At 40.4% G+C, this 72,089-nt stretch overlaps 1 protein-coding gene across 2 annotated transcripts; it reads right to left on the bottom strand.

The window, feature by feature from the left end:
- Positions 1-16,868: 16,868 nt before the first annotated feature.
- On the bottom strand, positions 16,869-61,987 carry RNF130 (ring finger protein 130). Of its 2 annotated transcripts, XM_070739089.1 has the most exons (9): positions 60,537-61,987; positions 38,201-38,395; positions 37,083-37,333; positions 33,243-33,314; positions 31,688-31,770; positions 29,502-29,598; positions 28,349-28,553; positions 18,508-18,601; positions 16,869-17,042 (listed from the first exon to the last, which is right to left on the bottom strand). In XM_070739089.1, exons 1-9 carry the CDS (start codon positions 60,793-60,795, stop codon positions 17,027-17,029), a joined length of 1,272 nt encoding a protein of 423 aa, XP_070595190.1. In that variant the 5' UTR covers positions 60,796-61,987; the 3' UTR covers positions 16,869-17,026. The 2 variants fall into 2 exon arrangements, with proteins under 2 accessions (XP_070595190.1, XP_070595191.1); XM_070739090.1 differs by lacking the exon at positions 18,508-18,601 and having other exon boundaries at positions 60,537-61,979.
- Between the last annotated feature and the right edge of the window lie 10,102 nt (positions 61,988-72,089).

Below are 72,089 nucleotides of genomic sequence, written 5' to 3'. Positions count from 1 at the left end.
TGGAATAAAGTATTTTTTGTTTAGATCTAACCCAGGAGTGTAAGTCACACCTTAGTAAAGATGGGTTCCTGCCCGTCCAGTCTGGTGCATCACTGGTAGTGGCCCGCCGATGATGCAATTTTGGCGTGATGGTTCCGGTGCTGAACTATGCGCCGCAAATCCCCCCCCCCTAATTTTTGGGCAATTTTTGGCGCTCTGCGCATGCGTGGAAGGAAACCATCCCTCCGCATGCGCGGAAGCCAAACTGCGCGAGGGGACGCACACATGGGAAAGAGGTAAGTGGTAAGAGGAGCCCACCCCTGCACCTTAGGGTTTATTTCTTTATATTCTGGACAGTGGGAAAAGTGAACCAGAACTGCTCTTCCAGCAAATCCATTAATATGTCTAGGATTTTGCTAATTTTCAGTCCCTATTTGGATTTACACATTGCTGCTTATTGCCAATAAGCTTTGAGTTCCTCTGCTATTGAAGATGAAATATAAACAAACCTACCTAGTACTATCTTTTTAAGTGGCTAAAGACAGCTTTCTCCAATAATTGCATCTGGATAAACTTACTACTATGAACTTATTAATACAGTGAACTAAAATAACCAAGCAGCATAATTAAAATTGCAGTCTGGAGGCTTGTAGTCTTCTAAAATTGAGGATAATGCAAACACAATGTAGGGATAGACCTCAGATCAGCAAGTCCTCCTGAACTTATAAGGATATGTAAACTTACGGATCAATGCATATCTGCTCCCTTGTCTTTCCCACTGATCTCTTGGTTTCCTGCTTAGTCCCAGATATAATAGCCCTCATAAGTGAACATAGTTCTCTCTGAGACACTTTTTGCTCACTTTAACTTCATGTGCGAGTCTGCAGCAGCAATTTCTGCAGCTAGGTTGCTTCGGCATAACTAGAATGCACACTTAAGACCATACGCATCAAGTATAAAAGGAATTGAAAGAATGCACAAAATCCTTTCCACTCATCCCTGGAAATAGCAGGACAGTAGACGTACATTGCTAATGTTTCATTGCAACTGTTCAACTTCTGAATAGACACCAAAACCACACTGTTTCCTTGTCAATGTAAGGTTTTGTACCAATATTTGCAGCAATTTCACTTAGCATAATAGTCCCTAATAAAAATATCTTCAAGGCCATGGATAACACAGATGGATGCAGTGAAAGAACCAGGGGAAAAATTAATATGCAAAAAGGCAAAACAAAGCCTATAGTTCTATTGACAAAGAGTAGCATTGCTCTGTCAAGATACACTCTTTCTCATTGCAACACAGTTAATATGGAAGCCGGATCACAGCATACACTAACTACTCCAATTTATTGCTCTCTAACAAGTACAGTTGCAGCCCTTTTTGTCCTCTTAAGCTTCCTTCCAAAACATGTTCTCCCACTGTTCTTCTAACTTAACAGAAATCCTGCTTTATGCTTCTCATGCTTACAATAAGATGGAAGTTGTATTGACTCTTTCAACATGCCAGTCCTGGGAACACCACTTCCTAAAGTTTCTCTCACACTCACAAATTCTATATCCTTTGGATAGAAACTGAATGATAAATAACAGCTGTGAGGAACAGTATTAATACAGGCGTACAGGGGAGAATAGCATAAATTGGAACATGTATTGAGGGACAGGGAAAAACTAAGTAGCAGGATTAATTAGAAAAATCTGTAAACAGAACACATTGTAACCAACACTCCGCAGTCTGCATTGGTTGCCAATCAGTTTCCGGTCACAGTTCAAAGTCTTGGTTATGACCTATAAAGCCCTTCATGGCATTGGACCAGAATATCTCCAGGACCGCTTCTGCCGCACAAATCCCAGCGACCGGTTAGGTCCCACAGAGCTGGCCTTCTCCAGGTCCCGCCGACTAAACAATGTCGTTTGGCGGGACCCAGGGGAAGAGCCTTATCTGTGGCGGCCCCGACCCTCTGAAACTAGCTCCCCCCGGAGATTAGAACTGCCCCCACCCTCCTTGCATTTCGTAAACTCCTTAAAACCCACCTCTGCCGTCAGGCATGGGGGAATTGAGACATCCCCCCCCCCCCGGGCCTATACAGTTTATGCATGGTATGTTTGTGTGTATGTTTGCTTTTAATAATGGGGTTTTTAGTGTTTTTAAATTATTAGATTTGTCGTACATTGTTTTATTGTTGCTGTGAGCCGCCCTGAGTCTACGGAGAGGGGCGGCATAAAAATCTAAATAAATAAATAAATAAATAAATAAATAAATAAATAAATAAATAAATAAATAAATAAATAAATAAAGAAAGAAAGAAAGAAAGAAAGAAAGAAAGAAAGAAAGAAAGAAAGTCATTAATAAAAAATGGTTAATCACTTAATCACAAAGATGAGACATGGTTTGCTATGCCATTTGGCTTGAAACTTTTAAACTTTCATTTTACTATATAAAAACATGTAGCTAGAACAACTGATTTATCTGTTATATGTCAATTTTTTCCTTTACTTTCTACCATATTGTTCAGTGTATAAGACGCACCCGAATATAAGACGCACCTTACTTTTGGAGGAGGAAAATGGGGGTGGGGGAATCTACCTACCAGGTAATCCTCTGGCTGGCGTCCTTAGTCTAGTCAGCTCCAGCACATTATTTTACCCCCTGGTTAGGGCTGAAAAAGCCTTTTTCAGAGGGGGTAGGAATTAAAACAAGCCTGCAAAGACGTAGGGCTGGAGAGAAAAATCCTACTTCGGAGGGAGTAGAAAGCCTAGTTGTTAGCACCTAGTTAGGGCTGGGGGGGAAAAGCTACATTCGGAGTATAAGATGCACCCACATTTTCAGCCTCTTTTAGAGAGGAAAAAGGTGCATCATACTCCGAAAAATACGGTGTTTCTGAAAAGAGAACAATTTATTCCTTTACATTTTTGAAAATTATAATTAGGAGCAATTTATGGAGGCTATGCTATAATTGCATTTATTCAATATGAATTAATCATGTACTAATCTTACTTTATTTCAATTTTCTATCATATACTTAGCAGGGACACATGGAGAATTCCAGCAAAGTAAGCTAGACAGCCTGTTGCCTCTCCAGATGGTTCAGCTTTAGCATTCATCAGCACCAGTTAACAGGGCAAATAAGATATCATGGGAATTGCGGTTTCAAATATCTAGTACGCAGAATGTATTTTTATCCTATATAAATATTTGAGGTTTGCAGTTAATATTCTTTTTTACATTCCTCAGAAGCTGTCATCATTTTATATTTATAATATCGATAATAATAACAACAAGAGTTTGGAGGGACCTTGGAAGTCTTCTAGTCCAGTGTTTCCCAACCTTGGCAACCTGAAGATATTTGGACTTCAACTCCCAGAATTCCCCAGTCAGCATCTGCTGGCTGGGGAATTCTGGGAGTTGAAGTCCAAATATCTTCAAGTTGCCAAGGTTGGGAAACACTGTTCTAGTCCAACCCCCTGACTAATGGCTATCCAACATCTTCTTAAAAACTCCCAATATTGGAGCATTCACAACTTCTGGAGGCAAGCCATTCCACTGATCAATTGTTCTAACTGTCAGGGATTTTCTCCTTAGTTCTAAGTTGCTTCTCTCCTTGATTAGTTTCCACCCATTGCTTCTTGTCCTACCCTCAGGTGATTTGGAGAATAGCCTGACTCCCTCTTCTTTGTGGCAACCCCTGAGATATTGGAACAATATTCTCTTCAGATTATTAAATTGCAATGATTTAAATTGCCCTTTTGGAATTAATATATGAAATGAGCTTTCTTAATAAAAGTCCTTTTCTGATACTGTGAAAAGCTATGTGGAAGCCTTGAAAAACCCACAGGAAAAGGCATATTACCTTTCCTCTTGGCCATCCATATAAAATGGAAAAAGAGCTTCAGAGAGACGTACCAGAAAATCATGAGACCCAGGTTGGGTGAACTTACTCTGCACAAAATAGTGTTTGCACATGTTGAGTAAGTAAGACATTTGCGTGGTCAACACGCAATTTGCTTGGTCAACTTGTGAAGGGAGCCACAATTTGTTGCAACAGCAAACAAATAGTGCAAAAAAGAGGAAATGCAAAGTTCTTATGAATTGAAATACTATTTGTACGGTAATACCACATCATTTAGATCAGGCAGGCCTCAGACTTTGGGATGCTGACCCAGAACCTTTATTTATTTATTTATTTATTAAATTTGTATGCCGCCCCTCTCCGTAGACTCGGGGCGGCAAAAAACTTTGCAAAAGTTCATGCCAAACTGTAGGCTTAATGTGTCCGAAGGGGAAACATATGAACTGCAAGAGATACCTGCAATTAATTAATTTAAATTATATTAATTCAAATTTAAATTATCCAACTGCCATCTCGTTCCTGCAAGGTAGGTTCCAGCATGCCGTTCAAAAGTCAGGTTCAGTCCATGGCCAGAAAAAGGTTACATGCTTCTGCTGTGTTCCAGCATTTCTAGGCTTCTGTCTTCCCCACCCCTGCGCTTTAGTTAGGGAAGCAGCGGATTGGGAGAAGAGGTAGTTCAGTCTTCCATCTGCTGCCACTTACCCGGCCTCAAAGCAGCAGTATCATTGGGCCGAAGGGCATGGTCCTTCAGAATAAGCATTCCACTTTGGGAATGCCCTCTGAGCAACATCTACTGAGTGTGCATCTGGAGGAGGAGGGTGGTTAACACTGCTGGGAAAGCACATGGATAATTAGGTCCCACAGAGTTGGCCTTTTCCGGGTCCCGTCGACTAAACAATGTCGTTTGGCGGGACCCAGGAGAAGAGCCTTCTCTGTGGTGGCCCCGACCCTCTGGAACCAGCTCCCCCCAGATATCAGAGATGCCCCCACCCTCCTTGCCTTTCGCAAGCTCCTTAAAACCCACCTCTGTCATCAGGCATGGGGGAATTGAAATGTTTTCCCTTCCCCCTAGGCTTATAGAATTTATACATGGTATGCTTGTTTGTATGATTGGTCTTTTAAATTGGGGTTTTTTTAGATCATTTTTTAATATTAGATTTGTTGCATTGTTTACTTTGTTGTTAGCCGCCCCGAGTCTTCGGAGAGGGGTGGCATACAAATCTAATAAATAAATAAATAAATAAATAATGGAGAGCAGAGAAGTATGTGTCAGGCAATGAGTCTTCTTGGGGCTGCCCTTGACAATTGTGTAGTTTGGGAACATGGCGAAATTCAGACTATTATATTAGTATAATTAAATGCTACATTTACTGCAATATTTTCTGAAAGAGTTCACGCAGTTATCACAACAACATAATGTCTAACAGTTCACCAATCTTTTTGAATCCCTTTCCTCGATTTCTAATAGCATAACCTAGGGGTAAAAAGTAGTTATGCCAAATATCCATAAAATGCTTTCCCAAAATTTGAAGCTGGGCTTTTTTCACTTGATTAGACAAGTGTATTGCACAGTCTGTAAAACAAAATACATAACAGCTTTTTTGTTACAGTGATAAAACTCCTTCAAAAAACAATACTTTATGTCATATATAATAGACCCCCCTCCCCACTCTTATCCTACTCCCTTCCCCACCATCTTTTAGCAAGGGCTATGTATTGTATTTTGCATTTCTGTGTTATTGTAGCGTTTTATTTATATAGTTTTATCAATTTAATATTATAAGCCGACCAGAGTTACCCTGTGATAAGATGGCCAATAAATTTAATAAATAAGTAAATACATCAAATCTCAGGATATGAAAACTACTATATCATAAATCTTGACCAAAATGAGCTGACAGGCAACCAGAATTATTAAAGATTTCATGTCTCAGTTCTAGATAATGCTGCTTTTAATGACTTGGGCAACAAACAAAGTATTAGTGATTGGAAAACTAGCTACAACTCGTAGTGATTTCTATAGTCCACCTATTTGCAAAATAAACCAGGCAAAATTAAAGTTTAGTGGTAAAACAAAGGTCTTTACATGCAAACTCTGTCTCTAGTGTTTTCAGTTTCAAAACAGCTAAGATCTAAGCTTGGGAAGGACTCTTATGCTCCAAGATCCCAGCATGCTATTGCCAATTAAAATAGAGATGAGATTGTGTTTTGGTATTATCCGGTATATGTCAGGTAAAAGTTCAATTTATGGAGTACATTGCACACATATACAATTTGGGATCATGAAATTAGATAGCAACCCATACCATAATTGTCCTAATTATCCATATAGAATGATTCCAGCATAAAAGTTAAATCCTATATTCTACATGGGGATATAGAAAATTTCCGTACCTGTTAAAAACACATTTTTTGAACTTACAATTCATACAGTGAGATGACCTCCCCTTCTTTAAAAAATGCTGCCTTGTCCCAATCAAAAATATATTAGTTATACCTAAATCTCTTCAATGGTTGAGTTTAATGGAATTGAAATGGGAAAAATTCTGGATTTCTCTCCTCTTAAAGTCCCTTATATGTGTTTGTTTCCAAAGATGTGTTTGTTTGTGTGTGTGTGTGTGTATTTTCAGGGATGAGTCAACTGTGTGGAGCTATTCCAATAAGAGACATTTTAATTATCCCACCTACCTTATTAAAATCTCAATTATTAAGATTTTAATGTTTCCATTAACATAATAATTCAGGTCAGGTCCCCACATGGTCAACACTGGGTTAAAAATAGGTTTAGCTAGATTATGTTTAAAACATATGGTATGCCAATGATGTTGGTAATCAATAATTGTAGATTTATAATTAATAGGAAAGGTGCTGAATGTTTTTAGAATTATCACAGCTGCAGCAATGCACTACAAACTACTTTTCCAAAAGAGAGCACTTCACATAAGATAACACTGTCTCTTATTGATAGATAAATATAACTACAGGATACTGGCAGTCTGAAAAGAAAAAAAAAGTGCAGAGTTTTTCTGTCTGTCTATTCAAGTAATACCACAATGGTCTTGCACCTGTCCTCAATACTATTAATCTCCACCCTAACCATTTAAATTTAAATTCATAATATGTCAAAACTGTGCTTCTAAAATAATTTTGTTCCGAGGTGGGGTTTTTTTTATGGCTAATGGAGTATAACTTACCTGGCACATACATGTACATATACGTCCACACTGCCAGTGCAAAATCCTTAAAACTCTATGTATCAACCAGTCAAGAATGAAAAGCTCTGTAGAATGGCCCTCAGGAACAACACTGGCTAATCATTCCACCTAGCAAAGAGTCCAGAGCTAATTTCACATTTTTTGCATTGAAGTTTCAGCATGACTACATTCCAGGGCAGAAGTGATTATTTTGAAAGCCCAACCTTTGTAGGGAACCCCCCCCCCCAATAATGTCTCTTCATTTACAGCTTAAGCTGTCTAAAGGAAAAGTCACCCACATAACATATCTTATCATTCTATTAGTTTCAGATTTTTTTCATCAATCAAGCTTCAAGCTTGTTTTCACATAGCGTATCATTTTTATATCTGTAGAGCTCAAATTTGCAACAGGGGAAAAAAAAGACATTTGTTACTTATTTTACAGAGCTTCCTCAGCAGGAAAAACTAAGGAGCCCCATAACATAGTTCACATTTAGTAGTTGTTTTTTTCTTTTTTTTGCGGAAGCAGCATTTTGGCTGCTTTAAAAACATGATTGCTTTTGTCCTTTTACCTGTCCGTTTTTGCATCAGAATACTTCTTTTTTTACCGTGTCTCACCATTCTAATCAAAACTGATTTCCTCCAGCGTTTAATGGCCCAGCTTCCTGTCTTCCTCACATGCTTCACAATGGTGATCTCCTCAGGAACAGAATTAGCTTCAGAAAAGTGTTGCTTTGCGAATACAGTTACCTCAAGTAAAAACATGTAGGAAGGAAGCTTCCAGATTTGTTTTTTGTTTTTTTGTATATAACACCAACATCGGTTGGCTTCTTAAAAATCTGAGTGAAAAAAGAACACATATTTTAAAAATCAAGCAATAATATATATTTTTGATTCCTGGATTCTTCTTAAGAAGTCTTAGTCATGTCCCGCTCAAAGATTGGGTTTATAAATCTCAGCGGAATCTTTGAAAGTCAGTAAAAGGCTGTAAAAATGTCACTTTCTCTGTCTGTTGTTCCTTTCTCACCAAGCAACTTCTGGCCACATTTAGCCACAACAGTAGGATGTGAAAAAAAGTGTTCAATGTGAGATTGAGGACAAAATTAAAAGTAACTGGAATACTTTGGGCAGTTAGCCTATCAGCTCCTGCATCAGGCAAGTTAGCTGGCAAACACGGTAATTTATTGGTTTGGAAAATAAGAGAACTATCACGTGCCTACTCAAGAGACAGGACTGTTGTACAAAATTAAAACGGAGTAGGGCAAAACCTCTAGCATACTGACACCATCACGTTGGCACTGCTAATGGTAATTTTGTCAACTCGGCAACCTCCAACAGCCGACCTTGTGCACATACTTCATCTGTTCAGAGACGTCATCCTCAGATATTGCCTCAGCTGAGCTTCACCTTTGCAGCCTGGCAGCCAGGCACAAGTTCTGGAAAAAGGCAGCTCTTCTTCAGACAAAGGACATCCATGGAAGGAGTACACAACAATAGGAATGAGAAACGGAAAAGGGAAAGGGAAAGAGAGCAAAGCAAGAAGAATGCAGATTCCCTTTCAGGTCTTGTTCTCATCGTAGATGTCCAAGACAGGCTCGATTGAAGAGAAATCATTCTCGTAGACCAGGCTTCGAGGGGAGAGAGAATTACGGTGGAAAAAATGGCCGCCTACAAAAGAAGTAATAATAAAAATGGTCAGAAACGAGGAGAGAAATAAAAAGGAATATAATTAACAATATGTTGCCAATTTTTGGTGGTGGGGTTGTCATTCCATGTAAAATCATCCTGGAATTATGCTATATTTAATATTTTTCGATACAACTGGTGGAAATTCAGAAAAACGTTCCAACTACATTTGGATATACTGTACTCATCGGGAAACACTGGAAAATACAGCCTATAAGACAGTAGTAAAGATCAAGAAGTCTTATATAATTCTCACTTAAATATAACTTTTCAAAACAAATATGTTTATCACATCAAAAGAAACTGTTCTGGATTGATCAAAGTGAATAAGAAATTTCTTAGATCACAACATACTTTAACAAACATTAGGGTTAGATAGAAATATTTGATTCATGTCTATTTTCCAAGAGATAATTAAAATAGTGTTTTCCAACAATGGTATATAGAGGAATCATACAATCCAAAATACCATTTTAGTTACAAAATTTATTCACCAGCTACTTCCTTTTTTTCTTCTTCTCTCCAAGCAATTTAATTCCTTGGGATAAACACTTCTATAGCTCATTCAAAGTACAGTGGTACCTCTACTTAAGAACTTAATTCGTTCCGTGACCAGGTTCTTAAGTAGAAACGTTCTTAAGTAGAAACAATTTTTCCCTTAGGAATCAGTGTGAAGGCAAATCAGTAGTTCCTTGCTCTGATTCTTTACATTTTATTAACCCACAGCGGAAATTTTGAGTGGTTTGGAGAACCGGCAGTAAATACTACCTCTGACTGCCCTGCCCCATCTATTTTCTGCCTCCGGAGTCCCAGATGGTTGGAACGAAATGGAGTGGGGTGGGAATGGAGATTTTACAGTATCCTCCCCACTGCCATGCCCACCAAGCCATACCTACAAAACCAGTAGTATTTTTTTACCACCCCTGATCCAATTGAGACTTATCCAGAGACTTATTAAGCAGGTCAAAACCTTTTAGAAATTATATGTTTTTTCTTAAAACTTCTGCCTATTACAATAATCAAAATAGTGATTTTAACCTAAAAATTCAAAAAGCAATATTATTATTATTAAATATACACGTGGTATTAACTCAGCCACAGCAATTTAACTATTTAAAGCTAAATGTTTTTAATATGATGTGAAATGGTACAGTGCTCAAGGACACTTCAGCCTTAGAAATCATCCAATCAAAATTCCTAAAAGTTAACACCTCTTTTTTTCAACTCTTAGTGCTCTCATATGGCAAAATCTGGGCTTCATTTGTTTTGGACTCATTTGAAATTTTATTATCTCAGATTCTGGTTGAAGCTAGTTCTTTGGGCAAGTTTGAGTGTTCTTCAATTTTTATTTACTGCTGTTAATGATTTCTTGGGTGTTATATCCTTCTAGATCGAAAGATGAGCCCCAGGATAGTTTTCTTGCGTATTCAATTCTGAATTTTTTTTGAGATTCCCCTACCAAATGAAAAACAGCAATTATATACAGTATTTAAGTATTTATATTTATTTGTTCAAATACTGAGATGGGAGTACGGTACTTACCAACTAGGTTTAGCCGTAACCCACTATATAAACTCTTTTCTTAATCTGGCCAATATTTCTCCCCAAATTTAGCCTCTCACTATTATCATCTTCAATTTATTTAAAACACTCATTATGAAGATGGCTTCCTGACATACCACTTGCTGCCAAATGACAAAAGGTTTGTAATTGGAAGGATCAAATGTATTTTCTTCCTTACGAATGAGGGGGAAAAATAGCTTTAGATACCAATTGTCTAGCATTGATCTGGTTTTATTAATCTAAGTAAGGACGGCAGCCAGGAAAGATGCTAGCAGTCAGCATTAGCTTTAATTAATTTGGGCAGACTTGAAGACTTTCCAGGATTCAGTCTCTTAGTTTCCGGAATTGAACTGGGGACCTATTCTGAGAAAGGAAGGATGATGTCCTCTTCTGGTTTTGATAAAAATATATATTTTATATTATCAAACATGTTTTAAAAAGTACAAAGGTATTAGATTACAGTGATAGAAACCAATTACCATAAATATTTTCTCATGCTTAAACTAAAAAATTCAGTCTTTGATTTTCCTTCAGTATTATGTTTCCTACAAGTACAGTATCGTGCTTTCTACCAGCATAATAATTATGCTTAAAGGCTTATATTATTAACTGAAGAAATGAATCTACAAAAACTGGATGGCTGGATGGATTTATATTATCTGTATAGAACTAGAAATCAGACTCCACAATATTGGGGGGAAATGAATAAAAAAAAATGAATGAATTTATTTACTCACTTATCCTGTCTATATAGAACTAAAACAATTTGCTCCAAAATCCCTTATGCAATCCTCATTACAGATCAAACTAAATCCTTAACATTTTTGATATTAAAAATAAAGATTTACAATGCCATACGTCAGTTCTAATTTGAAGTGAATTGTTAAATTTAACATGAGTTTGGATGTATTGTACAACTGATGTTGGTTCTGTTCACTTGGTTCAAATGACACATCAACTACTTTTTTTGAAAAATTCCCTCATTCTCTCACATTGGCAGAATATAGTTTGCTAATGTTACAGATAAACCAAACAACCATTTACCTTGTTCATTTCTGTAAGGAAAGCTGATAATTTTTCATTCCTGATTCCCCCCTCTCTCAATAAACTTTGAGAAATAATTTAATTTAATTTAATTTAATTAATGCTTAACTCCTTGCAAACTCTGGATGGCATACAATCATATAGTATAATACAAAAGAAACAAAAATGAACAATACAATAAGCCGGGGTGGTGCAGCAGGTAGAGTGCTGTACTGCAAGCCACTAAAGCTGACTATAGATCTGTAAGTCAGGGTTCAAATCTCATCACCGGCTCAAGGTTGACTCAGCCTTCCATCCTTGCGAGGTGGGTAAAATGAGGACCCGGATTGTGGGGGCAATAGGCTGGCTCTGTTAAGAAGTGCTATTGCTAACATGTTGTAAGCCACCCTGAGTCTAAGGAGAAGGGCGGCATAAAAATCAAATAAATAAATAAATAAAAAACAATAATAATATGAAACAGTTAAAAAATAACCCCAAAGTATAACATTCATTTAACAAGCATTCTTAGCTCTTGGGCCTGGCCCCCAGGCCTGCCAGCAGAGCCAAGTTTTCAGAGCCTTCTGGAAGGCCAGGAGGGTGGAGCTAGGTGGTTCCATAAGAGCTGGAGACACCACAGAAAAGGCCTTCCCACGGGGCCCTGCCAATCTGCACTGTTGGCAGATGGGATCAGGAGAAGGCCGACCCTGTGGATTCTAGTTGGTCACTGGGAGTTACATAGCAGAAGACAGTCCTGTAAATAGTCTGGTCCAATGCTGTGTAGGGCTTTATAGATAATAACCAACACCTTAAATTGCATCCGGAGACCTATCGGTAGCCAATGTAGCACTCAGAGTGTTGGAGTTATGTGGGTATACCTAGGTGCACACAAACCAGCTCGCGTGGCTGCATTCTGAACTAGTTGAAGTCTCTGAATGCTTTTTAAGGGTAGTCCCATATGGAGTGCATTGCAATAATCGAGCCACAAGGTAATAAGGGCATGATTGACTGTGAGAAGAGCATCCTGATCCAAATAGAGCCGCAACTAGTGCACAAGGCGAACCTGTGCAAAGGCTCTCCTAGCCACAGCCGACAGATGTTGTTCTAATGTCAACTGTGGATCTAGGAGGACCCCCAATTTACAGACCTGCTCCAAGGGGGTTAATGCCCCCCCCCCCAGTCAAGGATGGAGGGATGGAACAGTCCTTGGGAGACAATACCCACAGCCACTCATTGGAGTTGAATTTGAACCTCTTAGCTCCCATCCAGATCCTTACAGCCTCCAGGCATCGGCTCATTATGTCCACTGGAGGATAAATGAACTTTGAAGGCTTATTCTTCCAAAATCTAAGGAAGTAGTTAACATTTTTAAAATACTCTCACAAAGAAGTTATTCAATGCCTACTTTCTGTCATTCAATAGGGCATGACATAAAATAATAGGTGGCAGATTCCATTTGAACAATTCAACAATCCAACTAGAGATTGTTATTGTCACTGGATGCATTGACCGAGGAGCCATCTATTAGCAATGTTTTAATTCCTGCATTCAATTTGTTTCTAAGCCACACACTTCTCAATTTCATTTATTCTTGCCCTCTGCATACTATTTAAATAAACCATGACCTCTGACCCCTTAGTCTTTAGGTCATTGCACTTGCACCTCAGTGTAGCACTAGTTCTTTAAAATATTTCCCCCTATTCCCAGTATTTTACTGCGGCCCTAAAAAAGCTTTTTATTCTATTATAGCTAGAGAAAACAAATTTCTGCTGCAATCAACTCTCAGATCGCCTGAACTGATTTCAGAGGATCATTTTTCACTGCCAAGAAAGCACCATTATGGGCAAAATTGCATCCTAGCCAAAACTGTATCCTCATACTTATGATGGATTATAACCTTATTTATGTAGGGCAGTATGAAAAATGTTTTTATTAAATCTTATAGGAACGCTTTTATAACTTTGATGCTATAAATATGCTTATTATGTCTTAAACCATCCCCCTAATCTGGAACTTGCTCTCCTCATAAAAACTTCAGTTAACAAAATATACTAAAGACAAAATATACACCAAGATAACTAGATACAAGAACAATTTTTCCCCCGAACGCCATCACTCTACTAAACAAATAATTCCCTCAACACTGTCAGACTTTCTACTAAATCTGCACTTCTATTCTACTAGTTTTTCTCATCATTCCTATCACCCTTTTCCTCCCATGTTGACTGTATGACTGTAACTTGTTGCTTATATCCTAAGATTTTTTATTAATATTGCTTCTTCATTGCTTATTTGACCCCTATGACAATCATTAAGTGTCGTACCACATGATTCTTGACAAATGTATATTTTATTTTATGTACGCTGAGAGCATATGCACCAAGACAAATTCCTTGTGTGTCCAATCACACTTGGCCAATAAAATTCTATTCTATTCTATTCTAAATAACTTAGTAAGGGAAAAAATATTCACATATTCTTTAACACAATGATATAAAGTAAGACCATCACATGAGACACTCTTGAGGCTTAAATCATTTTGCATGTTTCTTTAAAATGTTCTTAGCTTATTTATTGGACATCACAGCTTCACTTAATAGTTTAAAATGCATAAAGAATGAAATGGCTACTATTTCCAAACAGCTGTTCTGAGACATTTATATATAAGCAGTATGCAATTTGAACCTTAGTCAAATTCTTTCTATGATCCAAGTGCCAAAATACATCACATTACAATGCAAAACACTATTTACTTTTTTCTACAAATCTATCAACCATCAACTTCCAAAAATTTTTTTTTTTGAATCTTAGACATTCTGTACCAGATAATTTGAATACCAATAGCTGACTTCGTGAAATTAGATACCCCTCTGTCACAGGGCAGTAAGTGACCAACTGATTCACACCATCTGCATTTAATACAACAGTTTGCTATTTTTGGAGAAGAGGAATCTTATCAATCACACTAAATCAAGCGTTTAAAATAGTGTGTTGTGATTAATTTTGGAAGGTTCCTGCTGGATTTGCAAGTAAAGCTGTAGCTGGATACCATGTTCTTCCTCTACCTGAACAAGGTAGTCATATGTTTTATTCTCATATTGATATTTTTGATCATTGTAAAGCCCTGTATTTTCAATAACTATTTCTACTTTCTATTTCACTCACTTCAACCACCTTTTCTTCCCGTTCCCCTTCTTTATCCTCCCCCAATTATAGGCTGTGACAATGTTACCTGGTCGGGTTGCTTTTACCTTTTCCTTCCCTAACCTGCCTTCTCTTGTTTTTCCTCCATTGGCTTAAACTATAGGACTGGAGTTCTGAAAGTGATTATAATGGCAGAAAGAGAGAAGAGAAGTTTAGGACTTTGGGATGTTATTCTATTGTGTCAGTGCCACAAGACTGATCAAAGACATCTAGAACTACAGTCATCTAGAACTCTTGGTTGCTTTTTGATTGATGTGGGAGAGAAGAAATGAGATAGAAGGTGGCAGTGGGCAGAATGGGTAAGAATGGCAGTGTGTGACAGATTACAGAAATCTGGGATGTGCACTCTAGACAGATGCTGCTATAGACAGGCCTTCCTTACTGACTGCCTGTTCAATGATCGTTCAAACTTAGTGGTGTTGAACAAAAAAATACTTTATGACCAGTGCCTAAATTTACGACTGTTAGTATCCTACAGTGACATGATTATGGTTACATGTTGTCCTGTGCTTATCTGTTGTATTATCACAAGCCTCTTTGGAAGCATAACAGTAGATTCAGCTAAGCATTTGAATTCTGAATGAGCTAATGCATTGAAAATAATAATAATAATAATAATAATAATAATAATAATAATAATAATAATAATGATAGTATGAAATGTGGGACTTTCTACCCTTCGAATTCTGTGTTTGCTATCACAGTTTCTATAGAACTCTTGCAGTGTAAGATCAAACTTAGTACTTTCGTAATCACATCCATCAGAACAGAAGAATGAAATAATATGTTCTGTATCATTTAAATCTTAAAAGCCTTAATGAAAATAATGCAATTGCTATCATTAAGGCAGTTCCACAAATGCATGGCATGGAACAATTAACATTGGTTGCCGTCACATATATTACTAACAGCCATAACATATCTTGTGCCTTAAACACTCTTCAAACTAGGAGTGTATTTAAATGTCTACTATAACATGCTCAGAAGGGTTAAGTAGATACCTTGGAGGTTTTCAACATAATGCTTTTTCTATAACTCCTTGAGTGATCTTAAATTACATTTAACATGACTAATATTACATATAATATATTGAGCTAAGACTAACTTTTCTAGCATGGTTGTTCCAAGAAATCTAGGAAATATGAAAATTATGACTATATTAAGAATAGCTATGTAAACATTTTTCTTTTATAATTTTTTTATAAAATTCTAAATTTCCTCCACATAAATTTCTCAACTTTTCAAAACAAAAATTCCTCTCCCCCTTTTTTGATATTTTTCTCAATAATTTGCAAAGACTATTTGAAATATTTGTATTAGTTAAACTTCAAGGCACTTTGTTAATTATAAAGGTTTCCTTTACCTTTAACAACTGACAAATTTTTTAAAATATGCTTTGGCTACTTTTCCAAGTTGAAGAAGTGTCTTAGTGTCTCACTTTCTAATCTTGGAAAACAATTATATCCCATTATTTAGTTTTTTAAAAAGAAAAATGCACAGTAATATTTCAGTAAATAAAATAAAGTGCTATATTTGAAGAATTGCACAAATGATTGTAAATCTTCCAATTCATGCCTTGGTGTCTGCCTAGTTCACTGATCACTGATCTTAGATTTTGGCTAGAGACTAGTGCTGTACAACTGTACATTAATGAGGATGATACACTGGTAAATGAAGCGAAGGTCTGAAGAAGCAACTACTACTACTTGTTCCTGTGCTGAATGACGCAGAACTGTCTATATTTCAGAAATTAAATATCTTGGATACAGGCTTCCTATATTAGTTAAAAGACAATAATTGGATAAGTTCTTTTATGAAATTAGATTTCATATTATATTTGGAGAGTCCAAATGGCAAGACGATTCAGTATAAGCTATTTAGAGAAGAATACAATATATAGAAATTTCAGAGAAGGAACAATTATATGGTATGCATCAAAGCATAAAGATCAAATAGCACTAAATGAGAGTACTGTAAGAAAGCACATGAGGCAACTAAACATAAATAGCTTGTTGAAATGGGTGGCTACAAAAATTTTAAAAATTGGTGAAATGGGTGGCTAAATTTTTTTACAGTTTAGTATTATAGTAAATATGGGCACATTTATACCAGCCCCCCAGCCCCCCATGTTTTCTATAGTAGAGGATTTATATATATTCTGTTTTTTGTTTGCAGTAGTTTTTAAATGGATTTACATTTAAATGGACTTACATAGAGCCAGTGCTGTTTTATTTAACTTCTAGTACCATGTTCTTAGAAAAATGTGTGCATAGTTCACTTTAGTAGAATCAGCCAGAAAGATTTCCAAGGTAAGAAAACAGACATCTTTCACTGCACTGTGGTTAAATAATAAACAAAAGTCAATATTGGGCTAATTTTTTCAAAACTTTTATTGATCTTTTTCTTAATACAAAGCTTTAGCATTAGTAAATTATGCAAATAAAATATATCAACAGATTCTTGTTACATTATCAAAACTGATCATAGAAATAAGTGCTTTCTTCCTGAAGCAGCTGATTAGATTGCATCTTCAATACCATTCAGTTCTGTAAGAAAATAAAAACAAAAATATGATATTAGTAATAATATTGTACTGTTGGTAGAACTGAAAATTTAAAAAAGAGTTATAAGCAGAGTATTCTTAGGCAACAAACAGTATTTCAGTCAATGGGAAGGAAGACAAACCTATTCTTTTCTGTAAAAATAAACCCACAGACACTAGGAGTTAGAAATAAAAAGCAGCTTCAGAAGTAATGAATTTTATTTATCACTTTTTTTATTCGACATATTGGTAATTTCCACCAAAGTATGAATTTTGTTAACCAAACCATCCTAGGAAGAGTGAACATAAGGTAGATAGTTCCTCCATTTCTATGTTGTGTCATCATATCAAAATACAGTCTCCTATGTCTATGAAATTGAAGATGAGAATATCAAAATAACCTATACCCTATTTTGAGGGTTGTAAGATTATAAAATCTTGGTCAAATTAAATATTATTTTGTAACATTTTATTAGTTACAAGGAAGTATTATGGGAAACTGATACATTTCTAACTGGATAAGATCAATGTGGATAAGATCAAACTTCTAACTGGATAACAACAAATCACATTAGTGGAAATGTTTTAATCAAGGGAAATGATACGAGAGATAGAATTCTGTTTCTTTAGCAAAACTGAAAGATATGTGGGAAGTTGCAATAATCTTTTCTAATTTAATATAAGTTAATACTTATTGCCATACAATTAATACTGAAGTCTATTATAAAAACAAAAATACAATGATAAAATAACTATAAATAGCATGCATTACAAAATAGACACCTTGTACAGTAATTATATTGCATGATCACCAAATTTAGTATTTAATGGCTGAAACCTAAAGTGAAAATGTCTGGCATAGATAAATAAATTCTGAGTTCTTACCAGAAATTTTACTGAACTATTTCTAAGACTACCTAATGTAAAAGTTCTCACTATTTAAAAAGTGATGGTTTGTAAAGGAAAACTTGAAAAAAAATCTCATTCTCTGTTCATGTATTTTATAAATACAGAGATGCTATGTGAACAAGCCTTTTATTAATTGGAAACTAGACTTTGTAAGTAGGTTGGGAACAGGATCAGGGGAAATATATACCTGTTGGTATATGTTCTATTGGAATAAAAGTGCTGAATAAAATGTTGTCCTTGCTGCTTTTTCATACATTCTATAGGTTTTCTGATAGATTATTTTGATAATATAATGATAAATAAAATTCTGTTATCTTCCCATGGAGCAAAATAGGCTCTCATATGTTTTCTCTCTTACAGACTGTTGCTTTTACAACATATCCTTGATGCTAAGCATGATAATACTGAACTGTTTGTTCTGAGCTAAAACTGAAGCATACCAAGCTTAAATGGTAGGAAAATACTATTTGACTTAATATGCCAATTTATCTACATCTTCCACTTGATGTTTTTTTGCAAATGTCATGCACACAAATGCAATAATGTGTATAATTACTTACTCATTAGCATTTAAGCTTGCAGTGGCTTTGATGATCATGTAGCAGAGTGTCAGGGCACTTAGGAGGCCAAAGGTGGCAATAATAAACCATTCTTCTGTTGACAAAGGAAAGGGAGGAAATCACTCGTGGAAGGCATATGTTGATGAAAACACAGCCCTCAAAGATCAGAAGCAGAAGATAAACATTCTAGTCATGAAGCACCAGGAAGTGAAGCTCCAGAAGAAAGCAGAAGTTTAGCAATGGAAGATACTGGGTAGAGAAGGGCAGCCAAAAAGTTATGGGGAAAAGTGAAAAAAGTAGGCAGTATATTTGTAGACTGGTTAGCAGACCCAAACAATTAGTTATAAATGATTTGCTTAAATCAAATGCAAAGTAAGGAAAGCAGAAGCAAAGGTTTTATCTGCAATTAAAGATTGATAAAATTGATAATTTCCAAGTAAGCATTTACCATACACACGACATGACACCTATAACAGTTGTTTGTTTGCTTTTTAAAGGCAGAATTTCATGTAGAATCAATAATAATACACAAAATAAACCATAATTTTAGTCTAATGAATGCAACTTTGCAAAATACTATCTATGTAACATTTTTAACTGGTTGATACATGGTTGGTTGACCATATTAAAAAAGCAAAACCTGAAAACTTTAGATAGAAATAAAATGCTTCATGTTTTTAATTACTGTCATCTCTACGTCTGCTTGGTCAGGGTAGCAAGCAATATTGAAATAGGTTACTATGGTTGCTTTTAAACACGTGTTTTGATGAACTGCTTTTGACCACTGAGATTTGACTTATATTTTCAAATACAAATTTATTCCATTTCTACATTTTTTTAAAAAAAATCAGAAAATGGTGCATTATTTTCTAAGCATAATATAAACATGCAAAACATTTTCAAAAATGGGCATAACTTGACTCTTCAATCTGAATTTAGCCCTAATGATTTACTATAATTTACTAAGACTCTTTTTTACTAGTATCTATCTCTTCCCACTTTTTACTATAGCATGTTGCTTGTATCCTTCAATTTATATTGTTTCTTGACTATCACCAAGTGTTGGATCTTTTTATTCTTGATGAATGTTTTTTATTTTCCTTATATACACTGAGAACATATACACCAAGGACAAATTCCTTGTGTGTCCAATCACACTTGGCCAATAAAGAATTCTGTTCTATCCTATCTTATAAAATAACTGAAACTGTAGGAAGAATAAGTCTGATCTTTCAAGCTAAAACATGAAATGAAAAAAAATATAATGCTAAGCTTTCCAGCACTACATACTGTATCGTATTTTTACAGAAATATTCTATGACAAAGATTTTTGTAATCAGTTTGCAGGAAATATGGAAGCATAAGTAAAAGCAATACTTCCCTTCTTAAATGATTTAGTTTTAACAAATGAAATACTGTATATTCAATTGGTAAAATACCGTACTACAGTTGTGTTAAAAGTTAAATCTGTATATAATTTGAGCAGGTCTCCAAGTTGATGTGACTTTTTGAATCAGAGTGAAATGGAGACTTTAATCAAAGCTGATCTCTACCCTTGAGTAAAATGTGTCAAAATTCACAGAGTTGCCTTGCAAGAACAAGGATCTTTAATATATATACTACATTTTCTTTGAAAACTGCACTATTAATTGATAAACTGAAATAGAAACCATGTGTTACTGCTAAACTCATAAGGCTCATAAAATATTTTGAACTTTCAGAAAGCAGAATGGATGATCTTACTATATAGTTGTCATAAAGGAAAAGGCTTAAGGGAAAAAAGCATCAATTTTTCGGAAGGCAAAATATTACCACTTCTATTATCTTAATTTATTAACCTGCTGAGCAGCATTAAAAAGTTACTTAGAAAAGAAAGTATGTACAAGGGATAAATGGGTCCTGGGCATCAAATCACCGTACCATGCAAAACACATTGGGGTTTTGTTTTTGTTTTTTGCAAAAAGCAAACTAGCAATGCTTTGAAAATATCAGCTCACATCAAGATAGTACAAATTCAAAGAAAGAACACTCAGACCTATAGATAATATTTTGTCAATTCTGTTGTTAGTTTTTCCTTATAGATCTCAAGCATGTCAACAGATCACATGGAATCAATCCTTATCCCTTTCATATATAGTCCAAAATGTGACTGACTTCAAGTTAAGGTATACAATAAATGCCTCTTTGTAGGAGTGATATGTTCCCCCATCATATTCTTTAGTCAATTCCCCAAGTCATACTTTCCACTGGATGTGATTATTTCAGGGCTTGCCAATTGGCCAGTTTGTCCCAAAAGTGTGCAACTATTTTCCCCCAAACAAAATCCAAAGTAGATTTTGACAGCATGCGTCTTGCCACAGTCACTGATCAATGATTTAGTAGAGGACTCCCCCGCTCTTTTAATCTATTAATTTGAGTATGTAGACAATTAGGACTTTCAAATGACTCATTCCTTTGCTGCCATTTTCTCCATTCCAATATCTGCTGGGCTTATTCCAGCAATATAAAATGCATTAGATTTAAAGGGCTTCAAACAATTTGGGATAATTTAGCAACTGTTAGATTAGATTAGATTTATTGGATTTATATGCCGCCCCTCTCCGAAAACTCGGGGCGGCTCACAGCAAGATAAAAACAATACATAATAACAAATCCAATACCCACCAATCCAATTACAATTTTAAGCTAAAAATTCATAAAAACAACCCCAGAATATTAAAACACGCATACAATCAATCTAACACCAAAACAACATGGGCAAGGGGGAGATGCTTCAGTTCCCCCATGCCTGACGGCAGAGGTGGGTTTTAAGGAGTTTGCGAAAGGTAAGAAGGGTGGGGGCAATCCTAATCTCAGGGGGGAGCTGGTTCCAGAGGGTCGGAGCCACCACAGAGAAGGCTCTTCCCCTGGGTCCCGCCAGACAACATTGTTTAGTCGACGGGACCCGGAGAAGGGCAACTCTGTGGGACCGAACCGGTCGCTGGGATTCGTGCGGCAGAAGGCGGTCCCGGAGATATTCTGGTCCGGTGCCATGAAGGGCTTTATAGGTCATAACCAACACTTTGAATTGTGACCGGAAACTGATTGGCAACCAATGCAGACTGCGGAGTGTTCGAGTGATATGGGCATACTTAGAGAAGCCCATAATTGCTGTCGCAGCTGCATTCTGCACGATCTGAAGTTTCCGAACACTTTTCAAAGGTAGCTCCATGTAGAGAGCATTACAGTAGTCGAGCCTCGAGGTGATGAGGGCATGAGTGACTGTGAGCAATGACTCCCGGTCCAAGTAGGGCCGCAACTGGCGCACCAGGCAAACGCCCCCCTCGCCACAGTTGAAAGGTGTTTCTCTAATGTGAGCTGTGGATCGAGAAGGACACCCAAGTTGTGGACCCTCTCTGAGGGGGTCAATAATTCCAACCCAAGGGTAATGGATGGACAGATCGAATTGTCCTTGGGAGGCAAGACCCACAGCCACTCCATCTTGTCTGGATTGAGTTGGAGTTTGTTGACACCCATCCAGGCCCCAACAGCCTCCAGGCACTGGCACATTACTTCCACTGCTTCGTTGACTGGGCATGGGGTGGAGATGTATAACTGGGTATCATCGGCGTATTGATGATACCTCACCCCATGTCCTTGGATGATCTCGCCCAGCGGTTTCATGTAGATATTAAATAGCAGGGGGGAGAGGACCGACCCCTGAGGCACACCACAAGGGAGAGACCTCGAGGTCGACCTCTGACCCCCCACTAACACCGACTGCGACCGACCGGAGAGGTAGGAGGAGAACCACTGAAGAACAGTGCCTCCCACTCCCCATCCCCCCAGCCGGCGCAGAAGGATACCATGGTCGATGGTATTGAAAGCCGCTGAGAGGTCAAGGAGTACCAGGACAGAGGACAAGCCCCTGTCCCGGGCCCGCCAGAGATCATCCATCAACGCGACCAAAGCAGTTTCCGTGCTGTAGCCGGGCCTGAATCCAGACTGTTGAGGACTTAGATAATCGGCTTCTTCCAAGGACCGCTGGAGTTGAAGTGCCACCACCTTCTCAACAACCTTCCCCATAAAGGGAAGGTTGGAGACTGGACAATAGTTATTAAGCAGGGCTGGGTCCAGGGAAGGCTTCTTGAGGAGGTGGCGCACAAGTGCCTCCTTATAAAGGGCAGGAAAGGACCCCCTCCCCAAGGAGGCGTTGACAATCTCCTGGACCCAGCTCCGGGTCACCTCCTGATTGGCCGAAACCAGCCAAGAGGGACACGGATCCAGTAAACAGGTGGCGGAACTCACAGCTCCAATGGCCTTGTCCACTTCATCAGGTGACACCAAGTCAAACTCCGCCCAGACAGGTGGACAAAGATGTTTAGCCCCAGTCACCTCGACTGACTCATTGTCAGTCAACTCTGTTTTACAATTGGAGTCGAGGTCCACCCGTATCCGAGCGATTTTATCAGCGAAAAACGTGTTAAAATCCTCAGCACTGCTCTGCAAGGGCTCCCCAACTCCCCCCTGATTAAGAAGGGAGCGGGTTACCCTGAACAGAGCGGCCGGGCGGGATTCCGCTGATGCAATCAAAGCGGCATGATACGCGCATCTTGCCGCCTTGAGTGCCACTTTGTAAATCTTAATATGAGCTCTTACAAGTGTTCGGTCGAATTCAGACTTACTCTTCCTCCATCCAGACGTCTCTTCTGGCGCTTCAACTCCCGGAGCTTCTCGTTGTACCATGGGGCTCTACGGGATCTAGTGCTGCGGAGAGGTCGCAACGGCGCAATCCGGTCAAGAGCCCCTACTGCAGCCTTGTTCCAGACCTCAACAAGAAACTCTGGCGAACTGTGAACGAGTGTATCTGGAATAACCCCAAGCGCCCTCTGAAAACCTTCTGGATCCATCAGGCGTCTGGGGCGGAACAACTTAATCGGTTCCGCCTCCCTGCGGGGAAGGATTGGAGCCAGGAAGTTAAGCCGCAGTAGGAAATGGTCTGACCATGACAAAGGCAACACTTCTAAGCCCCTTAGTCTCAGACCATTACTCAATTGCTCAGAGAGGAATATCATATCGGGTGCGTGCCCACCCTCGTGAGTCGGACCCTGAACTACTTGAGTCAGGTCCATGGCTGTCATGGTGGTCATGAACTCCTGTGCCAGTCCAGAGGAACCGCCGAGTGACGGCAGGTTGAAGTCCCCCAGGACAATAAGTCCGGGGAACTCCACCGCCAACCCGGCCACCTCGAGCAGCACAGGCAGGGCTGTTGACACGCAGCTGGGAGGCAGGTACGTGAGTAACAAGCCCACCTGAACCCCTAAGTCCAACTTCACCAGAAGGGACTCGCAACCCGCAACCTCTGGAGCAATGAGCCTACACAGGCAAAGACTCTCCCTGGCTATAATAGCCACTCCTCCCCCCCTTCCCTGGGGTCGAGGTTGGTGCCACACCCGAAACCCAGCTGGACAGATCTCCGAGAGAGGAACTCCTCCCTCCGGGCCCAGCCAGGTTTTGGTCACACAAGCCAGGTCGGCCTCCTCATCTAGGATCAAATCCCGGATGAGGAGAGCTTTATTTACCACCGACCTGGCATTGAGCAGCAGCAGCTTGAGCCCAGGGCCAGAATTACACTCGTCACCAGTATCTTGGGTTGAGCTCAAGGAGCCGGAAGAAGGGATCGCTACTAAGCAGCGATCTCTCCTTCCCCTGGAACGGTTAGCTCCAAGGCTCCCACCATATCTGCCTCTCCCCAGCAAGACCGGAATATTTTGACCCTCCGCCACCCCAGAGATAGATGCCCCCTCCCCTCCTGCCTCTCCAGCGTCAGGTATGCCAAGGGTATTATTTAAATCATAATCATTCAATTCATACATACTGTAATCCCACCCACCAAACCCGTTCCATTCACTATCCCCCTCCCACCCACTCTCATTAATTTCATTCCCATAAAAATCCATTGCTAAAAACCCTAATAATTAATTATTAATTAATTTAAATAACTAGTCACATTTTGTTGAATTAGTATCTTTTCAGTGTATAATCAACACAGAACTAACAAAGCCAAGACAAAGAGTCTAATGATTGTGTAGCTTTAATAGTGTAACAAGGTTTAAAGAGAATGATATACATATTAGACTACCTGGCAGTTAAATTAAACTATGTTGACAATTAAGGTACAGCTTAGGTCACCCTCTTCCATTTGCAGAATCAAAATAGAGATCAGAAATTAAATCTTAAGTAGAATGATTGAATCATAATCTAAACCTAGTACAGAATGATCTCAGTTCAAAAAGAAATGGATAAAGGAGGTCAGTGCCTTCTTATCAGTGCCACTGGGTTTTGGGGATAATGGACTCAAGGCACTGACTGATTTGACTGCCAGCATAACAGGTAGTCAGTTTTCTAATTACAGTGTACTTGAATAGCTGCTTTTAAATAAACCTTGTTTCATTTTTAAAGCTACAGTCATCAAAGATAAATCTTTTTCTATTTAATGTATTAGTTGATCATTCACTTCAACATTAAAGAGGAATAGTGCCAGCATCTTTTCTTCTGATAAGCCATCCCACTAAATTTATGGAAGGCTGGTTGTATTTGGCTCCAAGCTCTATACTAAAATGGCAGTTGTGGCTGCATTTTTGAATATTTTGTATTACAGTAGTCCCTCGCTATACCGCGCTTCACCTACTGCGGCTTCACTTCATCGGGGGTTTCTGAGGAAGTCGATCGGCAGATTTAAACAGCCCGCCGAACTCGATCGGCAGGTTTAAAAAAAAATAAAAATCTAAAATTGTAAATACTGTATTTAAATACTGTATCTAAAATAAATACTGTGTGGGAAGGGTTTATAAACACTTAAAACAATGAAAACTTACCAAACAATTACAATATAAATACTTAAATAAGTACTATCAGTCGATAAATTCCCCATCGCGGATTTCACCTATCGCGGCCAGGTCTGGAACGTAACACCAGCAATAGGTGAGGGACTACTGTAGTTCAAAATCTTCTGTCAAACTGTATAACTTGCAAAGTAACATGTGATGATTAACAGGCAGATATTCTGCCAAGAGATCAAAAATTGCATGCATGATTTGGCATAGGAGTGAGATTGGCTAAAAGTTCTTTGAACCTGAAGAAACTTTGTCTAGTTTCAATAATGTTGACAAGAAATTAAAAGATAAAAGACACTTGCTCCTGGGGAGGAAAGCTGTGAAAAATTTAGACAGCGTACTAAAAAGCCGAGACATCACCCTGCCAACAAAAGTGCATATAGTCAAGGCTATGGTTTTCCCAGTTGCAATGTATGGCTCTGAAAGTTAGATCCTAAGAAAGTCTGAGCACCAAAGAGTTGAGACGTTTGAACTATGGTGCTAGAGTAGACTTCTGCGAATCCCTTGGACTGCAAGGAGATCAAACTAGTCAGTCCTAAAGGAGACTGTGGTCAAGAGAAGAAGGGGACAACAGAGAATGAGGTGGCTGGATGGAATCACTGAAGCAGTCAGCGTAAGCTTCCAGAAGATGGTAGAGGACAGGAAGGCATGGAGGAACGTTGACCATGGGGTCCCAATGGTCGGACACAGCTTTGCAACTAACAACAACAACAATGCTGCAACACTGATTGTCTTCATGTCTTGCATATTTATTTCAGACACTTCTGGGTATCTATTTTATAATGCTCAATCCAAGATATTTACTCAATTTGCAGATTATTAATAAAGACCAGAAAATTTATAAGATTTCACATATTTTTTGTAATTTGCTACTTCTACCACTTAAAATACTTATTTCATTCACAATTCCTGCCATTTTTCTGTATTTTATTTGGAGAGTTATTATTATTATTATTATTATTATTATTATTATTATTATTATTATTATTATTATTTATTAGATTTGTATGCTGCCCCTCTCCGGAGAGGGGATTAGGTAAATGTACTATTTAGAACTAATCCACAGAGTTGCCATTTAGCTACAAGTGGTGGTATTTCAATTCATTTGGCTGTTACACTATGATGTTGTTTCATCTCTTGGGGTCTTTGTTCATCTTTCTAATTGTATCCCAAACTTACTTCTTGTTGGTTATGTCAGTATTCCCAATTCCCATCAAATGCTAAATCATTTTTAATTAGCATGACTGTAAGCTCGTCTCCTATAGAATTACTGTACTGTGTTCTGGTATTATATACTTTGAAATAGTTATAATTTATAATGGGATGAGCATAATGTAAGATCATGAGAATAATGGTGCCACAGCCTCCTGAAAGCTAAAGTTTAATATTTTTCTGGGACAGATCTTAGATCTATTATTGCTATGTCAAGACCAGTGGTGAAATATTTTCAGTTCTTTTTGAAACTGAATATTGAGAAGTTCAAAAACTTTGGAGTCTTTACTGGATGAATTCCCAACGGCCTCAGAGGGCGCACTGGTAGTACCAAAGATAAGCAGCCCTTCACTGCCTGAAGCCCTTATAAAAGAACACTGACATCCCCTAAACTGCCCTGAAGATGTTAGCTAGCTAGTAAAGAAACATTCAGAGATCAAACCACAAGCTTCGAGAAACTAACCTTTATCCTCACAGATACCTTTGCTATGTGAGTAATTCTTCATCCTCAACTGTTGCTTAATTCACAAGTGGAAACTGTAGTGGGGAGAATTTCCCCCCAATTATGTCTGTTGTGCAATAGCAAGCTTTTTTGCCTGTGACAGGTATCACAATTGGTTTCATTTTATCTTGATTACTACAATCCACTGTATATAGGTCTACCCTTGAAAATAGTCTTAAAGTTGTAATTAGTACAAAGCACGGTAACTAAGTTGCTAATTAGTAAAAGATACAGAGATCTTATACTGAAAACTCATTTGCTTCATGAGCATCTTCTAAGAAGATGATATTGACTTCTATTAATAAACTATTGGTCAGTAACATCAAGAGGCCAGGTCCTTCTGAAGAAGCCCTGCAGCCAGAAACTTTCTCACATTTCTTTTTTGCATTGTTCTCAATCTACATTCCACTGGGATATCTGAACCCCAGTTTCTTGGCATTTAAGAATATGACTCTTTTCCACCATACTTCTATTTAATTAATTTAACCTTGAAATGCTAATTTTAACTTATTCTGCTTACATTCTGCTTTTTACATTTAAAATTTTGGTAGCAAATTTGACCTTCTACCAGTAGACAAAGTTCAGGTAAAACTAAGTAATAAATAATATGCCTTAGCTCTGTTTGCTTTGATTATTCCCCAAGATCACTTCCCTCAGTTTATCTCCCCCCCCCCCAGTTGTTCAGCATTAATCAAATACACTTTATATCATCTGGTACTCATGTGGAACCTAGACACATAAATATGGGGCCCAAACTTTATTTTCCAGTACACAAATCTCCCATTTTTAACTCTAAAACATTAAAAGATATGATGCAGAAAGCCAGGAAAGAACCACCATTTACATCAAAGTTATATTAACAAATTTTTAGTCTTTCAAAATCTAAAATAGCAAAACATGACATACCAGATAAAGTTGAACTTAAGATTCCATCAGGCCTTGCAAATATGGCCAATGGTAAGGCATGATTTATTCTAACAACATTTGGAAAGTGACACCTGCTCTCTCTTGATTTAAACAATAGATCCTCATTAATAGTATGCAACAATTGTTGATTATTATATTTTGTCAGAAATGTTTTCAAATTCAAAATTTTGAGGTTGGCCCTATTCAGATTTACTATAACTTTGACCACAATACAATTTCATATTTTCCTTAATCTGGTAGGTTATATAAAATTATGTGTATTATGTTAAAGTGAAACTAGTCTAAAGCAACACATAATCTAATATTAAAGGCAAATTTTACTTACTAGTTACGGCAATGTTGATCTCGCCTGTCCTTGGAGTCAGCTCTCCATCCTGCGGAAATTGTGATATACCAGAAGTACGTAGGGGCTCAAGAGTGAGTGAGTTCTCACTGCTAAGGTCACCAAGTACTGATCCCCTGTTACCTAACTGGCCTCTGGTTAGTCTTTCCATGTCAAAGGCCATATTGTCAGCACATGGTACATTTGTCTGAAAATAAGCATTGCCATATTAAAGGATACCATTTTTACACTGTTAGCAAAATTATACATTCATGAGATAGTATCATGAAATTTGAAACATAAATACCAAATACCAACACCAAATGGAGATCAATTATTACAAGCAAATCCTATCCATTAAGAACTTGGTTCAAAATATTATTAAATTGAACCAACCCCCCCCCAACCCCCCCAGTGTTTTATTCCTAGCTATGTGCATGCCTTTCTTTATTATACAATATATTAATTAAACTATTTTACAGGTCATAAACATAGTAGTAGATAAAGAAAATAACAAATGAAGTAGGTAGCATTGCATTCTCTTCAACTTTATTTAGAATTTCCCTCCCCTCCACCCCCAATAGAGATGGGCATCTATCACGTGGAGTTATGTTTTAATTTGGTGATTTCATAATGTTACAAAGGAAAGAAATTCAACCCATATTTTTTAATCAGCCTAAGATAGATATTTTTCATGAATGAATTAATGAAGGTTGCCTTGATTTCAACAAACCCGGAAATAATAAATAAATCTTAAATTTAGTAAGGAAATTAGATTAAAACCTGTTTTTCAATGGATTAATCTACTTAAAATATCTTTTAATAGGACAAATTTGCTTTGTGAAATAGGCATGTAACAGAAGACAGCAATTATTTATGGATTACTTTATGTCAAGATAATTACATTTTATTTTAGCTTTTTCATGACTAAGAGTTTGGGCAGAAAATGTCAAGCTGTAACTAATAAAAACAATTCTGAATAATGAAAAGTTTTCTGACTTATTAGTTCCAAATGTACTGTTGGGATAGCATGGCTGTTTCATGCAATCAACTTACACATCTTGGAACTTGTCTTTTGTTAGATGAATTGTGATTTGAAGTATTTTAGAATGCATGCTTCAACAGTATTAACTGTTTTTATAAAGCTTCAACTCACCACAATTCCCAAGGCCTTCAAAATATTCAGTTTACACATAGGACAGGTACAGTGCTCACTTAGCCATGGGTCTACACAGGTTTTATGAAAAACATGCCTAAAAATAAATGGGAATAATTGTAAACCATCAATATATGGCAGAGGTTTTACTATTATTGATTAGCATTCTGAATAATTTGCCTGGGAATTTTTAGTAAACTAACATTTGTACTTTTAATTATATTACTGCTTCCTTAGTATATACATTATAATTGAAACTTATGCATTGTATATTTCAAATATATTTTTTGCTTCTATTGTTATTTTTTCCAAAACAAAGAAGTAAACATGAAGAAAGAAGGATATAAATGATTTAATATCTGGCTGTATAAGGATTATTAATGAAAAATATCTTACAGCTGTACATACAAGTTGCTTCTTCTTTTATACTACCCAAAATATGTATGGCAGTAGATAAAAATTCATTTGGCTCTATCTTATATTTTTCTGACTTATCTTTAGGCAATAATACCATTTTTAGATTGCCTCATTCAATCTCCTTCTTTCTTACTCTCTCACAATTAGCAGTGAGGAATCATATGACATAAATTTAGATAAACTACAAGACGCTAACCTGGACATTTATCTACAATAACTCTGTAGATATCTATTTGCTTTATTTTTGGAAATGATTTTAAGATTGTTATTAAGCAATTGGCAACATTGAAGTGCAGTGTTTTAATGATTTAAATGGCATCCTACAATATAGATTCTCCATTCAATTCCCAGTCCTATCTGATCAGAAGGTACCACTTAAAGAAAAACTGTGTATCTGTGGCACACCAGTTGTTAAAGACAATGCACATACCCTTTGGGATTACAAACAATATTATGCAGAAAGGACCGTTTACTTAGATGGTTTTTAAAAAAGCTTGGGACACCCAGAGAAATGGTCTTTTCTTTTGTAGGGAAACAAACCTGTATATTATTAGCAAAAGCCAAGAAAAGAAACTAGCGGAAGTGATTTTCTTGTTCACATTTTATCTATCAGCAGTTAAACATCAGCCATCTAAACACAGGCTGTATTAGTAAAGTACTGTATATTTCCTATTGTAAACTATTAGAGTTTTTGGAGTTATTGGCCACCTACCACTAGTGTATTTTGGGTGGTTTATCAAAGTAGGAACCCCCCCACACACACGCACACAATAAAAACAACTCTAAATATTCTAAAAGTGCAAGATAGAAGAAAAAACTACCTAAAAATTAAAAAGAAATGTAAAAAACCAAATTATTATTATCTGGATAAAATAGTCAATTTTGCATGTTTTGATAAATCCCTATAAAGTTGAAAGTTGAAGCCTAACAGTAAATTCAGACTGGAATAGCATTGGAAGGAATGATATATGAAAGATAGCCTCAAACTTGAAAAGGATATATATATATATAAGGAGCTGCACCAATAAAGGAGAATATTTGTAGCTCAGGTTTGAAATGGGGGGGGGGGAGATCCTCGGCGCTCCCTGAGTTTACCTGTTTTCTTGCAGAAGTTTCATTACCTTATTTATTTATTTTATTTCATTTCATTTATATACCGCCCCTCTCCAAGGACTTGGGGCGGCTTACAACATATAAAAGGAACAATAAAATACAGTGTCTAAATCCAATTTATTAAAACTAGGTGACTAATCTAAAATCTCCAATAATGTTAAAAATCTGTCATACCCATTCAAACAGCAATCATACAAAACATTTGTCAGCCAGGCAGAAGGCGGTCCTGCAAGTAGTCTGGTTCGATGCCATGTAAGGCTTTATAGGTCGTTACTAACACTTTCAATTGTGTCTGGAAATCAATCAGCAACCAATGCAGTCCGCAGAGTGTTGGAGAAACATGGGCATGTCTAGGAAGGCCCATGACCGCTCACGCGGCTGCATTTTGCATGAGTTGCAGTTTCTGAACACTCTTCAAATATAGCCCCATGTAGAGAGCATTCAGTAGTCGAATGTCAAGGTGAGATTTGGTAACATTGAATTAGGTAACATCATTAGTGCACTGATGAAAATAGTCATGCTATAAAAAAGAAAATTATAGCTAAGGCGTCCTAAGCCTAGTATTTCTAATGACAGGATTAGCAAAACAATTTTAAAATGCAATTAATTTATTTTGAAGAATAAACCAAATAGCAAAAGATTAAATACTGGCTTACTTGCATGGTAGAATGCGTACAACATCGTTTTGCTTATAACTTTCAATACAAACAGCGCAGTGATCAAAGTCTGGATCTGTTTCCTAAAATGAAGAGAGTAAAAATTCCAGTAAGATTTATCCACAGCAAAATACTTTTAGCAAGCAGCCAATGAGCGGAAGGTTTAGAATAGTTTTAGCCCTCACTATGTTTATTTACTTACAAGATTTCTATCCCACCTTTCTTCTAGAAACTCAAGGGAGTTTATTTTAGAATCTGTCATTTTTATCCCTGTGTCAGATTTTGTCAGGCACAATTTCAGACTGTTTAGAAACCCAGTTTCACATACAGTAGCAGAAGAAACTTCATAGCCTTTAACATGGCTAGGTTAGATTCTTTACTGCAAGTAGGAAAAAAGTCTTACACGTGCAGAAAATCTGTTTAACGGAAAACACAAGATCAAGCTCTGTATGCATAAATCATTTATTTTAGATTATAATCTTCAACTGTACCCTACCCTAAACGCTATATCCCTAAACACTATAAAATTAGAAATCTCAGTGTAGAAATAATGTACCCTAAACGCTATACCCCTAAAGGCTATAAAATTAGAAATCTCAGTGTTGCAAATAGACAATAACTATTTCATACTCTGAATCTTGGTTGTTAATACTGATGAATGGCAGATACATTCTACATGTCTGCCAATAATAAGTACCGTACATCTACTGCTGCATTATAATCTTGACTTCTTTTTAATCTTGGATTTACTTCTCTGTTAAGAGAATTCCAAAACATGCATTAGCACATTTTTGTTATTAAATTTTATCTTCATTAAAGGGCTATAGGACAATAAAATTTATGACAATTCAACAACAAAATCTAGAACTGATTTGCATGCACAGAGAAGCTTTATTTATTTATTTATTTATTTATTTATTTATTTATTTCTATCTATCTATCTATCTATCTATCTATCTATCTATCTATCTATCTATCTATCTATCTATCTATCCATCCATCCAGAAAAACAGCATTTGATCAAAACCTGACTGGTATGCTCCTGATAATCTCTTGCAAATCTTGTATATGATACATAAAACAGAGTTACAACATAGTTACAAAAGTATAAAATAGTAAGTCAATATCAGTTACATAACAATTATTTCAAAATAAGTTTAATCATCTATTATTTTTTGTGCCCATTTTTCCTTCAGGAATTCAAGGGATTATAGAAGGCACTCAGTGAACTTCCATCGCTGAGGATAAACTAGAACCTGACTCTCTCCAATGCCAGTCTAATGCCTTAATCACTATAAAATGTTGCTCCCACAAATCAGCAAGAGCAAATGGAGTTATGAATATTTAAAATAATCTTTCTGGTTGTAAAGGACACAACTAAGGCTATAGGCTAGGAAAAATATACATAAACAGAGGAGATGTACTGACAATAACCCTGTGAATAATACTGAAAACAAAAAACCATGCCAATCACCGTAATGAGATAAATGAATTGGAAAGAAAAAGACATAGCCAGAGGCTAATGACAGATTTTCTAATAAAGTAACAGTGATACCTTATCACCTTTCTTTACAGTTCTTGCTGTTAGTTTACCAACAGCTTTTTTGGCAGCATCTCCAAGACGACGCTTTGAAAAAAAAAGAAAAACAATAAGAGTGATTATTACAAAAATTGCACTTCTTACGTTTGCTTTGATGCTTACTCTAGATGGTACTTTACGATATTTCATTTATTCTACCTATCCATCCACATGCAGAGACACATTCTAGAGGCGATTTGGGAATAGTACATGCATAAGGATATTCTTGTAATTAAAATCTGTTTAACCAAAAACAGGAAACTCCTACTTTATGGAATCCAAATAAGTAAGAAATGTAGACTGCTGTCTGCAACAGTCCCTAATATGTCATTTAAATGTGTGAGGAAATATTATTTCACTGAAAGAGTAGTAGATCCTTGGAACAAACTTCCAGCAGACGTGGTTGATAAATCCACAGTAACTGAATTTAAACATGCCTGGGATAAACATATATCCATCCTAAGATAAAACACAGGAAATAGTATAAGGGCAGACTAGATGGACCATGAGGTCTTTTTCTGCCGTCAGTCTTCTATGTTTCTATGTCCAAGGAAAGGTCCAATTAGTCTACTACTATAGGTAATGAAGAATAATGTAATATACTTAAAACAAAAAAGCTGAAAAAGTTGGGAGAATCAGCATTTGTTGTTATTTCGCTTGTGTTCTAAACTGTTCCTTGCTTCATTTAGGTCTAATCTTTCTGTGAAGAACTTTTCAACCTGTCAAAACTTTCTCTAAAACCTTTTTCCTTAAAAAAGAAATTAAACCTTTTAATCCCAATTTTATTTAGCTTTACATTTTAGTATTTGCATGGTTTATCTAGCCCAGTGTTTTTCAACCAGTGTGCCGCGAGACATGGTCAGGTGTGCCGCGAAGCTCAGAGAGAAAGAAAGAAAGAGAGAGAGAGAGAGAGAAAGAGAGAAAGAAAGCAAGAGAGAGAGAAAGAAAGAGAAAGAAAGAGAGAGCAAGAGAGAGAAAGAAAGCAAGAGAGAGAGAGAAAGAGAGGGAGGGAAGGAGAGAGAGAGAAAGACATAGAGGGAGGGAGGGAGGGAGAGAGAAAGAGAGCAAAAAAGAGAGGAAGGGAGGGAGAGAAAGAAAGAGGGATGGAGAGAGAGAGAAAGAGGAAGAAAGGGAGAGAAAGAGGGAGGGAGAAAGAAATAGAGTGAAGGGGAGGAAGAGAGAGAGAATTTTTTTGTCCAAACTTTTTTAGGCTCCCCCCCCCCGCTCAATGTGCCCCAGGGTTTCGTAAATGTAAAAAATGTACCGCGGCTCAAAAAAGGTTGAAAATCACTGATCTAGCCTATTATTGGGATTTTTTAATGCCATGTTAATCTGGTCCTAGTTAGTTGCATATATTCCAAATGTAGTACAGTATTTTTAAATCTGTGAACCTCAGCTGAAGTAATTATTTGTGTGACCATTACACGTACTGTGTTTTCTCCTTTAAAACAGCTAAACATTTTCAACTGTTCTTTAGCTGGTGCTATTTCTTCATGAAAGTTTAATTAGACAAGCTTTTTAAGCCACATAAAATTTTCATTAAGTTTCTTCAACCTTCATAAAATACTGGAAAAAGAAAAGGTCTTAAGTTTTTAACCTACAGAATAGATATTTGATATGGATATCTCAAATGCAGAATGCTGTATATGGGGTCACTGCATTCCAAGTGCTTACATGCTACATGTAAGAAATGAAAAAAGCATTTTCAAAAAGTTTGAAAATAATTAAACACTATGAACATAGCTATTTTAAGTCAAACAAATTGACTTTATCCCTATTGAAATGTGTAATATAAATAAGATGGAAAAACAGTATAGTACCTGCCTTACCATACCTTCCAATTAACACTGTCAAAGCATGACCATTTAAATCCACTGACAAAATCTAAATAATATTTTGTATCATATAATGCCTAGAAATGTTTTTTTTAAATGTCTTTCTAATGAATTCTATTTTTAAAATCTCTGCATACAAATATACATATTTGTAACAATACTGTTTAAAATGGGTTGATCTTTGGAACAATATGGAAGTTTTAGCAATAGCCTGAAAAAATAGCACAATATTATTTTATACTTTCTTTCAGAAGTATTTCCATAATATAATTTATTGCTATCATGGGATAGCAATAAATCAGTTAAATTGTATTTATTGTAACTTTGTAACACTGCTATTGCTATTAGCAGATGTACGTCTAACATATTGTGCACTCTTACTTAGAGGTGTAATCCTTGTTAATTAAACTACATGAGCTGCGGTGGCGTAGTGGTTAGATTACTTCTGCTGACTACCATCTACCAGCAGTTTGGCAGTTCAAATCTCACCAGATTCAAGGTTGACTCAGTCTTCTATCCTTCTGAGGTGGGTAAAATGAGGACCCAAATTGTTGGGGGCAATGTGCTGACTCTGTAAACCGCTTAGAGAGGGCGCAAAGCACTGTAAAGTGGCATATAAGTCTAAGTGCTATTACTATCCTTCTTTTTTTAACACTCTTTCCCATTTTAATAAAAACGTCTCTGAAAATATTACTAGTTTGTTTCTTTAATATTTCCCTTTAAGGACACACTTTTTGTAGCTAACCCATCTTGGATACAAGTCAGTAATTCCTATCAGAAAAGTGATTATTTTAAGATAGTGATTATTTTTAGCTAATTACAGTCAAATTACACATGTTGTAATTGGAGATACCAAAGACATAAGCTGTGAAGTTCATGAAATATGTATGAAATTCATATACAGTAATACCGGGTTCCTCATTTGCTTTAATTAATATCTGAAGGGTTTCTAACTTCAGGAATTCTGATGTAAGGATTTAGGCGTTATTTATTTATTTGTTTAATTTGCTGCCTGTCATGGGGTTACTCTAGACAGCTTATAAAAATAAAACGGAAGAAATAAAGAGAGTGTGAATAAAAATAAGATCATAGAATAATTAAATAAACAATGAGAAATAACAATGTGAAATATAATTATATAATTATAGGCTGCTTTGTACACAAAACAAGGGAACTTCAATATCCAATATTCAAACTAAAAAATCCATCTTAGTTTCTGATGGGGTCAATGAGAATAACAAAGGATTATAGTGTAGAAGAATTTTTGAACATGGACAAAGTACACTCCTTTTTCTGTGGAGATATTTGCTGATAATTGACTGAATAAACAGTATTTTATTTCACAAGAGAACCTGGGTCTTCTGCATGGGAGCCCTAAAATTCTCTTATCTAATGGGAAAGCCAGGAAAAGATATCCAGCTCAAGGACATACAACGAAGCAGAAGAGAGAATATATCTGCAATAAAGTGACCGGAACAAGGAGTGGTACTGACAGGGCACACATGTCCTTGTGCCTTGCTGGAGGAAGGCCATAGAACGGGACAGAGATTACATAGAAAAATAGGGAGTGTAGAAGAAACATCATTTTTCTTGTGTGTAAGTTTCATTGTGTTCAATAAATAATTGTTGAAGAAAAAAAATGTGGTGCATTACTTTCTCGGCGACCCTTGTATGTAGTTACTGTGACTGAGTGCACATCTTTTATAATATTCTTACATTCACTTAATTCCCAGGATTAATTTTAGTCTTTTAACCAGAAACTGAGTTTTTTATGACATTAAAAAAAGTATGAAAAAATAGCTCAACTAAGCAGGAGAACTTTTAAAGTTAATACATTTCCTGCCACAAAAGCATTATTTTTGTTTTATAGATTAAAAAAAGCAAAGCTCCTTTTGCATTCTTGGCATATACTGTATACATATTTTTATCACAGTATTAACAGTAGAAAAAACTTCAAATTCTTTATGATTAGAATGATTACCTGGTTTCGGTCACGTGCACTGGTATATCTGATCTTCTGAATGAAATAAAATATTAGCCATGCTGAAGAAATTATCATTAAAACTATAAATGATACGGATACAAAGACAAGGGAACTTCGATTAACATTTTTGCTTGGATGACGTGTTCCCACGGCTATTGCAATTAGGACCGACATATTTTTTTCTAAATAATTCAAGATTTCTTTAACCTTCATTTCAGTGATCATGACCGTAACAATGTCTCCAGTTCCTACAATAAACAAATAAATATACAAGAGAAACCATCTCAGTAATATTCTAATGTACATTATGAATTTTTCCAACTATACAAAATGCTAATAGAAACAAGAACTCTTATTAAATTTAGGGTATTTAAAACAGCTATAATTAGTAATAAGGGACTAGGAAACAACCAAAATCTTCTAAGTAATATATTCATATATGTTGCAAGTATCTCATTATAACTTGATTTCATAATGATATACGGTATATCTTAATTGCTAATTATACCAGGAAAAGATGAAGATTAATGATTATTTAATGTCTTCCATTTCTTTCTCCAAAACATGAAGTTTATTCCAATGTAAAGCAGCACCAAAAAGAACAAATTAAATTAAAATTTGAAAATGCAACAATTTCAAAATATTGGCTTTATGAGACTCAGAAAATCAAGAAAACTGTAAAACAGATGAAAAGAACTTTAATTATGGATCAAACTCTTCTTTGTTGAAAAGGCCCAATAACATAATGAAGAACAGTAAGAAAAACTCTCTTTAAAAGCCAAATTTCAAGGTAGTCTGATAGTATTGACTGGAAAAAGGTTGAAGGGCAACAACAGCAGTAAATATTAACTAAGATATTTAATTATTACAAAATAAACTGACAATAAAACCACAGTTAAACCTTCACTTCAAATCCACTCCATCAGATTAAAACTGGGAGGAATAGGGAGCAGGGCTACCTTGAGCATTACTTGGCTCAGAATGACAACCAGTAACATTTATTTATATAATTAAGCACAACCTGTAGTTTTAATTAAATGTACCTTTTTAAAATAATCCAAATAATAGATGAAATGGCCTGAGCTGAAAGAAAGGTCTGATATCTTAGTTCTTACCTTGATGAGTCATAGTAACAGGCTCATTGCCAGATACATTGTTGTAAATTACCACAGCTGAAGCATTATGTGAAGCTGCTCGCAGAATTTTTTGTTTAAATGTACAATTTCCTCGCTGCAGTAGAGCAATCCATTGCTTTGTATTTGGAGGAACTTGAAACCGTGTTCGTGGATCACATCCTAAACGATCTGCAACTAAAAATATAGAATCCTGGTTCTAATTTAATTATGCAAAAGTCCTATAAATATACATTGATCAAAATATTTTCTAATTACCAAACCACATCAATTGGCATAATTTCCAAAGTCAAGGAGAATGGGGGCCTGCCTCACCTCTGGGGGAGAATGTTCCAAAGAGTGGAGGCAACAGCAAAGAAGGCTCTCTTGCTGGGCCTCATCAATTAAAATACTTTAACTGGCAGAGTCCACAACATACTCCCTGCCCAGCATGACCTCCATAAAAATGATTCCACATGCAATCTGGGCCCATGCCATCTAGGGCTTTCAGGTCATAATCAGTACCTGTATTGGATCTAGCAATAACTGGCATCCAATGCAGGCCTCAAAGCAGAGCCATTACATGTGCTGCTCCTGGGTGTCCAGTGGTTGCATGGTTGCATTATTACTAGCTAAAGCTTCTAGAACTGTTCCAGGCTAGTCTCATGTGGAGTGCATGGCAATAGTCCCAATGGGATATGTCTAAAGTGTGAGTGATAAAAGGAAGAGCTCCCTGGTGCACAACACCAGGTTCAACAGCAAGTTGAACAAAGGACTTTATAGCCATGATTTCTACCTGCTCTCTGAGCAAGAACTGTGAGTCTATGGCTTAACCGGGTAAGTCTGTTCCCTGAGCATCTCCATAGGGATTGCATCATGCTTGGCATCCAACTGAGAATGGATCTGGGTGATTTATCCTCCAGGTACAAGGAAAATTCCTTCCTTGAATATAAAAGGCTGTGAATACAAATGCATCCAGAGACAGTTGGAAAGACCTTCTAAAATAGCCACAGAAGCTTAGGAAAAGGGCATGACTCCTTTAATGATTTTTTTTTCCTACAATCCAATCGGATTAGATGAAAGTTCATGAGAAAATCATGGCTAAATTGAAAAAAAAAATCCCAGAAGGCAATAACTTTCATGTTGCCAAGAAAATTGCATAGATATGTCTGTGCAATCCACCAGAAAGCAAGTTCAATCTGAAAGTACTGTACATATACAGTGCATATATCACAATATCTTAACTAGTTCATAAAAATGGCAGAATTATTGCAATCTTCTACAACCTTTCAACTTCAGCTGAACTTTTATGTAAAACATTCCATATCATTAAACCTAAGACTTGAGTTTAATTGGAATACACTGCTTTAGCTCTAATTGAATGTAACACTTCTGTTTTTTATGTTAAGACCAATTTTCCAAGCTTAAAATTTGTCTAATTAATGGATTCCACTGAATGTATTATTAGAGTTCTTATTTGTGTTCTTTATTGTGACCACTGTCATTCTTTATTGTGACCACTGTTTTGGCCACGTGCTTACTGTTATAGTAAATCAGCAACAGAGTTTGTTGCTCTACAATTTAAAGAAACACAAGCTAATGTTTTCTTGAAAATATGTTTTGTGTTCTGAAGTTAGTAATAAAGGAAATGGAAAAGCAAAAAAAGAAGGAAAAATACATCACTCATAATTTCAAGGTCATAAACTAATTTATTAAGTTCAAAAAGACAAGATGAAGGGCAGATTGATTGCCACAAAACTAATATAACACCCCACCCGCAGCATCTGATATTATACTCTTGGGACATAAACTGCATGATGTTATTCATTTATGTTATTTGAACTTCTGTTATTTGTGGCCTTAACTGATAAGCTATCTTTTTTTTAAAAAAATTTTTATTACAAATATATACACATTTACATACAATATATGTTTTATATTAATACAAGGCTAAATCAACGCGTAACAAATAAACGGACAAACAAACATGACAAACAAACAAACAAACAAAAAGAAAATATTCTTAAAAAAAATCTAATTGCTTATTTAAGTACATTAATAACAATAACTATTCACTTAGCATATTTTATAATATTTGTACTTGTATTCCCTTCAGGAGGTAAGTTTTGAATGATTTTTAATTTTAAATTATTTTCTGGTGAAGTATGTTGTGTCCTCAGCGTATACCATTTTCTCTTGTAGGTTGTCACTGTTCTTTAAATCATTTAATTCTTTCTTGATAAGCTATCTTTATTGCCTGCAATAATCCTTTTCCTCAATCATTTTACATTTAAAATCCTCAATATCAGAGTTAGCATTCATCTATTCGTTAAATAAAAAGAAACCAGAAAGAAAAAAACAGTAATGACAAAAAAAATCATAATATCCCATTATGTGAGGGCTTGGAGGAAAGTGGGCTTTGCAATAGTTCAGCTCTTTTTTATTGTTAGGTTGGATTTCTTTTTCCTGATACAGAATTTGCTACTTTTAATTGCATGAAACCTATTAATGACTTCCACTGCAATTTCACAAACAGAAGGGGCCCTAGAGTTTGTGAATAGATATCATCATGGAGAAACAAATGATCTGTGCCTAATATCTGTTATCTTCTACCAGCAGAACTTCAGCCTAATGTACAGTTTATGAATCTTGGAACTACCAGATCAGTTTTCATGCTAGAATAAAAGTCAGGATAATTACCTTCTTCTACTCATCTTTTTATTAGACATGCAAGAAATATTAAGAAAAAAAGGCATAAATTGAGATATGTTACTAAACTCTCATCAAATACAGTGATACCTTGTCTTAAAAACTTAATTGGTTCCGGGATGAGGTTCTTAAGGTGAAAAGTTTGTAAGACGAAACAATGTTTCCCATAGGAATCAATGGAAAAGTGATTAATGCGTGCAAGCCCAAAATTCACCCCTTTTGCCAGCCGAAGCGCCTGTTTTTGCACTGCTGGGATTTCCCTGAGGCTCCCCTCCATGGGAAATCCCACCTCCGGACTTCTGTGTTTTTGCAATGCTGCGATTTCACTGAGGCTCCCCTCGCTGGGAAACCCCACCTCCGGACTTCCGTTGCCAGCGAAGTACCCGTTTTTGCGCTGCTGAGATTCCCCTGCAGCATCACAAAAACACGGAAGTCCGGAGGTGGGGTTTCCCATGGAGGGGAGCCTCGGGGAATCCCAGCAGCGCAAAAATGGGTGCTTCGGTGGCAACAGAAGTCCGGAGGCGGGGCTTCCCAGCGGTGGCGGTGGGTTTGTAAGGTGAAAATAGTTTGTAAGAAGAGGCAAAAAAATCTTAAACCCCAGGTTTATATCTCAAAAAGATTGTATGACGAGGCGTTTGTAAGACGAGGTATCATTGTACTTTAAAATTACCCCAACATCAAACTACAGGTATAAGATATACCCAAATTTCCAGTCTCTTTTAGGGGGCGGGGGAGTATGTCTTATACTCCAAAAAATATGGTACATGACCCTGGGAATAGTACAACTGTCAAATACAGGCCAGTTGCTAAGCACATAAATTTTGATCACGTGACCATGGGTATGTTGCAACAGTTGTTAAATGTGAAAACCATTCACAAGTCCCTTTTTTCAGGGCTGTTGCAACTTCACATGCTCACTAAAACAAATGGTTGTAAGTTGAGTATTAACCTGTACAGTCCCATAAAAATTATTTAAGAAATCACTAGGGTATCCAAAGCACATTCCAATAGTTACTGGAAATAAGGAATACACCTAAAGTGCCTGATTTATCAATCAGCATTTTAAGGGACACAGACAACTATGTCAGCAAGTTTAATTATCAATAGTTTTCCATTACCATCTGTCATCTATGATCAGTTATTCAGAATCCATTTGTAATGTATACTTTTCCTAAGCTAGAGATTCTGGATATCCAAATTGGAAAGTTTCCATGACATAATGAAAAGCAATTTAAGAGTAATTTCAAACTTCTACAAATCACCTATTTAAAAAGATGTAATCTGATGTCATTTATATCATTTTACAGAAAAGCTCAATATATACTTTTTTTGTTTTCCCAGCAGATGCTGATTCCATCACTCAGCTTATTAACTTCCTAAGTCTTTTTGCACAGCTATGCCTCTAGGTAAGACCCTTAGCTTTTGGAAAGATCAATCTTCTACCATCTTTCTATATCTAATCCTTGATTTATGACAGCCATTTTAACAAACATCCAAAATTATGATGGACCGGGAAAGGGTGCTCTCTGGACCATAAGGTCTTTCTGGCTGTCATGAAATGTTGCATAATCCCCCACTGTAGTTACATGATTGCAGTGTGGGTGCTTGGTAACCAGTTCTCACTTACACATTGCAACCTATTACAAAGTGCCCCATGATTGTACAATCTCTGCCAGCTTCCTCGGAGAAGGGCGGCATACAAATCTAATAAATAATAATAATAATAATAATAATAACAACAACAATAATAATTATTATTATTCCTCCTCAGAAAATCAGTGGAGAAGCCAGGAGGAAAGGTTGCTGCTGTCTATCAAGAGGATTCCCTCTTATCTCTGAGGGCTAATTGAAAGACCTGCCTGCTGAGTGGAGGGGAACAATTTTGGCAGGGTGCAGAAACAGCACAGATTCTGAAGATCTGAGCTTTACTCCCACAGTCCACCTGAGCAGTAAATGCTGGAGAGTCGTAAGTGAAAGACTGGTCATAAGTCACTTTTTTTCAGTACTGTTGTAAGTTGGAATGGTCACCAAACAAATATGGACTACCTATGTTATATCTTTCCTTGAAGCTGCACCTACTATCTCTTGCAGTGATGAAGACATTTCATGAAAACAAATATCAGAATTTTTTAAAAATGAACTTTCCGGGGATATGTATAGCTATGAAAGTTGGGGGGAAAACAAGGAAAATGTGATATTTTATTAAGAACCTTTTAAATTATGAATTTAGAGCTGATTATAAGGGGCGAGTACAAGTGCACTAGAGTGCCTTCCGTCCCCTGTCCTATTGCTCTCCTATATCTCCTATACCTTTCTTCTATTCCTATATCTCTTCTTCTATTCTTTCTATTATTTCTTAGATATATTTTACTATGAGTATCTCCTCTATAACCTTCATCATGTATTTTACTATGTGTATATAGATATACTGTATACCCACTAAAACCCTCATTGTGTATTGGACAAAATAAAATAAATAAATAAATAAATTATTAAGAACATCATGCCAGAAATGCAGACAATGTAGGATATCATAATAGGAAACAGCAAGGGACTATATGCCCCTTTAGAAAGGGAAACCATAATCAGACAACAGGACTCCTGGAGTAGATTTTGCAATCAAAACTGCTCTGCTAAAGATCTCCATTCCACCCACTTGAATAAATGGATGCATTATGAACTTCTGCTTTCCTTTCAGCAATTACTTCATCAACTTTGTCACTGTCTATAAACCAACTCTCACAAGAGCAAACAAAAATAAGGAAGGTTTCTATGAACCATGAATCCAGACCAGATTATTCAAAACTCAATAGCTATGACAATTCTGCAACTGTCATCATTCTGGGTGACTTCAATGCCAGGGTACAAACAAACAGTCATAACTGAGATACAGTCCTTGGGAGGCATGGAGTAGGGAAACTAAAAAGTAATAGCCTGCTGTTTCTAAGCATGTATGCTGAGCCTGCCGAACCTGTGCATCACATACACAATATTCACATTTGCAAACAAATACAAACTTAACTGGATGCATCGGAGTTCCATCCACTGGCATTTACATGATAATACATCAGCATTAACACTAAAGACACCTCACTTGAGCCATGTGAAGCACTGAATGCAGGACAGATCCAGTAAATCCTCAACCTGCACATAACCCCTTTATGCCATATGCAACCAAAAATTGTAAGAACACCATTCAACACCGGCAAATAGCAAGAATAGGTCCAATGTTTTCAAGATATGCTCAATGAAAGACCCTCCAGCAATTTAGTCTACGGAGTCTACAGAGAGGGGCAGCATACAAATCTAATAAATTATATTATAATTATTATTACCTCTTGTAGGAGCCTGTTCTGAAAAGTGGTTGCTGTTTAAAGATGTCATCACACAGACTACAACAACTGTTCTTAGACTGAAAAAGAGATGCATCAAGACTGATTTGATGAAAACCACCATTTCAGTAGCTCTCCAGACTAAGAACAAAAATTTGATCCATTATTAGTCTCAAAGAGAGGTAAGTTTGAAGTACTATTCACATTAAAGGCAGAACTATGAGAAATACAGGATGAGTAGTGGCAAAAAAAAAGCTAGGCAACTGGAACAATATAACAAGCATACATGTCATCAAAGAGTTCTTCAATGTCATAAAGACTCTCCCCTGCAGTCTGATGGGTGAAGCCTGCTCAAATGCCAGGAAGGACTAAGGGACTAGGACTACAAAACTGTTGGACTGAGCACTTTTCCAATCAATAGGTAGTCCACAATTTAAGATTACAATTGGGACTGGAATCTGAGTCATTGAGCAAACAATCATTAAGTGAGAAAGATGTCATATGACTTCTTTCTTCAATGACCATAATCCCGGTAATTCTGATGGCAATCATTAAGTAGATGGCATCTCAGTTAAGAAGTGTCGGGGAGACCCTAGGAGGCTCGCTCTGGCACTGCAAATTCTTCCTACAAATAGAGAGACACTCACACATGTGACTTATATTGAACCTCCCGCAACTGCCTTAGGCAGCCCATCAGTTATCCATGAATGAAAATGACATTAAGACTGTTAATGAATTGCAAAAATAAAGATTTTAATACAGTATATGAATTCAAAATTAGAACTGTTATGAGCAAAATAATTATTTTAAATCCTTTAAAAAAATTAAAAGAAACAATTCAGAAAAAAACCCCTTAAAATTAGTAGCATTTTTCTCTTTCAGATCTACTTTCCCTTATTTTAATAATGTACAAATGGAAAGAATTAAGACAGATAGTTTTTAGGTTCCAAAGGCAGCCTCAATTCATAAGCAAATCAGAAATGATACTAATTACTTCAGTTGTCTTTATATCACCATGAGTAGGTTTGGTTGCTTTGGGCAGTGTGGGCAGGTGACAAGTCCTGTTGGAAAATTTAAGTCACCATCGCCATAAAGCTCATAGGCAGATGAAAGCATGGAGTGCTCCAAAATCTCCTGGTAGACAGCTGCGTTGACCTTGGACTTAATGAAGCAGTGGACGAATACCAACAGATGGCATGGCTCCCCAAATCAACACAGACTGTAGAAACTTTTGCATCTCATTTGGAAACCAAGGACCTAGAGTACAGAGGAAGACTGGAGAGGCTCACACTGCAAGATGCTTGAGGTCCAGTGTAACGTTTCCACAGTCTGTGTTGATTTGAGGAGCCATGTCATCTGCGGGTATTCGTCCACTGTGCTTCATTAAATCCGGGGTCAACAGAGCCATCTACTGGGAGATTTTGGAGTGCTCCATGCTTCCATCCACATAGAGCTTTATGGGGATGGTGACTTACAGTTTCCAGCAAGACATTACCTCCTCACACTGGCCAAAGCACCAAAATCTGCTTCAATGACTGTGGGATTACAGTCCTTGATTGGCCAACAAACTCGCCTGACCTGAACCCCATAGAGAATCTATGGGGAATTGCCAAGAGAAAGATGAGAGACATGACACTGAACAATGCAGAAGAGCTAGAGGCTGCTACTGAAGCATCCTGGTTTTCCATAACACTTCAGCAGTGCCACAGGCTAATAGCTTCCATGCCACATTGCATTGAGGCAGTAATTGCTGCAAAAGGGACCCAAATGAAGTACAGTGGTACCTCAAGATACGAACCCCTCGTCTTACGAACAACTCATGATACGAACCCGGGGTTCAGAAAAATTTTGCCTCTTCTTACGAACTTTTTTCGAGTTACGAACCGGCATTCGGAGACTGCTGGGAAGCCGCGCGGCTGTTTTAAAAGGTGACAGCCAGACGGCGGGGCTTCCCAGAAGCCTCCCGAACGCCGGTTCGTAACTCGAACAAAGTTCGTAAGAAGAGGCAAAATTTTTCTGAACCCCGGGTTCGGTTCGGGAGGTTGCTGGGAAGCCCCCCAGGCCGGCTGCGACCTTTTAAAACAGCCGCTCGGCTTCCCAGCTGTCTCCCGAAGCCGAACGCGGAAGTTCGGCTTTGGCATTCGGCTTCAGGAGACAGCTGGGAAGCCGCGCGGCTGTTTTAAAAGGTCGCAGCCGGCCTGGGGGGCTTCCCAGCACCCCCCCGAACCCAAGTTCGGGGTTCGGGGGGGTGCTGGGAAGCCCCCCAGGCCGGCTGTCACCTTTTAAAACAGCCGCGCGGCTTCCCAGCAGTCGCTGAAAGCCGTTTTTTTGCGGGGGGTTTTTTGGTTGCACGGATTGACTTTACATTGTTTCCTATGGGAAACAATGTTTCGTCTTACGAACCTTTCGTCTTACGAACCTCCTCCTTGCACCAATTAAGTTCGTATCATGAGGTATTACTGTACTAAGTACATATGCATGCTTATACTTTTCAGAAGTCTGATATTGTTCTATGTACAATCCTTTTTTAATTGATCGCATGTAATATTCTAATTTTCAGAGATGGGGAATTTGGAGTTTTCATGAGATGTACTCCATAATCATCACAATTATGACAAATCACAGCTTGAACTACCTTGTCTCGCTTGTTATGAATACCTCTCATATATTAAGTTTCACCTTTTAAGTTACATTACTGAAATAAATAAAGTTTTGCACGATATTCTAATTTTTCGAGTTTCCCCTCTATATAAGGTGGAAAGATGTGTCCTATGCAGTGCTATCAATTTCCCTAATGTAGTTCACTATGTTCTTTATTTTGTAATAAATACTGTATCTGTACCCAACCTGTGGGATACAACTACTGATACATAGACATATATACTGTATATATAACATTACTTTAGAGCAGTATCTCTCAATTATTTTCTGTTAGGCCCCCCCCCCCCGGAAGAAATAAACATTTCTCCCCTCCCCCAATTCTCAGCCATGACGATTGTTTGCAATATTCAGCACATTTCCACTGAAAAAACTCAAACAGCTTATCAGCATGATTGGGGGGGGGGGGGTAATGTGTTTAAGTGTTGCTTTAATTTATTTGGCTTCATCTGTCCGTTGCCAACATTTTTAGACACAGTAAACATACTGGTCTTTCCTTGTCTTCCACCATAGTCACAGTGAAGCCAACCGCTACATACATTTCGTCACATTTCCTCATCTTAGAGATTTACATTTGTCTCATTATCTCCGTCTCTCTCCTTTCTTTTCATCCCTGTTAAATATTTTTTCATGGTGTCTCTTAAGGTTTGTTATATGCACTTCATATCTCCTGTTCTGTGCTGTGTGCTATTGTTTGGTGCAAAAAATGCCTACTCCCTGCGGCAAAAAAAAGCATGTTCCCTGGGGCCACATGCCCCCCTGGCATTGCTCCATGCCCCCCCGAGGGGTTGCCCATCCCACTATTTGAGAAACACTGTTTAGAGTGTTTTTAAGACTGGATACACACAAAGCTGATTACAACTATGTCTGACTTATATTTATTCCTCCTAGAGGCCAAGAGGATTCAGATTTAAAGTACAACTTTTTTTAAAAAGGTAGTTTGCAGACTGTCTGTTACAAATAATCTACATGAATATCAAGGATTCTATTTAGGAATATGGCATTGCTATCATTGACATCTATATCATAACAGTGAAAATATTGAAAAACTGTAAATTAAAACATTGAAGATAAATTGTAGAACATATAAAGAGGAAAATTGTTGAGAAGACCATATTAAAGAAAGAAGCATTTTTGTTAAAAAAAATACTACCATACTCTTTGCTTAATCTCAATATACATTCAATTCTTTCCAGCACAACTTACATAAAGATTTATGCTTACATCGAAGATATAACTTTTCTAAATATGTTTTGAGGTGTGTGATTAAAAAAACCGTATTATAACATGGTCTGCTAAATATACAGTATACATAAGTTAAAACAATCTTGAACAACAGACTCTGATATGAAAGTACTTACTGTCCCAATTCCCCCCAAGCTGAAAAATTTCCTAAATATTGTACAATTATCAATGGAATTAGGTTATTACTAATTTTTAAAGTACTAAAATATACCTTATGCATTTCCCCCCATCCCAGATCAAAACAGTAGTCTGTTTGGGTAGAACAGCATACTCCGATTACATTTTCTTCAATAGGAAAACAGCAATCATAAGAACATTCTTTATTAGATTATACATCATGCTGAGCTATGGCTTGCTTTAACTATTTGTTTACTAAACAAGAGTTATTACTAATAATGAGCCACATGTATATGTTGTCTTCTTAATTTTATGATTGATTCTCCACCGCTTTATGGTCGCTTCTGCTTTTAAGATGAGAAATCGGCTGGATCGTTTCAATGATTTATGTGGCATTCTAGATAACAGTGACCAACTAAATTTCATTTAGTAAGTTCTTATATAAAGAAAGGTGGAAGTCTTTTTCACTTCACTCCTTAGCAGTTGGTAGTTATGTTATTGTGACTCAGAAAAAGGAAGCTGCCAAGACTCCTGGCCACCATCACTCTAAAACTCTGAAATAATCCTGTTCCCTTTTAAATCCTCAATTAATTGACAATGCAATCAAACATTTACCTTTGTGAAGAATTTAAGATTTGTTTGTTCCTACATTTAAATATATGACTTAAATTCTAATATTGAGAGAGACCAAAAAGTAATATTTGTCTTATCATGTATGACTTAACATGACTCATCAGAGATTTATATAAGGACTATATTGGTAGCTTTATGTTTACTTCCCTACCCATTGATTCAAAGCATGAGACTTATCTTTTTGAAATACCAACTATATACTGAATTGACATTTTGACCCAATTTCCCATTGTGACTTTATGATCAGTCCTGATCAGTCAGACTGATCAGATATTTCCAGCACAATTCCCATTAATATATATGGAACCTCTAAATTTTCTGTGCCAATGTGAATCATTTGACATGTACTTATATTAAATTGCATTTGCCATTTTTAAACCATTCACTTTAAGCCTGTATGTTCTTTGTCAGAGGTTTGGACAAAGAACAAAAACAAAGCAGAAATAATTGAGGAACCCACAAACAAAACATTAATTTATCACATTGAAGCTAACAAGCCAGTTTCAAATTACAGTTTACTGCCCTAGAACAAATTCTCACTTATTCACAGGCCCTATTAGTGCATTATCCTGCCAAAATCCCAAGTCACTTAATGGTATATTATGATGTTAAACAATTAAGAAAGTTATCCATTCTATAGTAGAAAATATATCAGCAGCAAAACAATCCATTTGTTCCCCCTCACTCTGCAGCCTTCCCATGCCTGGCCCACACAACTCTTTTTGGGAGGTTGAAAGATTTTAGCACACAGAACATAGAACCATAGGGCTGGAATTCTAATCCAATTCCCTGCTCAAGGCAAAAGACCTTAGGCTTATACCCTCCCAGTCAAATGGTTGTCCATTCTGTTTTTTAAACCTTCAGTGATGGAGTACACACAATTCTGGGAGACAAGCTGATTAATAGTTCTCATTGTCATAAAATTTCTTACTTCAAAATTGGATCTCTCTTTAACAAATGTCCAGCCATTTTCTTCTTGTCCTGCTCTCTGGTGCTTTGAAATACAGGTCAATTCTCAGTTCTCTGAGGCAGCCCCTCTACTACTGGAAAAGTTATCATCCCCCTTCCCCAAATATTTCTTTGATAGGCTAGACCAGTGATTCCCAACATGGGGCAATTTGATTTTTAATGAAGGCAATTCCAAAATATATGGTATCTAGAGTCTAGATTTTAGCAACAGTTTTTAATATATGCATAGATAAGACTTGAAGAATTATATGTCACAGGGAGGAGGGCATCAGGATTTTAAAGATCCTAGGTGGGGCATGGCCAAAAAAAGGTTGGGAACCACTGGGCTACACATCCTCTCAATAATTTAGCTTCTACACTAGACCTGGGCAAGGGGCGGCCTGCAGGCCGCACCCGGCCCGCCCACTGTCTGTGACCGGCCCGCACGTTATCTGTGACCGGTCCACGGAGGTCAGGGTCCGCTCCAGTGCGAGGATGAAACAGCTCACATCTGCCGGGACTCCTCCAGTTCCTGCTTTCCTGATGAATCATGAGGAAAGCAGGAACCGGAGGAGTCCCGGCAGACGCAGTGAGCTCTTTCATCCTTGCACTGGAGCGGACCCCGACCTCCTACCGAGAGCGGCCGAGCACAGAAACCACGCAAACACTCCAGCGCAGTGACTGTGGTGCACCCTGTTGCCGTAAAACAAACAATTAGGGGTCTGTAGAGTGGTTCTTGGGTGTTTAGGTCAGGCCAGGGTCTGGGTCTTTACAGTATTGGGTAGAACTGAGTTAATTATATTAGTCTGGCCCTCTAAAACCATCCCAATTTTTCATGCGGCCCCATGGCAAAATTAATTGCCCACTCCTGCTCTACACCCTTTATATTTCTAGGGTCTCAGACCTCAGCACAAAAAAGAAGCTGGCTGCTTTCTACAAGAGGATGTTTGCTTATGTGCAGTGAGTGTCACAAGAGTGTGTAAAGACTTTTCCATCATGACCTATTTCAGAAGAGACTGTACTGAAGCATAATTCCAATTCTCTTTCCTGTTATACTGGATTGGAGAGAGACTACTGATTTTGTCACAATTCAAATAACTGAAAATTGTCTCTTCCCTCTCCTCTCCTCCCAATTTGATGCCTCTGGTGATTATCAAATTCCAAATGGTCTAGATTTACTGTATCACAGAAATCTTCTAAAAATCATGGCAAATAAATTGTAAGAATATCCAAAGCATTTCTTTGCACCACGCTTTAGTACTTATTATTTAATTGTTTACTTATTTAATTTGACTTCTATGCCAGGACTCAGGACTTAAAAATATTCTATAACCATTTTATAGTTTAAACACATGAAAAGTTTACTTTTAATGTTTGCAATTAACAGAAAAGTCATTATTGTGTACAGCTGTTTTATGAAACAATAATTGATTTACATGATATGGTATTTTAAAATACTTTGAATATCTTTGAATTCAAAAGTGTCCCAAATGTGTACAGTAGACCCCCGCTCGTTGCGAGGGTTCCGTTCCAGGACCCCCCGCAACGAGCGGGTTTTCGCAAAGTAGCGCTGCGGAAGTAAAAACACCATCTGCGCATGTGCAGATGGCGTTTTTACTCCCACAGCGCTAGCGAGGAGCCGAAGATTGGGGGCGGGGCGGCTGTTTGCCGCCGGCATGGAGGGCTTCCTAGCAGCCCCCCAAACCCGGGTTGGGGGTCCGGGGGGCGCTGGCTCTCGGCGCTTTTGAGCTGAGTCCGGAAGCGAATTCGCTTCCGGACTCAGCTCAAAACCGCCGATACCAAGCGGCAAGGAACGGCTTGTCTCGGCGCTTTCGAGCTGACCGGACTCAGCTCGAAAGCGCCGAGACAAGCCGTTCCTTGCCGCTTGCTATCGGCGGTTTTGAGCTGAGTCCGGAAGCGAATTCGCTTCCGGACTCAGCTCAAAACCGCCGATACCAAGCGGCAAGGAACGGCTTGTCTCGGCGCTTTCGAGCTGACCGGACTCAGCTCGAATTTTGAGCTGAGTCCGGGAGCGAATTCGCTCCCGGACTCAGCTCAAAAGCGGCGAGAATGAACGGCGTGGGCGGGCGAAGGGCGGGCGGCAGCGAGGAGTTTGCGTGGGCGGTGGGGAAACTCCTCGCTGACGCCAGCAAGAGGGGGAAGACCCAGGGAAGCCGCTGCCATCTACGCATGCGTGCCCGGCACGCATGCGTAGATGGTATTTTTGACTTCCGGGTTGAAAAATAGCGAAGTACCCTGTTCGCAATGGTTGGGGACGCAATAAACGGGGGATCACTGTATTTCCAGCCAATTAAAAAAAACCGGGTGGAGCCCGATCACGCCGGAGGAGCGGAGGCTGAGCTCCGGCACCGCATCCCTCCTTTCCACCTTGCAGGACGCGGATTCACGTTGTGCCGACACCGGAGGGGTCGGCCCAGGACAGGGGGTCTCCTGGACACCCCGGGACGGATCGCCGCGGTCCCGGGGGTTAGGGAAACAATAATTGATTCACATGATATGGTATTTTAAAATACTTTGAATATCTTTGAATTCAAAAGTGTCCCAAATGTGTATTTCCAGCCAATTAAAAATAACCCTAATAATGAAAAAATATCCAGAAGGCTCAAAAGAATAGGAAATGAAATAGGCGTTGATTGCTTACCTGAACGCCTCTTCTCGTACGTTGAGTGGGTACAGCAGTCACGTGGGTTGCTCCTGTCCAATCCGATGGGACTGAGCCTAGTATTAAAAAAGCCTGCTGGATCCGCCCCTTCCCCAGAATTCGCGAATCCGTAGACTAGGCTCAGATGTGAAGGCTCAATAATGTTCAACTCTCATGTGTTAGAAGAAAGGTAGGAATAGAAGACCACATAAAAGGGAGGGAAGTGACTGCTGTACCCACTCACCGTACGAGAAGAGGCGTTCAGGTAAGCAATCAACGCCTATTCTCCGTACTGAAGGAGTGGGTCCAGCAGTCACGTGGGACATACCCAATAGATAGGTCCCTAGGGTGGGATTAGATTGCTATCATGAGAGATAACGGATTGGAGTACCCTTCTGCCGAAGGCAGCGTCCGCTGAGGCGTAAGAATCGATTTTGTAGTGCCTTATGAAGGAATTTGGCGAGGCCCAAGTGGCTGCTTTGCAGACTTCTTCCAACGGGGCTTGAGTCGCCCAAGCGGCAGATGTGGCAGCACTTCTGGTGGAGTGCGCTGTAATATTCTTTGGAATGGAGAGGGAGGCTGTCTCATAGGCCTTAGAGATGGTCCCTCTGATCCAACGGCCTATTACTGATGAGGACACTTTGGATCTCATGGATCTGGGATGATAGGCCACGAAGAGTGCCTCAGACCTCCGAATGGGTCCTGTGCGTTGAATATAAATTTTTTGCGCTCTAGTGAGATCCAGAGTGTGCCATCTAATTGCCAGGGGATGCTCCCGTTGGAGACAGAAAGAAGGTAAGACAATATCCTGGGATCTGTGAAACATGGAACTGACCTTGGGTAGAAAGGTGGGGTCCAGTCGCAGAACCACCTTGTCCTGATGGAACTGATAGAGGTCCTGTCTGATAGAGAGAGCTGCCAACTCAGATATGCGTCGGGCGGATGTAATCGCCACCAGGAATGCTACCTTAAAGGATAGGTACCTGAGGGACGCAGATTTCAGGGGTTCATAGGGTGCCTGAGTAAGGGAATGGAGAACCCGTGGCAAGTCCCAGGAAGGATATCTGTGGACCTTAGAAGGCCTGAGGTTGGCCACTCCTCTGAGAAATTCTTGGATTTCCGGAAGGGAGTGGAGAGGTACCTGTGAGGCCCCGCCAAGGCAGAAGAGATAGCTGCCAGGTGGCGACGGATGGTGCTGGTAGAGAGGCCTTGGTGGAAACCTTTCATGAGGAAGGAGATTATCCTGTGAATGGGAAGACACAGGGGAGATAAGCCCTCCTGCGAGCACCACTGATGGAATTTGGACCAGGTATGGTCGTATATCCGGTTGGTAGACCCTCTTCTAGACTTCAGGATGATTTCCACTGTGTCCGGGTCGTACCCTCGCAGGTCTAGGTCTCTCCGGATAAAAGCCAGGCGGTGAGGTGGAACCACTCCGGGTCTGGATGAAAGGAGGCCCCCTGCCGCAACATATCCTCCGAAACGGGGAGTCGCCAGGGGTCCTGGACGGACAGCTGTTGGAGGTCTGCGAACCAGGGCCGGCGAGGCCAGTGGGGGGCGATCAGGATTACTCGAGCCCTCTCTAGGATGATCTTGTGGACCATGTCTGGGAGAATTGGAATTGGAGGGAAGGCATACAGAAGACCTGGAGGCCAAGGGATCCTGAGAGCATTGATTGCCTCTGCTCCCGGGGATGGAAATCTGGAGATGAAGCGAGGGAGCTGGGCATTGGCTTCGGTCGCAAACAGATCCAGCACTGGATGGCCGAACCTGAGGCAGATTTGGTGGAACAGTGCCTGATGGAGATTCCACTCTCCTGGATCTATGGTCGCTCGCGAGAGCCAGTCAGCTTGGACGTTGAGGCTCCCCGAGATGTGATCGGCTAGAAGCGACTGGAGATGTTTCTCCGCCCAAAGGCCTAACTTTAGGGCCTCCCTCATGAGGGCCTTGGATGTTGTGCCTCCCTGTCTGCAAATGTGGCTTTTTGTGGCTATGTTGTCGGTAAGAATCAGAACATGCTGGTTGGAGATGTGAGGTTTGAACTGTTTTAGAGCTAGGGACACAGCTCTTAATTCTAGCCAATTGATGGGCCTGGAGGCTTCCTCCGGTGACCACGTGCCCTGGGCTATTAGACCCTGGGCATGGGCTCCCCAGCCCGATAGGCTGGCATCTGTGGTGACAACAAAGTGGTCTGGGCACCGGAAGGGAGATCCCTTGTCTAGGGCTGGAGAAGTCCACCACTTGAGGGATCTGCGAACTGCCGGTGGAATGGCGATGCGACGAGTCGAGTTGCTGTGCCCCGATCTCTGGAATGGTAACAGAAGCCACTGTAGTTCCCTGGCGTGAAGACGAGCCCAGGGGACAATGCCAATACACGACACCATCTTTCCCAGTAGGGAAGATAGGGTGACAATGGAGGCAGATTGTTGAGATAGAATACAAGAAATAAGATCCAACATGCTGTGTTTTCTGTCAGAAGAGAGGAAAACCTGGGATATCTCAGAATTAATGATAGTTCCCAGATGTAGAATGGAAGTAGATGGCTTAAGGTGGCTCTTTTTGAAATTTATGGAGAAACCATGGTTCTGTAGGACTGACATGGTGGAAGAGAGATCTGCAGCCACTCCATTTTTAGAATTTCCATGAATTAAAATGTCATCTAAATAACATAAAATATGAATGGGCGTGGCCCGGATATGTGCCGCCAGGGATCCCAAGAGCTTGGTAAAGACTCTGGGAGCCGAGGAAAGCCCAAATGGCATAGCCCTATACTGAAAATGTTTGCCCTGGAAGGCAAAACGTAAAAATTTTCTATGGCCTTTGGCAATGGGGATATGGAGGTAAGCTTCCGTAAGGTCCAGGGAGACCATAAAATCCCCAGGATGCAGGGCGGCTAAGATGGAAGATAAGGAATGCATTTTAAATTTCCTATATTTAATGAATTGGTTCAAATTATTTAGGTCTAAGATGGCTCTCCAGCCTCCAGAGGTCTTAGGGACCATGAAGAGGATGGAGTAGAAGCCCAAGCCTCTCTGGAGAGAGGGGACCGGTTGGATAGCTTTAATAGCCAACAAGTGGGAAATAGCTTCCTCCATTTGGATACGAGATGGAGAGGAGCTGGGAGAGGGACAAGAAATAAAACGCTTAGGGGGAGGAGAAATAAACTCTAAACGGAGACCCCTTTCCACAGTATCAATGACCCAGGGGTCCTTACAAGAACGGTGCCAGGAGGTGGAAAACCAGGCCAGGGAAAAGAGGAAGACTCACCATCTGGGTTTTTTGGAAGCCCTGGTAGAGGGGGATCCTCTCTGGTAGCGAGAACCTCTGCCCCTGGTGTTTCTAGATTGGGATCGAAACCGAGGGGAATACTGACCTGGATTCCTTTGAAAGGCGAAACCCTGATCCTGTTGACGACCTGTGCGCCGAAAGGACTGCGGTTTAGGGGCCTTCTTGGTGGTAGGTCCTAAGACCTTTTCTTGTCCGTGGTCTCTGTGAGGAGAGGGTCCAGAAGGTCTCCGAAGAGGAGATTTCGTTTCAGAGGACCCATGGCTAACTGCCACTTCTGCCTTACTCCCGCCTGCCAAGGGCGGAGCCATAGAAGTCTTCTGGCCATTGTGGAGGCCGCTACTGACCTGGCTGCAAATCTGGAAGATTGGAGAGTAGCATCCACTACGTATTGGGCAGCTGCGAAGATTTTGTTGAAATCTTGTTGGCCTCGTAGATCATCTGGAGGTAGATGTTGTTGGAGCTGACGAAGCCACAAGAGCATAGCTCTGGAGAAGAAAGATGCTGCTGCAGCACTTTTAATGGCCCATGAGTCTGCGAAGAAACCTCTCTTGAGCATTTGCTCAAGACGCTTGTCTTCTGGACGGAGGACCTCCTCTGCTTCGCCAGGCATGGCAGCAGCCGAGTGGAGAGTCTTCACCGGTTCATCTGGCCTGGGACAGGCTAGGAGCTCCTCATAAGAGGGAGAGAGCTTGTAGAGCTTCCTGTCCTTGGAAGTGGGAGTGAAGCCAGAGGTTGGATGGTCCCACTGTTTGAGTAAGGCGTCCTTAAACAATTTGGGCATAGGAATTACCTCATTGTCTTCCTGTTCTCCCATGAAGTAAGGAAGATTTTCCTCCGGAGGATCTTTGGAAGGAGTAGCCTGCTTTTCTTGCCCGGCTAGCCCCGTGGATACTCTTGCTTTGAGAAGGAGAGATTTGAAGAGTTGAGATGGAAAGATGGCAGCTGGGGCCAAATCTTAATTTGAGATTCCTCATCTTCCGACAGACGCTGAAAGGGGTCATCCTCCTCCTCTGCTTCCACATCCTCATTCTCTTCCTGAGAAGAATCTGAGTCCTCCATGACTGGGGCTCTGTAGGAAGGAGAAGAACTCACGGTACGGGAGGAGCGTGGAGGGAGATGAGACAGAGAAGGAACATTGATGGCCGAGAGTTTAGCATCAATGGTTTTAGTCAAAACAGACAAGATAGACTGAAACTCCGGAGGCAAGGAAGAAATATCAGCCGGAAAGTTAGAAGGATCCCTGAAGGCATGTGAAGGTTCTGGCTGGGAGGAATCTTCAGTAATATCTGGCTCCTCTGGACCTAAGCCCCATAGATTAGGTTGGGGTGGATTTAGGTTTGGCTCATCCAGGGATAGCACAGGAACCCCAGAGAGAGGCAGGTTAGAGGCCTCCGGGGGGGTTGGATTCATATGCACTTGGGCCTGCACCTTTAAACGTTTGGCTGATTTATCATGTATTTTTTGCAGGGCTAGGTCCCTTCTCTTCTCAGCCCTGGTGGACTTGGCCAAGGAATGGGCTCCTGAAGAAGAGGAGGAAGAGGCCTGGGGGATATTAGTAGATTCATCACCAATAGGCCTAACCTCTCTGGGACCTTTGGTAGTGCCTCCCTTGGGAAAAGAAGCCATAGTCTGAACAAATTACAGAAGACAAGGCTTGAGCCAAAGAAAATAGGGGGGAGAAGAATTTAATAGCTTTCACAAGAGGAGAGGTGACCCTGCTCCTAGGCCCAGGAGCGGCTGCGACTTAGGGGCAATCTGGACGGAACCAAGAGTTCGTGTCCCTAAATGCAGCGTGGCAGGCCTCACTAAACTTAACTTAAGTAAACCAAGGCACACTGGTTGGAGGCCACTTCCATGGAGAATGGACCTGAGGAAACTCACAGCTACTCCAGGGTCAAGCGGTGGACTGGAAGCACTGATGGATGACCAAGCAGGGCAAACCGAAAGTGCGAAGTTACTGGGCGCGAGGGCCTTCGGGTTTTTTTGCAATCGGAGGGAACTAAGTCCGGGAGACAAATGAGTCCCACACCGCAGGAGGTAAATAGCCTTTTAATCCTTATATAAACAATGGCTTGCCCGGCAGGACCTCCAGGCCAAGAGGAAAAAGATAAAATTCCAGGCCGGCCGCAGCAACAGCACGGAGGGAAAAAAAGCCGCAAATGGCTGCGCCGCCCACTTCTCCCCCAAACTCGAAGCCCGATACGGCTGAGTAGATTTCACTGCCGGCAAGCTTTAGTAATAAAATAATCTTACTGTTTTAGATGAGAAAGGATCGAAGGGAAGGTGTTTTGAGAGGAACGAGCGTTCACGCGACCCGCTGGATGCGGGGACTGAGCGAATTCTGGGGAAGGGGTGGATCCAGCAGGCTTTTTTAATACTAGGCTCAGTCCCATCGGATTGGACAGGAGCAACCCACGTGACTGCTGGACCCACTCCTTCAGTACGGAGAACTGAAGTTCAAGGCAATTAAGATTTTGCAACCTATATCAAATGTGCATGTATTTATATTTGTGTGTAAATAAAACCAGGGTGGAAAGGTAAGCCAGTTTGGTGGATCTTTTTTCCCTCAGGTGCCAAAAGAGCATGTGTGCATGCTATCGCGCATGCGCAAGTGCTCACACCCATAATTCAACACCTGGGGAGGGTGAAAACAGCTTCCCCCACCCCTCAGAGGCTGGAAACGACCTGTTTCCCAACTTCTAGTGGGCGCAGTAGGCTCGTATTTTACCCTCCCCAGGCTCCAAAGGCTTCCCCTCAGAAGGCTCTCCGGAAGCCAAAAATGCCCTCTGAGAGCATTTGCACAAGTCAAAAATCAGCTGGCAGGCACACACATGCACATTGGAGCTGAGCTAGTGCAACAGTTTGCGTGCCAGCAGATATGGCTACGAATGCCACCTGTGGCACCTGTGCCATAGGTTCTCCATCACTAGTCTAGTGGATGTGGCACCAGGCTAGAAAAGGAAAGTCCATGAGTTCTATCTAGTCTTGCCATAGCCATGAAAACCAGCTGGATGACCTTGGGTGAGGTATTCTCTATCAGTCAATTCATCACACAGGATACTGTTGTGGGGAAAATAGGAGGACAAAGGTATATTGGATATGTTCATAATTTTAAGTTATTTGTAAAAATAATAAAGACAGGTACAAATAAATACATGTAAATATAAACTTATTTTTCAAATTAGTTCTGAAACAATACAGTAGAACTTCGTGGCACACATCCTTCAAGGAAAAAAATTACCAATACACACAAATGCTTATATTTTCAAAACATAGATTCCACAACACATTTTTACTTTGGTCTCTCACATTTTCCTCATATTAGAAGAAAGAATAAACAGCTTCTAAATAATATGTCAACCTATACTTTTTTCTTGTGTATGAGGATTCTTAAGCATTTTTACAAGCAAGCTAAATAAACTTCCAGGATAATTGAAAGTGGAGAGGGCGGCATAGAAATCTAATAAATAATAATAATAATAATCATAATAATAATAATAATTATTATATTATTACTATTTCTAGGAGTCAATAAATAAATGGATGTGTTGAATGTTATACAAAGTTTGTGTTATTGAAAACAGCATAATTATTTTACATGTTTTATTCTATTCCATTTTATTATTTTCAAACAGGTTCTGTCAATTTCTTACCTTTAAAAATGGCAATGAGTTTGAAATTCTAAATACATGTGACATTTTATTTAGATCAACTGATTATTCTCATCCCTACATATACTTTAATACCATATTCTTCAAAATCATGACACTGAGCAGCAACTTTTTTCAACAGCCAATCTGATTCTATTGTTTGTTTGATTTTAAAAGAAGCTTACCTAAAATGCTCTTCAATGACCTTGAATACTTACTAAAATTCATTCCATACTCTCTATGAAAAAAAAAATCAAGGTTCTTCTAAGAAGCAATAGGAAGCTATTACTTATTCCTCTGGTTGATAACATTATCAAGAAAACAAACTATTGTAACCTTTCATTATTTATTTACTGACTTTTATCCTCCCTTTATTACTTTATAAGTAACTCAAGGCAGCAAATATACCTAATACCCATTCCTCCTCCTATTTTCTCCACAGTAACACTGCGGGGTAGGTTGGACTCAGTGACTGACTGGTCCAAAGTCACCCAACCAGCTCTCACGCCTAAGATGTGACTAGAACTCAATATCTCCCGATTTCTAGGCCAGCACCTTAACCATTACACCAAACTGGCTCTCAACCATACTTTTCATGATTCATGCTTTCATAATACCAACACAACTATCCTGCCTAAGCAGGAGGTTGGACTAGAAGACTTCCAAGGTTCTTTCCAACTTATTCTAGTCTGGTTCTGGTTCTAGAGCTAGGTCTATTCTTATGATACACTACTCCATGTATTTATTAAACACATTTATATGACCACTGAATTCACATAGCGATTCTGGTGGCTTACAGCATTAAATACCACAACATATTAACTATAAATGTGGTTTTATATGTACATTTCTGTTAATTTTATACATAATGTACACCTAGATGTCATTCAAATTTACCTTAGTCAGCTTCATAATACTTCAGCTTCATTACGGTATATTAGATTTCTTAAATAAGGATATGTAAAAATGCATTCTGAACTCTTGGATTCTGGAGTGAAAAGAGACTTTTGCATATACTTTTAATCAAAACCAACTGCTACAAACTGCAGCACATAGTAACATAGCACACAGAAGGAAAAGCTACAAAAAAGACCTACCTCCATTGATTGGCAAAGGTGCCAGAAGTAGGCCTTTGACACCTATTTTGGGAGAAGTTTGTCCATAGCGTGCACGTTCAAGTGTTATCGAAGCAGATGTTGACCGATCAGGATTCAACACAGTGACATTTATGAGAGCCGTATAATACATTAAATTAGAATTATCTGCACTAGCTCGGAGAGGGTAACTGTTAAACAGGACCAAAATGGGCAGAGGGGATAAGTAGCTCCAGTAAGGCAAAATCCACTTCAGAATCATTTTCAGCTCTTTAAAAATAAAAATGCTATTTTGTTGTGAAAATTTCTTGCGGCTCCTGTTTATAACGGGCACCTCGTCACATCAATCCGCTCCACAATCCGAAGAAGCCAAAAAGTAATCTGGTACCTCTCTCCATCCAGTCACCCCCCACCCGTCGAAAAAAATACTTAAAATGGTGGGAGAGCGAGGTGGGGGGATTGCTACGGTTTTTTTTTTTTTAAAGGAAACAAATCACATCCAACAAGCCCGTTTTAATCTAAAGCGATGCGGCTTTAGGTTAGGCTATGGAGTCAGTTTATTCAGAGGAGAAATATTCGTTATCCCGCCGTTTGGAGCCGAGGCCAAGCAGTCTTTCCCTTTATGGATGGCCCAAAGGAGCTTCTCCCCCCACCACCTCCGGCCTGCCCGGTTGCCTCTCTTGGGGGCTTCCCCAAAATCGCACTGCCTTCAAGCCTCCGGGACAAAAAAAAGCGCAATAGCTCCTCGGAAAGACCTTTTTTTTCCTTCCCCGGGAAAGGCGAAGGGGAAAACAGACGGCGGGAGAGCGAAGCAGAAGAACACGACGGAGGGAAGGACGGGGGCCGTTAGGGTTTAGCGACGCCGTTCTGCTCGAAGCTCCCCACCCCCCACCCCGGTGGTCGTTGCGGCGGCTGCCGCCGCCGCCTTCTCCAGGCTGCTGAGGGGTTGCTGCAAAATCAGCGCGCGGGAGGCCGTCGAGCGTCGCTCTCTCGGAAGACTTCGCGAGCCGGCGGTTTTCAGCCTCAGGCTTCTGGCTGGGTCCCGAGGCGGAGCCCTTCCTCGCACGTAGCCTCCACAGCCCTTTCCCAACGGCAGGCGAGCGTCCGCAGCAGAGGAAGGAGCGGGAGCTCCATGAAAGCCGCAAGCCCGCCGCCACCGGACCCTGCCCTTTGTTCGTCCCGAAAGCCACAGGCGGGTTATTAGCGCGCGCGCGGGGCCCCACCCACCCGCCAACCAAAGCAGCAGCCGGCCTCTCCTTTCCCCTCGTGAACCGAACGGCTTTCCTCCACAGCACTTTTTTACGGCCGAGCCACCCGCCAGCTGCCGACTGTTGTTCGGTTGGGGGGGTTGTCGCGGCCGGCGCGCAGGCGCACTGCACCAACCCGACTCTTCACCTCCCCCTTCGACGAGGAAGTGGGATTGAAGTCACGCCCCCTCTTCCCCCCACCACCTCGGGGGAGAGAGGCGGGGTGGAGGGAGAGACACCCCCCCCAGGGTCCAGGAGGAGGAGCTAGGAGATGGTGCGCGCGAGCTCCTGTGGAAAGTGAGGTAGCGTCAGCCTGCCGAGGTAGACAGGTTGTTACTTTTGGGGGTCCCCGTGATGTTGGTGAGGACTGCGGCGGGATGGAGGATGCAATCCAAGAATGTACGGGAGTATGGATTGCCCTCCCCTCCGTCTGTCTCCCCCTCCCTTCCTCTCTCTGTCTCTCCCTTCCTCCCATCCCCACAGCTAACACCCCCCTCCCGCCGAAGTGCAGATATTATGGTGCACTGCCTGGTGCACCAGTTGCGGCCCTACTTGGACAGGGAGTCATTGCTCACAGTCGCTCATGCCCTCATCACCTCGAGGTTCGATTACTGCAACGTTCTCTACATGGGGCTGCCTTTGAAAAGTGTTCGGAAACTTCATATCGTGCAGAATGTGACCGGGAGAGCTACCGTGGGGCTTCACAGATTCGCCCACGTTTCTACAACACTCCGTGGCCTGCACTGGCTGGCAATCAGTTTCTGGTCACAATTCAAAGTGTTGGTAATGACCTTTAAAGCCCTACATAGCAGTGGACCAGAATACCTCCGGAACCGCCTTCTACCGCACGAATCCCAGCGGCCAATAAGGTCCCACAGAGTAGGCCTTCTCTGGATCCCGTTGATCAAACAATGTCGTTTGGCGGGCCCCAGGGGAAGAGCCTTCTCTGTGGCGGCCCCGGCCCTGGCCTTCTGGAATCAACTCCCCCTCCAGAGATTAGAACGGCCCCACCCTCCTTGTCTTTCGCAAATTACTGGTACTCAAGACCCACCTATATCGCCAGGCATGGGGGAACTGAGACACCTCCCCAAGGCGTTTATATTTTATGTTTTGGTATGTATGTGTTGCATGGTTTTTAATTGTTGGGGTTTTATATATCTTTCTCTTTTAATATTAGATTTGTTGCAATGTTATATTGTCTTTAATTATTGTTGTGAGCCACCCCGAGTCTTCGGAGAGGGGCGGCATACAAATCTAAATAATAATAATAATAATAATAATAATAATAATTATTATTATTATTATTATGACCACAATTGAGACCACATATTTATGTTGTTGAGTGAGACCTTTCTTAAATGAGTTTTGCCACATTTTACCACCTTTCTTGCCTCAGTTGTTAAGTGAATCATTGTAATTGATAAGTTAATAAGTGTCTACAGCAGTGTTTCCCAACCTTACCAACTTGAAGATATTTGGACTTCAACTCCCAGAATTCCCCAGCCAGCGAATGCTGGTCTATGGAGATTTTCTGTCTTCTGATCATGGTCAGTATTGCCCCCACAATCTGGGTCCTCATTTTACCCCCCTCAAAAGGATGGAAGGCTGAGTCAACTTTGAGCCGGTGATGAGGTTTGAACCGCTGACCTGCAGATCTAGCAGTCAGCTCTAGTGGCCCACAGCACTGCACTCTACCTGCTGCGCCACCTTGGCTCTTCCTACCAGTACGTATAATTGCATGTAGCTCCGGGTCTCTGGCGTGCGTACGTGCCTTGAGTGAGAGTTTGCTTCTGTGCCTGTGCAGAAAGCAAAATCTTGCGAGCGTGCAAGATTTCATAGACTTTTTGCTTCTGCACATGTGTGGAAGCAAAATAAAAAAATCAATGAAATCTCGCATGCATGTGAGTCCCCTCGCAAGATCTTGCTTCCTGTACATGCGCAGAAGTAAACTCACGCTCGGAGGCATGCGCACAGGCCAGAGACACGGAGCTACGCGCAATTATACGTAATTGTAAGAACCCACTACTGGTCAGGGTTGTGCCAAAGAGGCAACTGGACTTTATGTTTTTTTTTTCTTTGAAGATGTTTCACTTCTCATTCAGGAACCTTCTTCAGCTCTAGGAATCTAAGAATCAGAACTGAAGAAGCTTCTTGAGTGAGAAGCCAAACGTCTTCCAAGAGAAAATGGTGGCCTCTTGAAAAAGCACGTTTCAGACTGGTTGTGAAGTGAATCAGGTTTCGACATTGACTTTGCTCATCGGAAAATCCCCCCCAAATGATCTCATAACTCCGGTACACTGCAACCGTCGTAAATAGGAGTCACTTGACAAGCATCTGAATTTTGAACATATGACTTTGGGGATGCTGCAAAAGTTGTAACTCTGAAAAATGGTCATGTCACTTTTTTCAGTGCTGTTGTAATTTTGAACTGTCACTTAATGAACTGTTGTAAATCGAGGACTACCCGTAATTCCTTGCCTTAGATTAATCCTTTATCAAACTCACATAATGCAGTTTTAAACCAAGCAGACAGCAGCAATAATTTTTTGAATGATCTTTAGGCATCACAACTTACCCCTTGTGGTTAATGACCATTTCAACAAACTGTTAGTAGAGAAGATAATTTTTTAGGTATGTGTTTTTTTATTCTGACTGGGGAGGCGAGGGCTCTCATGATAGCAAATACTGCTTCAACTCTAGGCATTCATGTGATCAAGGGAATGGAGCATCTCCCTTATGAAACTAGATTGCAACGCCTTGGTCTCTTCAGCCTTGAAAGACGGGGGTTTAAGGGGTGACTTGATCGAAGTGTATAAAATCATGCACGGGATAGAAAAGGTGGATAGAGAAAAATTCTTTTCTCTATCACACAATACTAGGACGAGGGGGCACTCCCTAAAGCTCATAGGTAAGACAGTGAGGACAAATCAAGGGAAATATTTCTTTACCCAGAGGGTCGTTGGTTTATAGAATTCACTTCCAGAATGTTGTGGTTAGCTCTGGCCCAGCTCCTGCCCCAAGGAATATGCAGGTGGATGTGGGGGAAATATCCACATGCCGCAGGCCTGTTTTGCTCCTGATGGAATCTGCCGACGAAGCCTCCTCTGACCAAGGAAGCATGAGTGACAGGAAAGAGGGGAGTTTAGCAGACAGCCCAGGAGGAGATCAATCATCTGTATCATCCCTGGATTCTGAACAAGAATTAATGACACAACCACACATGCCTAGAGTGATGCATAGGAGACAACAACTGAAGGATTATTACAAGAGAAAATGAGGCCACCTGTGATTGGGTGGGGCTGCTGTAATTAGTGCTACAGATAAAAGTGCAGCCTGGTGTTTTAGCCTCATGGCAGTTTATCTGATTCATTGTTTCGTCAAGATTGTGGTTTTGTGCTGTTCAAGATTGTGTGTGGACTCTCTGGACTTTAGAATTGGACTCAATTACCCAGTTATTGGGTGAGCAATTGGATTGCATTTAACCTGTGCATTGTGTGTACCAGAAAATCCCTTTGACCTTTAAAAAGAGAGCTGTTTCTGTTTTTCTGTTTATAAAAACTTTTGGCTTTTCCTTTTATCGTGTGGTGTGTGTCTTCCTGGACTAATTACTCTGTAATTACGTGCGGTTGAAACATGCCGGCAGAACACAGAAGAGGTCATGACAGCTGTCAGTCTGGATAGCTTCAATGCAGGATTAGACAGATTCGTGGATGCCAAGTGTATCGGTGGTTATTGAAACGGATGTCCATGTGCCGCCTCTATGTTGCTTGAAGCAGGCAGGATTCCCTTGAGTACCATTTGTTGGGGGTCAAGGGAAAGGGAGGGTCTTGCCTTCTCTTTCTGCTCAAGATCCCCATGTACAATTGGTGGGCCACTGTCTGACACAGAATGCTGGACTCAATGGGCTTCAGCATGGCTCTCCTTATGTTCTTATGTCTTTTTTGGCTCTTAAATTTTTAATCCCTGAGAAAGGCAGAATAAATGCTGGAAGGAGTGGAGGAAACAGTAAATATATAATTTTTTGCACATCATATGGCTCATTGAGCAAACCATGGCTGTTTCTTACATATACAGTATTCTACTGTGATGTTACATATGTTCTACTGTTGGTATGTGTGTATGGATAATGCTTGAAGTACCATATACCTGTTTTCAGTGTTCTTTGAAGAACATAAATATTTCCTGAGTCCTAGTGGCAAGTGCAAGGCTCCAACATTATAAGCAATGATTAATCTCCAGTAGATTGCTTAAATCTTCCTTTCAGAGAGCTATTGCAATTGTGATACCTTTATTGCCAGTGTGAGGCAGCTAAATGAAAATCACATTGTATTGATTTAATTTTCCCTTAATGAAGGCCACATTTCTCTTCCTTGTAAAGCTTTATAGTGTGACATTTCGTAATAGATATTGACTCTGCACAGCCCACTAAAAATAGGAAGTTTGTGGCTGTGTAAATTCTCAGAAATGATGTTCATGCAAAATACTGTAGAAATATCAGTATAATTCAGGAACCATTTCTGAGCCAGTAGTGAAACATTCTGCTTTCACAGCATATCCTTCTCTTCATAACTTGAGACATACTGAGTGACAACCCAACAATTCTAAGCATTTTTCTGAAACTTGTCATAATTCTTTCCACTAAAAAAGGGGCAGAAAAATGACATATTTCCAAGGAATGTAACTAGATCACAATAACTAGTTTGTAGACAGTCGCTTCATCTTACAGGCACTTTGTCTGATGCTTTTAAAGACAAATGTAGAGTGCTAGGAATGTTCATTGCCTTCAGTTGATTAAATATATAAAAAGGCAAGATAAAAATACAAATAATAATTCATCATGGCTATATTTCTGGATTCTTTTTCGTGGGAATCTCAAGTTTGCATTTTTATATGAAAATTAAAACAGACTTGTTAATTTACAAATAAACTTATCCACTTACATGAACCGTCCCTGATCATATTTGTACTCAATATTGCTTTGTAAAATAAAACGTTTTGTCAGGGAGGACATCTCCCAGTGAGCCATAGCACTTCATAGTGCCTGAATTATACAACATTTTTCCACCATAGCCCAATACACAAGTCCAGTAATTTTCACGGCCGTTTCAGAAGAAGCAAGCTTAAAGATACCTTTCTTGATGCTCTACTGGACAAACTATCATTAAAACTGAAATTAAAAAGCAGGGCAAAAGAACATTGAAAGGATGCAGTCTAGTTTTTGCTCATAATTGGAAGTTTTTAAATTTAAAATTTAATTAAGTACATAAGAACTATTTATCACAATATTGTGTTCAGGGTGCATTCTTTTTAGGATATGTAGGAAACACTTTTTGTTTCAAAGACCAGATTGGCACTGGATTAATGTGTTAATAGCCACATAACATCACTGGGTGGGAAGATATGTAGCCCTTGATGTTCTTGTCTAAACAACACCACAGTCTCCTGAAAATACCCTGTCACCAACATCTATGGTAATGATTTTAAAGCCTAATTTTGGAGGGAAAATTCAAGTTGTCTTGATTCAAATCCTCCACTATCTACCAATCATAGTTTTAAGTACCTTCATTGATATCAATACTGTATATGGTATTTTGAAGCAAGAGGCAAATGCTTTAAGAGATGTTGCAGTGTTAAAGAGGAGACAATTAGCTCTTCTAAGAGCTTTTCTCTTCTCAAATCTCCTGGGAATGACTGGGCCAAAGGCCTTGAGAGATGTTCTCCCCCAACAAAGGAGATGACTGAGCAGATCCAGATTCTTGAATTTGCTCTACTCAGTAGAAGCAATTGCCTTGAAAATGTGTAATCAAGCTTTAAATCCCATTCACTGTCATCACATGAAGTATATATTTTAAAATTTTATAGAGTTATAGAAAAGCTCTTGACTTTGAAATGTTTATTATTCTGAGACTTATGAAGGGAAATCCTTGCAATGAATCACATGGGATGAATGGAGATCTCCAGTCTTAAGTTTCCATGCCGGTCTAAAATAATGATAATCTGTCATCATGAAAAATGGACATTTAAAGCAATTGAAATATTTATGGATTTATGAAAAATATTTTTCCCTTTAGCATGCCAACATCTTTCACTGTTTTCTCTGGTCCCATTCCTTGACAATTGAATTGGCTCATAGAAGGAATGGTTATTTAGATTGTGATTGGAACTGGGAGGAATGGGTCATTGCTGGAGAGACGGAGTAACGACACGGACACAAGAGCTGGATTTAAATTGGGTCATTTTTATTAACATAAATTTGCATAATTTATTCAATACTTTGCATAAATTAGCATAATCAACTATGACCCGGAACTGGACCTGCAGGGTCAAACAACTACTTCCGGGGCGGAAATGACGTTATGCCAAAAAACATTCCTGGGCAACTCATGGGCGTATCTCGATGCAAGTCCAGGTGAGGGCCAGGCCGTCACCTGCGACCCTGCCATGCTGTGCATGAGGGGGGTCCCACCGGCTAACCGGAATCCGGGAATTAAAGGTGCAGGACCCAAAGACAGGTTCCCCCCAGCTGCTCAGGCAGAAACTCCCTCCATGAGCTTGCGGAGAACCTGTCAATCATCCCCAAAGATGCCCAAGGGAGAACGCGCGGTTGCTAAACCACCCCAGTTTTCCGCCCCTAACCTGCCTACCCAAATGACCAAAGGTAAGCCAATTAACCTAATAAATGCAAGCACCCCCTAACCGCACATCCATCACCTCAGTGTGGAATGGGCGAAAAAACAGCTCTGCTAAGAGGCAGAACTGCAAAAAATTCCCATTCGGCCCCCTAAGGGCGACCCCTAAGCACACTGCGAAATAGTGGAGGGCGGGCGGGTGTCTGCTCAGCTCTGCAGTCCGGGTGAAAAGGGAGAGCCCCGGGCCTGCTCGCCCTTATATAGGGCAAGCAGGCCCCGCCCGGACCAATCAGGAGCCTGGCCAATCAGGCCCTGATCTCCCGAGCGAAGTCTCGCATCGCGAGACTTCGCCCGGGATCCAAAATGGCGGCCGCCATGAGGGACCGTGTCTCCCGGTCCCTCCAGCAAAGCCTGCCTGCCGGGTAAGTCCGGCGCTGCCCTTGCTGGAGAGACGGAGTAACGACACGAACACAAGAGCTGGATTTAAATTGGGTCAATTTTATTAACATAAATTTGCATAATTTATTCAATACTTTGCATAAATTAGCATAATCAACTATGACCCGGAACTGGACCTGCAGGGTCAAACAACTACTTCCGGGGCGGAAATGACGTTATGCCAAAAAACATTCCTGGGCAACTCATGGGCGTATCTCGATGCAAGTCCAGGTGAGGGCCAGGCCGTCACCTGCGACCCTGCCATGCTGTGCATGAGGGGGGTCCCACCGGCTAACCGGAATCCGGGAATTAAAGGTGCAGGACCCAAAGACAGGTTCCCCCCAGCTGCTCAGGCAGAAACTCCCTCCATGAGCTTGCGGAGAACCTGTCAATCATCCCCAAAGATGCCCAAGGGAGAACGCGCGGTTGCTAAACCACCCCAGTTTTCCGCCCCTAACCTGCCACAGGAGTGGGGGTCAGATCTCTATCTTGGCCCCCCGACTCCCCCCTCTAGCTGCGCCAGCTCACGCAGAGACCGCTGCAGGTCCTGTAAGAAGATGGCGTTCCCCCGCTCAGACAGGTGAACGCCATCGGCCCGGTAAAGCCATGGCCGGTCTATTGTGATAAGGGGATGGGGCACTACCACTCCCCCTAATTCCCTAACTGTTTTACCCATAGCCCTATTCACCCGTCGTCTAGCCCGGTGAATGGCCCTAAGGGAAGAGGCGTCCCTCCACACAAGCCTAGGTAATATTTCTGACCACACCACTTGCGTGGTGGGCCATACCTCATGAAGCCTTCGCAGGTCTTCGCGTGCCTGGATGATCAGCGCCAGGCCTCCCAGTATGCACAGGTCACGACTCCAGGAGCCGCCCCCCCCATACTGCCGGGCGCAGCCACAGAATGCTGACCGCCCAGCAACGCCGGTAGGAGACCCTCCCACCGCACACCTCTCCGGCCCATCCAGGCAACCCTGACCCACTGCCCCAGGGACAGCTGGGTCCCGACGGCGCTCCTGGCCACCAGGCGGCCGGCCCAGAAAATCATGCTGTGGCCACACAGCAGCGCCGTCGGTATCATGTCAGCCTGGGGACCCGCCAGAGGACACACACACACAGAGGTTACCAAGCCTAAGCCCTGCCTAGGATCCTCAGCGGGCCTAACATAACCCAAATATGCCGCTGACCGCCAGCGCCCGATCTCCCGAATCCACTGGGCCGGGAAACCAGAAAGTGCCGTGTTAGTGGCGGCGCCGATACGGAACGAATGCGTTCCATAACCGGCGGGATCCATGCCCACCTGGGCCATCGCCCTGAAAATTGTAAACGGGTCAGAGGGGTACCGTCCCAATGCCTAGACAGGTACCCCGGACCAGACCCCCGCAGACCACAATAAAGCTGTAGGGCGGCCACCGTACACACCAATTGGTCGGCGGCCGCACTAAGTTAGATGGTAACCCCTCTGCGTAGCTGATCTGTCTCAGACCGCCTTACCACAAGGGACACCCCCCTGTGTCTAAAGGCCAGATCAGCGTACTGGAAGGCACGGAGCAAATTGTCAGCCTGAGATGAGGCCAGGCCTCGCTGACCCTAAGGGCCCCCAAAAACATGACACAAGTCGCTGCCCAAAAAAGACGGGCCTCGTGCAATGAGGAACACAGGCTGCCAAAACCACGTTGATTAAAGACAGCTGCTCCACCGTCAGAGCCCGACGAGTGTCACCAGGGCCCCCCGCTTGCTCCCACATCGAGCCTTCCAGCACCTTCCGGATGCGAAAGTCACCCGAAAAATCTACAAACCCCCCCGCCTTAGACAGAAAGGCGAGGCCGGCTAACCTGGACCGGATCGTCCTAACTGACAGGCCACGCTGCCTAAGCTGGACGCAGAACTCGGCCAGGTGCTCTACAGGGACAGGCCAGCTAAGCTGGTAACCCCTGCCCTGCCTGAAATCCCCAAACTCCTTACCCGCACGCTGGTATGCCCTAAGGGTGCCGGGCGCTACAGACAAGGGGATTGCCCGGGATGCCTCGTCTCTCCACCACTCTGGATCCCTCCCAGACTCCAGAGGTGGCCGGGGAACTCCTCTGGCACCTCTTGGGCCCACGGGGCCAGGGTCCGAAACCTGGACAACTGACCACGGGACAAGGCATCAGCGACCCCGTTATCCAACCCGGGGACATGCTTAGCCAAAAACAATGCGTTTAGAGACAAGGACCTGTGCACAAAATGGCGGACAAGCCGCATGACCCTGTCGCTCTTCGAGGACAGGGCATTCACCACATGGACAACCGCTAGGTTGTCACACCAAAAGTGCACGGTCTTGTCCCGAAACTGCTCCCCCCAAAGCTCTAAGGCCACTATTAAGGGGAAGAGCTCCAAGAACGTCAGGTCCTTAACCAACGAAGAGGCACTCCATTCCGGAGGCCATGCTGACCAGCACCACTGGTCACCTAACACCACCCCGAAACCACAAGTCCCCGCGGCATCAGAGCAGAGCTGCAACTCAGCTTCCAAAAGAAGCTCGTGCCTCCAGAAAGACAAACCATTAAACCTGACCAAGAAATCCCGCCACACGCCGAGGTCAGCCCTGACCCCAGCGCAGAGGCGGGTACGATGATGGGGCAAACGGAGCCCCTTCATCGCGTCATACAACCTCCTGGAAAAAGCCCTACCAGGAACAACTACCCGACAGGCAAAATTAAGAATGCCTGCCAATTCCTGAAGCTGCCGTAGGGTCACCTTCCGGCAGCCCAGCACCTCATCAAGCTTCCTTTTAATCTTGACCAACTTCTCTAGGGGCAACCTAGAAGATTGCTCCTCTGAGTCCAGTTCAATACCCAGAAAGGTAATCCTGGTGGCGGGGCCTTCGGTCTTCTCAGAGGCTAAAGGCACCCCCAATTGAGCACAAAGGGCTTCGAAGTCCCGCATCAGGGCAAAACATTGCTCCGAATGCGCAGGCCCCGCCAACAGGAAATCATCAAGGTAGTGAACGACCGTACCCAGACCACTTTGCCTCCTGAGCGCCCACTCCAAAAAGGTGCTAAAACTCTCAAAAAGAGAGCACGAGACAGAGCAACCCATGGGCAAGGCCCTGTCCACGTAATAACCCCCCTCGAAATGGAAGCCCAACAGCTCAAAGTCGTCTGGGTGTATGGGGAGGAGCCGGAATGCCGACTTAATGTCGCATTTACCCATAAGGGCTCCCACCCCACACTTCCTAACCATAGTCACGGCTGCATCAAA

The sequence above is a fragment of the Erythrolamprus reginae genome, chromosome 2 (assembly GCF_031021105.1).
Source record: "Erythrolamprus reginae isolate rEryReg1 chromosome 2, rEryReg1.hap1, whole genome shotgun sequence".
Classification (NCBI taxonomy): Eukaryota; Metazoa; Chordata; class Lepidosauria; order Squamata; family Dipsadidae; genus Erythrolamprus; species Erythrolamprus reginae.
Note: the sequence above shows the minus strand (reverse complement) of the source record. Positions and strands in the feature narration are given on the sequence as shown.

Excerpts from the sequence above, each read along its gene's own strand:
- RNF130 (XM_070739089.1), bottom strand. The coding sequence starts at position 60,795 with ATGATTCTGAAGTGGATTTTGCCTTACTGGAGCTACTTATCCCCTCTG. Across the intron at positions 33,315-37,082 it reads GTGCACGTGACCGAAACCAG|CGTCGTCTTGGAGATGCTGC; the intron begins GTAATCATTCTA and ends TTTTTTTCAAAG. Across the intron at positions 18,602-28,348 it reads GATCAACATTGCCGTAACTA|AAGAATGGTTTATTATTGCC; the intron begins GTAAGTAAAATT and ends CTTTGTCAACAG.